Genomic DNA, 58,315 nt, shown 5'->3' with positions numbered 1-58,315 from the left:
TTTATTATAATGAAAATATCCTTCACTGATGAATCAGTAGTACTGTGATTCTTTTCTTGAATACACTTCTCTTTTTTCTAGAGTTACAAACTTATCAAGGTTTAAATTTGCATAACTTTGCTTTGGGATCATGGCTAAATCTTAAGTCTTCCAAGTGCCCAAACCTATCTGATAATTTTTACCCACTTTGGGAGTCTGACATTTTTCTGGTTTTTTCTGCTATTCATCCTTTTGCCTCTTTTTTGTAATTGAGATCTCTTTCTCTAGATCCCCTGTCTTCTTCCTTCTTGAATTATTCACTCATTTTGACCATACCTGCTTTAAAATGAGCTTCTTAATAGTAAAGAATGTTAAGTAACCAAACTCCCAGAAATGGAAAGAGAATGCTTTCAGGGACATATGAATACTAACAAAATTTTAAAGAAGCTTGAATTGGTGATAATGACAATAGTGGCAGATGCCATTTTATGAGCATCTACACTTTTCATATGTTATCAAATTATCTTATCAATGACACAGGTAGGTGTTATTAGCACTTTCCAGATGAGAAAACTGGGATTCATGGAAGATAAGCCACTTGACCAAATCCACAAGAGTTAGTGATAAATAAACCTGGGGTTCACACCTGATTTGGGGTTAGAATATAATCATTGCATAATTTCTGAGCAAATAATTACTACTGTGATTAGTTTCAGAAGCTTCAAGTTTATCTTTGAGGGTTTGTTTAAAGCCTCATGGAAGAAAGGCTTTGACTCTATTACTGGACATTTTCAAACCACCAGAAATAATTCTGGGGAGCAGTGGTGAGGCAGCTTTTCTAAGAGCACTGATTAGATTAAGCAAACAAGATTCTCAGCAAAAAAATGTGAAGGTCCATATGTCCAATTTAGGCACGTGCACATGACTGCAAACATTTAGATCCTTCCTTGTTTGATCCCGGACCACTTTGGCAGTGGAGAGACTGTTGGTTGCATGGCAGCAGATGCTGTACAGAAGGACTGCACTTCCACTTCTACACAGGCCTGCGGTTTTTGCTAATGCCAAGGGTTTATCACAATTTGGGTTGCTAAGGATGCATCTCTTTTGGCTCTATTGGTTTTGTTTCTTTTTTTGTTTTTCCTTTTCACTTCCTCCCTGACTTGTAAGTTGGTAGGATGCTTACTGAAAAGCAGAAGGTACTTGTGCTTTCTAGTTACAGAGGGACTCCTGAGAGACTGTAGAAAATTCAGGACCTAGGGCAGATGATTTGTCATCAGTGAAGCTATTCTGATTATATCTCTCCCTGCTTAATTTTGAAATTTGAAATTTGCTGTAGCTTCTTCTGGGAAAATCCAATGCAGTTTCAGAGTGGAGCACATTTTGTCTTCCAGAAAGAAAAATTCTTGCAACCCTCTTTTTGATTTTTCCATCCTTTGTTGCTAAAAGGTGAAATCTATTTGGTGCATTTGATATTTTATTCATTCACCAGTTTTCTCCTCAACTGACTGCTCTCTGATTTCCACAGAACTGATTAAAATAGTGCAAAACATTTGTGCAAGGAAACAAAATCTCAGCATCTCCAAACTCTAATTCTATTACTATCACTAAATGAATTCAGAACACAACCTATCCATAGGTATATAAACTTGAAAAATTTGTACATCTTGATGTTTATCTCTTGTCTCAGTTTGTACATTGTCTTTGGAATATTTCTGTGTAAATGTGACAATAGTCAACAGTTCTCAGGCACCTCAGGGGTCCGCTGACATTAATATGAATGAATTCAACCCAATCACATGATATATATCAAACCTATTATATGTATATATGTTAAGTTTTATAACCAAGAGATGCATACTTTATTTATTTATGTTATTTTTATTTTTTGGGAGACAGTGTCTCACTTTGTCACCCAGGCTGCAGTGCAGTAGTGCAATCTCTGCTTACTGCAACCTCCACCTCCCGGGTTCAAGCGATTCTCCTGCCTCAACCTGCTGAGTAGCTGGGATTACAGGTGCGTGCCACCATGCCCAGCTAATTTTTGCATTTTTAGTAGAGACAGGGTTTTATTGTGTTGGTCAGTCTGGACTCGAACTCCTGACCTCAAGTGATTTGCCCTCCTTGGCCTCCCAAATTGCTGGGATTACAGGCATGCACCACCACGCCTAGCCAAGAAATATACTTTAAAACATAGAAACAAATGATTCAGTAAATGTAGGGAAAATTTTAAAGTTTAAAATAATTATAAAGAACCAATACTATTACATAAACAGGGAAGTTTTTTCATCTTTTTTTAAATCAACAATAAAATTATTCTTAAAGACATTATTTTGTCTCAGAGAGTAAAATAGAATAGATAATTTGTTTTAGGTAAGTCAAGACTAATTACTACTTACCTATTCAACATGATCCTTAACAGGGTAAAATAGTTACATCTCTTTTAAAGCACAAAACTGGACACCCACATCTTTGTTGGAAATGCTGAGATTTCTGGCATCATTAATTGCTCTCTGAAGGCATCATTTCAGTGTCCCACTGCAAACTAAAGGTTTATTGCATCAATAAGGAAGGCAATGAGTAGCCTTATGGATGGGATTTGGGGATTTAAAGATATAAATGTGAAGTATGGTCCTTGACTTACCAGCTGTGACTGAATAGGTTTTAATCTCTTTCAGCCTCTGTTTATTGGTCTATAAATTGGAGATAACAACACCTATTTCACAAGATAGCAAGGAAATGAGATTATGTATATATCTCATAATCTCATTTCCTTGCTATCTTGTGAAATAGGTGTTGTTGTCTTTCTTGCCCAGTAGGAACTCAATCACTTATATACAGTATCAACACCAAATAACACCAGTTGGCTTTCCAGCAATGTATTTAGGAGTTATATTAGTTGAATTCTGATAACAATAAAATAATATTAATAGTCAAGACTTATAAAAGTATTTTATAGTTTCTAAGTATTTTAGCATCTGTAGTTTTACTTGATCAAACTTTTTAGTTAGATAGGGAGTATTGTTATTATTTCTATTATATAAAAAATTAAGACTAAGACATATATCAAAATATTATATTGTTATTATAATTGTTACTTGTCAATTAAAATTATTTTAAATTATTTTAAAGAACGATTAAGGCTAGGTGTAGTATTTGGACTCTAGAGTGCAAATACTTCACCTCAAATATTACTTCTACACTTGCTGTGGAGTGAATTTCTTACTCCTTCTAAGCTTCAGTTTTCTCATTTGAATAATGGAGATAGTAGAGTGCCCTCAACTATCTCGAGAGTAGAGAGTTAGAGAGGCCTTTAATACTTCCCCAGTGCCCACTGTACAAAGCCCAGATGCTTCAATTTGCTCAAAGTTCTCAGTAAACCAATCCCAGCCTGCAATTCCAATGATTTTCTGGCAACACTGATCACAGCCTTTTTTGAATCCTTTCCCCAAGCACATTATGCACATTCACAATTCTGTTTCTAGTATTTACTTTACTTAAATGTTAATTTCAATGGAGAAAATTATACTCATTCATTAAAGCCCAGGTCAAATGACACCTACCCTAAGAATTGTTTCCTTATGCTGGATTCAGAATTCCCCACTCTCTCCTTTGTATATCCATAAGCACCTCATTTATGCCTCGGTGATTACTTCTCACTTCTCTACTTGTATGACAGTGAGCTGTGCATGCTCCTAGCTCCCCCACAGGATTGTTACCTTCTTGAATGAAAGACACATCATTTTAATTTTAGTGTCCCAGCCCCTCCCACTTCCTCTCCTCCCCAGACCTTCAGCTTCCAGGAAAGTGAAGGCTTTGAAGTATAGACACATAGTAGACACAGAAATATTTATTAAATTGATTTTAATGACCAAACAAAATAGTACAAATCAAAAAAATGCAATGATGCCCAAGAAGAGGATTTAGTTTAAAAAAATTAAGGTTTACAGACTTACCACATTGATAGATACAGCATCTATTACATGTTTCTGTAAATGGTTAACTGTAATTAGGGACTAAAATTAGAGATAATGGCATCCAAAGTTTTGGCATGCCTATTATTTAGAATGCCTCTTTTTCCATCCCAGTAAAGGTCTCTTGATGTCACCATCAGACAGAATATTAAATTGAATGAACTATTAGTCTTAGTGAGTGCAATACTTCTTACATTCTTATATTAAGATTCTGAGGTGATGCAAAGGGAAGATAGTGTTTACATTAATTCAGATACCTGCAATGGCCCTAGCTGGAGAATGACCAGGCTGAGAGGTGAGCATCTAGGCTAGAAGAAAGAAGGTTAGCTGTGGTTGGCAGGAGCAGAGCAATTGGCAAAGAGCAGAGCAACGTTTGGCCACAGGGTCTAAACCCACATCCCTGCTTCCAGCCCTTTTGGCAACATAGCTATGATGTCAGAAAATGATAAAGAGTGAAAAAACACTTTTCTTCCAAGAATCAAGAGCCTTTCAAAAAACTTCTGACCACCTCCTTTTGACGTGCAAGGAAGTTGAACAGGGTTTTTATCTGTTCATATTTAGAAATTCTTTTTTGCTTCCTGCCATGCGCTCATATCACTAGACTCCAGTCTCTCCATCAATTCTTCTTGTTCACTGCATCCCTTATTCCCTCAGTCAGTCAGTTTGTATTTAGCTACTAATTTTTGCTTATTACTATATTTAACCACAGTAAGGAGGTAAATGCCCTTGAAGAGTAAAGCATGCAAATAACACATCTCAAAGACTGGAAACCCCCAAAGCACACCTAAGCAGCCGCCCAGTCCTTCCTGAAAGTGTTCTGAGCTCTCCAGAGACTGCAGAGCTTTCTGTTATTGATACTCCTCACCTAAAGTGAGGGGTTTTGTTATGGGCTGCTGCTAAAGAGCGTCTAACACGGTTGGACATTTTAGTCTAACTACTCAAAATGTCGACTTCTGCCAAGACCAGTTCACTTTTCAGTTCTTGGCGAATTTCTCAGAAAATGAGCACAGCATGATTCCTCTAGCTTTGGGGGTATCATAAGCTCTATCACAGAAACATACTCACCCATGTCCCATGTGTACAGATGCACTTTACAAAGCAAACCTAAGACCCGGGAGTCTTGCACTGTCTCTTTAGAAGTTTTCCCTTTAACAAAGACGCCATCTGTGATACATTCTGCATTCTTAGGGGAGGATCCATAACAAATGTAGGACAATAAAACTGAAAAACAAATGGTTTAAAGATGAACGTGTTCCACTATGCAGAAAAAGAGAAGTGAGGTTCAATAGGGAAAATATGGAGGTGGGAAGACAGTAAGTATATCCAGATCTATATCTAGGTATACCTGTTAGAAGGGGGGGAATTTAGTGTTACGGGACCTCATATCTAGTTTAATTGAAGAAGAAAAACAAGGTTAATGGAATTGATTTTCAAGTATGTAATAAAATTAATCTCAAAAAGTTCTACCCAGAGCAGTGTTGTTGTTATAAATGTGGCGGGTCTCAATTATATTTTTGCTATAGTATTCAAATTAGCATGGATGATCATTCACCAAATGCGTCTAAGATGGTAGTCACAGTGCTAAGTGCTTAGAAACTGCATTTCTCATCTCTGCTTCTCAGAGGGAAATGTATAGTGTAGGGTGAGGCTTTAATTAGTATATTTTATTTGTTCAAGCCCTGAAGGAAATCAAGTAAAATTATGAAATCGATGTTCTTGCTTGCTCAAGTGTTGCCTCTTTTCTGTGTCTAACTCTAGGCTGTTTCCACCTGAGTGCACAGTAGAGAGGAGAGCATATTTTGAGACGTGAACTGCTCGGTGTGTCTACACACTCGCTGATATAGGGTCCTGTAGCTGAAAGAGGCAGTAGAGACCATTGAGTCAAAGGAAGTTCAACTGGTTCAACAGAGCCCCATCTTTAGTAAGGGGTGAAGGGTTTGATTTTGAACAATATATATGTAGCTGTATCAGCAGCCTAGGCTCAATATCTCTCCTTTATCTATCATGTATATCAGGCTTTGAATTAGGATTTTATCTTAAGAAATGGTTCTGCTTCTGAAAAAAACAAGGCTATCAGCCACAAATTCAGTTCAGCTGAGAGAGTTTAAGTGGCTTGTTCAAAGTTGCATCGTTCCTTAGAAGCAGAGCCAGGTCTAGAACTCAGGCTTTCTGACTACCAGATGAACTTCAGCCTTGATGCTGTTTTTGACAGCCATCTGGATGAATTAAGAGCAGGGATTCTGGAGCCAGATGACTTGGGTTCAAACCCCAGTTCATTTACCTACTAGCTGTATGACTGAGGGTAAATTACTCACCCTCCTCAGGGCTCAGTATTTTCATTTGCAAAGATATTAATAGTATCCTCTGGGACTACTATGAACATCAAATGAGCTAAAATGTGGAAAGCTCTTAGAAACGCGCTTGATATTTAGTATAACCAATTAAATGTAGGCCATTGTTATTATTAAAATAATTCCCAAAAACTTTCGTAAACCTATAGGATCCACCGTAAGACCTATAATCTAAGAATTTTCATTCCTTTGAGCCATCTGAGAAGGCCCATCTTAGAAGGTAAATACATTATCTGGGTAGTAACACAGTAAGTCACTGTCATTTTTTCATATCTCATATTTCCATTTAGTTTATCTATTAGTAAGGCCATAGAAGAATGGGACATAGAACATTTAAGCCTTAATGATGAGTCAGAGTTAGGATTTCTTTGGAAAAACCTGGGAAAGACATGAAGGGCTGAGAGAAGGCAAATCTCAAGAGAAGACAGAGGCCTGAAGTAATTGTAGTCTCTTTCAAAATTCTTCTGAGCCCACATCAGAGACTGAGGCACAGAATGCATCTCCCTGCAGTTCCCAGAAAGGACTGGTGTCAGGGTCTCCATGCGCTCACTCCCTCTAAACCTTCTTCCCTCCCTTTTCACTGTGCATATATTCTATATACCCCCCTCACCTTCTGGCTCAGATAGTGATGAAAGTAGCAGCAGAAAAATGAAAGAAAGAAAACAGGCTCGTAAGTGAAGACTGAGGGTTTGGAAAGGAGGGGATATGAGGAAATGTCTCACCGGCCAACTTTGGGGATAGTGGACAGAGAGTGAGTCCAGTTTTCAAGAGAGGAGCAGTAAAATCAAAGTGTCATGTCCACAGGCCAGTTCCTCTTTCCCATTTCCTTGGACTGTCAGAAGCGTGAGGGCAAGGCCAATCCCTGAGTCTAGGCCCTTGTAGAGTGTCTCATTTTTCTAGATTGTATTGGAGGCACAAGTTCTAATGTATGTGTGTGAGTGTCTGAGAGAGAAGAACTGAGTGGAGTTTAAGGTTAGGTGACTTTCATTATTAATCAAATGGAAGCCCTAGGTCAATGAGATGCACATTGGAAGGAAGCCTGTAAAGTGAATGACATTCAGAAGGCTGTTATCAACAACAAATTCAAATAACCTGCTTCCTATTGAGCAAGAAATTAAATCTTACCTTCAATATTTGTGAAATGGAATTATAGCATTTTTTATTCTGCTGCAGGTAAACACAGATAATCTAGTGTTTTTATTGCTGTTAATACTAATCTCCATGTACATGATTATGGAGTGATAGATATTAGTTAAATATTTTGGTTTCAGCCGGGTGTAGTTGCTCACACCTGTAATCTCAGCACTTTGGGAAGCTGAGGTGGGAGGATTGCTTGTGCCCAGAAATTCAAGAACAGCCTGAGCAACATAGTGAAACCTGGTCTTTGCAAAAATAAAAATTAGCTAGGTGTTGTAGAGTGCACCTGTAGTCCCAGGTACTTGGGAGGCTGATGCAAGACTGTTATTGTGCCATTGCACTCCAGCCTGGGCAACAGAACGAGACCTTGTCTCAAATACATATATATGTATATATATGTAGTATGTATATATATGTACATATCTGTATTCATATGTGTACATACATGTATATAAAATACATGCATGTATATATTTTGCACATATATACACACATATGTGTATATTGTGCCCAGTTCAGTATGCATATATACACATACATGCATGTATGTATATATTTGCACATATATATTTTTGCATATACATGTATACATGTGAAACTATACATGCACGTGTGTGTACATGTGTGTGTTTGTGTAGATTCCATTGACTGGTAATATGTTTTTGATAATTCAGAAGCCGCTTCAATATTTTGTGAGTCCAAGGGCACTTTTACTCTCACTGATAATTGGTCAAGGCTATCAAAGTGGATGCTGCTATGTGAACATCTGGATGCTTGATTCTGGGCTGAAGAAATGTTGCTGCACATAGCATTTAGATTTCAATCAGTAAGTGACATGTTCTAACTGCATGACCTTCTATAATTAGTTAATAAACTCATTTTTATTTTCAGTGTCAGTCCAAGTGCTTCTCAGCTAGTTTCAAAAGAAGTGGTTGTGGGTCAGCCAAATACACATTCTCAACAATATTCTTTTAGCTAAAAATACTTATATACATATAGCTCATGAAAACTCACACTTCATAAAAACAAAATTATTCTACAGAACCATGAACGTGAGAAGGTAGAGAAAATAAGTTAATGCAGGCAAAAAAGAGTGCCTTCTAAAAGGAAATTATTCCAGAAAACTGAAAACAGAGTGCTTCTCCCAGAGAAACATAAGTGAGCACCAAAATGATTTTAGTAACAACAGTTAACACTTTGACATACATTTATTTTATTTTATTATCCCAACCTCTTTGTGTAGAAAATGGAGCTGCTGTTATCATTATCCTTATATCATAGATAAGAAAACCAAGCTTTATAAAACTTAAGCAACTTTCCAGGTTTATAATGAGTTAAGCTTCAAGCATTCTAATTTTCGTTCTCAGCTCTTTCCAGTACCACTATCTGTGTTGTAAACCCAGTGTGAGGACAGAGCAGATTTTTACTACACAGTAGTATGATACTATGCCACCTCTCCTCCTTAAAGATATCAAATTATTATGCAAGTTTTGGGAAAATTACATGCAAACAGTTTTAAATTATCATTCAACTTCTGGGCATGATACACAATAAAACCAGCCTTCTCATGTCAACTTCCAAAGTCTTGGTGACAGAAATTTTCAGGTAATTAATTTCATTTTAGGCTAGCTATGACAAAAGTTCTTGGTTTCCTCTTATAAGGGTGGCTTCTCTTCACATTACGTTTTTCTCTTGATAACTGCTCAGAATTTATTCTGGCTGATGGGATGATTTTATCAGTTATGGTAGGTTTTGGTCAGCTTCAGAAAAAAAAAAACCAATAAAACGATGGTTAAAAGAACACAGATGTGAATCTCTTTCTTATTTATCTAAATTCTGGATGTAGACAGTTCAGGGCTGATCTGGGCACTTCCTGGTTGTCAGAAATTGGAGCTATTTCTTGCTGTCATTCTTAGTGCACATCCTCATAATCCAGTATAGCTGCTTGAGCTCCAGCCATTATTCTGCCTTCTGGTCAGCAGTAAGAAGGAAGGAGTAAATAAAGAAGATTGCCTCTTTCCTTTGTGAAGACTTTTTAGAAGTCTAGTTACTTCTGCTCACAAATAATCAGCTGGAACTTAGCCACACTGCCACAGCTAACTGGGAGAGAGTCTGGAAATGCAGTGTTTTAGTTGGTACCCAGCTCATAATTAGGGCTATGGTAGAAAGAGGAGAGAATGGATATTAGGAAGCAATTGGAAACCTCTGCTATAGTCAGAGAATGACTCCTTATTTTATGTACCTATATTGCACAACTTTTAAAACTCCCTATGGGTTATTTTATGTCAAAAAATTTATCAAGAGTTTGCTTGAAGATCACAGTTACCATATTATTAAGAATAAGAGAAGCTGAATGATAATTTGCTGTATTACTTCACATTTAAAGTTAAATACCTGGTTTTTTAACCACTTTTATGTAAGAGCCAGATTCCAAATGGTCATATTGTGACTCTTGGGGCTTTAGTCATTTTTATTTTGATACTCCTATTACTTAGAGAAATGAGAATGCATTGTGAATTTAGGCACTTCATAACCACTAACAACATACAATGTATACTACATAATGAGAGCTGTTTAACAATAAAACATTTTTATTTGTAAGGAGTTAAGGTTTTCTTTTAATGCTGAGCATAATGTTTTACATGTGAAAGATATCTAATCAATGAGTGCTAAATTGAATTGACCTTCACGACTCAGCTGAATTTATCTGATGTAGAAAAGACCCTTGACAGCTTCTGCTAGTTTCCAATCATTATTCTCATGGCAGTGTCACACACAAATAATTTAATTTGATTGTATTGGGTTGTTGTGGTTATGCCTATGCATAGCTGGGACCACAGGGAACAAGTCACTTTTCAGCCATGTTGTTTTGCCCCAGACAGTGACCACACCTGCAGCTTTAGGGACTAGGAAATCTTCCAGAACACTTAAGTGCATAGAGCTCAATCAAATCAGCTCTTACTTGGAGAATAAAGATCGATTTGTTATGGAATTCATTACTTAGTGCAATTACCACATTTATGATATTCTAATCTTATTTAATCCTTCTCAACTATGGATGTGGTAATATACAAGAAGAGTGCATTGAATATTTTCTGTTTATCCGAGCTATATTTGAGTAATTTACCTTGTAAAAACTGTAGGTAAAATTCCAATGAGACCCTTGATTGACTCTCATATTACTGATTATACAACAAAACATAACTCACATGTTTTGTCAGACTTAATTGATCTTTAGACGTATATTCTTAGAATGGCTTGTTTTTATTAGTTATCTTGGACACTGTTTTCGTTTCCTAACTCATCACCTTTATAATACATCAGACTGAAAAAGAAAAGGCTCATATTCACAGATTTATAAAGGGGAGAACCATGTTTGTTTAGTGCTATGGATATCTGGCTTTTAAGAGTATCTGTTTTTGCTAATGGCTAGGATGAAAATTATACAGTGTACAACTAGGCTGTAATACAATTTCAGTACATGCTAATTATAAAATTAATACAATTTTAGGAACTTAAATATATGTTTAAAATTTTTCTAGATAGAACAAAACTGCTGCAGCAGAGGCTCGGAGGTAGAAGAGCAGGAGATGGGTTCTTGATCTTGCAGTTGAAGATACTTTCTCCATCCATTTTTTTCTCAGTTTGGGTTAATTCATTTTCTCTGAGGCAATGTCTTTCACGGTTTCTCCCAGCACCCTCTTTCCTTAGCCAAGATGGCATCTGAGTGAAAGAGAAAGCCCAAATACCCTTGTGATAACATGGGTAAGTGAAGGGAGGCAGCCTGTGAAAAGCGGTCCTGATCCTGCCCTTTGGGTCTTCCCTAAAATCCCCAGAATCAGTTGTTTTCATGCCTGGTTTCTAGATAGCCACTGGCATCCAGCACTAATTTCAGTGCTGGTGAAACCTGGAAACAGTTTCCTCAGCATGTTCTAGCCTTGTGGTCCTGCTTCCTTGACTTGGCCCCACTGTCATCTCAGTGGCACAGAAGACCCTTGAGGCACCACAGTCTCTTCCTTCCTCCAGACCATCGCCTTGGACTCTTCCCCCATAGGAACTGCTGTCTCTGCCACAGGGTTAGAGGAAAGGGGACCTGTTCAAGATCCCAAAAGAGGGTTCTTGGATGTCACACAAGAAAGAATTCAGGGTGAGTCTGCAGAGCAAAGTGAAAGCAAGTTTATTAAGAAAGTAAAGGAATAAAGAACAGCTACGCTATAGACAGAGCAGCCCTGAGAGTTGCTGGTAGCCCATTATTATGGTTATTTCTTGATGATTATGCTAAACGAAGGGCTGATTATTCAGGCCTCCCCCTTTTACACCATACAGGCTAACTTCCTGATGTTGCCATGGCATTTGTAAACTGTCAGGGTGCTGGTGGGAGTGTAGCAGTGAGAATGACCAGAGGTCACTCTTGTCACCATCTTGGTTTTGGTGGGTTTTGGCCCGCTTCTTTACTGCAAGCTGTTTTATCAGCAAGATCTTTATGACTTGTATTCTATGCTGACCTCCTCTCTCATCCTGTGACTTAGAATGCCTCACCATCTGGGAATGCAGCCCATTACACTTCAGAGTTGCTCTGGTTCAAATGCCTCTGACAATGTCATCTTGGCCCTAATCACAGCAACTTCATTGCAGTCTCTATGGTGTTCAGCTTTCCACTGCCTTCCATAAGCCACAGGGAGAGTTCAGGGAGGCTGGAAGAGAGTCAGGGCTTTCTCTTTCATGTCCATGCATGCATGTGGTGACACCTCATGAGCCTGTGTACTACAGAGCTTGGGACCATTTCTTCTATGTGATGTTTCTGTTCTTTCTCCTGCTTCTTGATTTTGAGTCTGAGGCCATTGTAATGGAGAAGGAAGGACATCATCTCCTACTCTTCCTTCTCTGCTGTCTCCTCTTCTAGCACTAGAAGGATTTCATCTGGAAAGACCCTTCCTCCTGCTGCTCAACTTGGCATCAGCTCTCTTATTTCCTTGGGCCTATCATGATAGAAGGGTTTTTGTGAGTGGGGAGGGGACAGGAGACAGTATTATCACCAATTCAAGAAAATACATTTGAAAGTTTTTGAAGATTTAGAGAGCATTTTGTTGTTTCACCAAAATACCTCTTTAATTTTTCTGAAGTATGTAACCATACTCTTAACTGCCTTTGAAAAATACAGCCTTTTCTTATTTTCTTTTTCTTTAAATTATTAACTGGGATGTGAGTTCCTGGGCTTTCCTTATTGATTAGAAACTTTTAAAAATTTTATTTCTAGAGACAGGGTCTTACTGTGTTGTCTAGGCCGGAGCACAGTGTTACAATTATACTTCAGTCCATCTTCTAGCACACAAGGGATCCTTCCATCCTTCAGAGTAGCTGGGGCTATAGCTCACACCAGCACAACTGACTAATTTAAAACAAGTTTTGTTTGTTTGTTTGTTTTTTGGTAGGGACAGATCTTGATATGTTGCCTGGGCTGGTCTCAAATCCCTGGACTGAAGTGATCCTCCCACATCTGCCTTGCAGAGTTGCCTTTATTGTTTTATTAGTAGAGCAATTTTGAATAGTTGGAATAATTTTGTTAATTTAATGAATTCTTTTTTTGAGACAGAGTCTCAGTCTATTGCCCAGGCTGGAGTGCAGTGGCATGATCTTGGCTCACTGCAACCTCCATCTTCTGGGTTCCAGTAATTCTCGTGCTTAGCCTCTGAAATAGCTGGGATACAGGGGATACAGGTGAATGCTACCACACCTGGCCAATTTTTTTATTTTTAGTAGACAGGGTTTCACCACATTGAGCAGGCTGGTCTCGAACCCTTGACCTCAGGTAATCCACCTGCCTTGGCCTCCCAAAGTGCTGGGATTACAGGTGTGAGCCACCACACCCAGCCTTAATGAATTTTAATAATGTTACCATTTAAATCAATTAGCAACAAAGCAGATACAACAGCTAAGCCATACAGAACTGTTTATCTAGTAACAACAGTTTCTAGTACTCAACCTAATGATTATGTGTACAGTTAGTCTGGAAATGCAGTGTTTTAGTTGGTACCCAGCTCATAATCAGGGCTATGTACAATTAGTCCTTCAGCCAGCTCAGGCTTTCCATGGCAATAAATCTCTAGGGACTAAAATCTTTCAGAAGGGAGCCTCTGGTTAAAGTTTACTTCCAGAAATATGGCTGTTTCCTCATGGTTCCGAGAGCCAGGAGGCTCCACTTGTGGAACAAATCAATCAAATTCAGTGAATCAGGAAGTGGCAAGGAGTTCAGAGAAGGATTGGTCTCTAGATTACTGTATTTTTGATACCAATAATTGTTCTTCCTTTGCTTGTTTTACCTTTACAGAGCTGTGGAGCGCATACAAGATAAGGCAGGATGTGAATCTGACCAGGTGTGCTTGGTTATCATCAGGCTTCAAGAAAAAAAAACTCCCTTCGACATATACAGTGCATTCTAAATTAGTCAGCAAATCATAACCAGTGTCACTCTGTGTCAGGCATTGTGGTGGGTTCTTGGGAGTTACATAATATTTATGACACAGTCTCTGATTTCAAAGAACTTGAGTCTTGTTGAAAAGATTATATGCTCATTCACCGAATATTTAATGAGTTCAGACTACAGGATAGGCACTATGATATGTGGGCATAGAGCAGCAACAGAATAGATCTGAACCATGCCTCCATGGAAAAGATAATCAAGTGATACTGATATTCAATAGGAGACTCTGGATGTTTCCAAATATTTCCAATTCTAGCCATAGAGGGTTCTTTTTTTTTTTTTTAGATCGATTAAAAAAAATCAAGAACCACATTATGAGTGAATTCATGAAATGCACTCTCTGTTGATCACTCTGATGATTCCAGGGAGTCATTAGGTTCTGGCTGTCCCCTGACAGGTCTCTCTCTGGACTGTGGCTTTGCACTCCCACAGGTCCCTTCAGGCTCTCTTGGATCTGTTTCTATAGGTGGCTGTCCTCTCTCTACTGTGCTCTTAATCTGTCTGGGAAGCCTATTTTTTATTCTTCAAAGCTTCACTCTCATAAATCTCCTTACTAACTTATTTATTTAGCCTTTTTTTAGAAATTTTGATTTATTTTATTTTTAATTGAAAAATAATCACTGTGTATGTTCTGTATAGGGTATGATGTGATATTTTGATATATGTTTACACTGTGCAATGATTAATTTAAGCCAATAAACAAACATATCACCTCTTTATGAGTCTTTACTGAGGCTTTCAACTGACCCAAGGGTGAATGGGGAAGGAGGAAGTGAAAAACAATGGAATTTAAAAGCATAGATAACTACTCCTAATGTTTATTAACTGCTCCCTTTCATAGATGTCCACAAATGGACAGTAAATTTTTTAGCTCTGCTAATATCTAGTGGGAAAGAGAAAAATGATGGTGGAGAGTGGACAGGAGACTTGTGGCTGATGAAATAGATATTGGTCTTTATTTTAAGGACAACTAAAAAATAAGCAATTTTACCAAGCAAATATGTAGGGATGTCTGTGTATGTATGTGTGTAATGAGCAGGTTTTCTTTAGAAACAATCGTGTGGAGAATGGCTTAGCTACCAACATTAGGTGGCATATGCTGGATGCCGCATGAGCAGGAGCAGTGTCATGTTCTGATCAAAGTTTTCCCCCCTAAATCTGAAAGTAGATCTGTCAGACATGAGGAATTTCTTCCCAACAGCCCAGCGGAGTAGAACACTGCAGTCCAATCACAAACGATATTCCCAAAGTGTGGGAGACAGCAGGTGTAACACTGAGCTTATTTATATAGCAGGTCTGTATGATTATACACAGTGTTGTAAATATGTCTGGTAGAATAATTTCATGGAGAAAAAGTCCCTCTTGACCTGGCATCAATGTAGATGTACAGCAAAGTGAATGAAGCTGAAGCTTCAACATCTCTCACTTGCACAGGCCTTTACCTAGACAGTGGACCTAGTTTTATGTTCATTTTATTAAAGAAAGTTTTATATTCTTCAAAACCCAGATCCACTTCTGTCCCATATAGTCCACAGGTAGTCATGGAGAAAGTGGAATTTTAACTTGCCCTTGAAAGAAAATTATGTCAGATAGAATATGTCACAAAGAATGGGACCCCATTCTGAATAAGGATAACTGTGGGGGCAGTGTGGAGAGTGCACTGGAGGGCCAAGAGTCAATTGATTGATGGGTACCAGGGATTACTAAAGCAAAGATCAGATACCTGAACTCATCTTTGCATTGGTTGGTTATTTAGGTGCTTTGGGACATAGGAAATAGATCACCACTTATATTAGCTTAAGCAAGAGGAGGTTTATTGTAATAGAAACAGCATTATGGGAGGACACACTTTGGGAGGTTGAGGTGTGAGGATCACTTGAGCTCAGGAGTTAGAGACCAGCCTAAGCAACATAGTGAGACTCTATCTCTAAAAAAAGATGAAGACATTAGCAGGGTGTGGTGGTGCATGCCTGTAGTCCCAGCTACTTGGAAGGCTGAGGGAGGATTGCTTGAGCTAAGGATGTCTACATTGTAATGCACTGTGATTGTGCCACTGCACTCCAGCCTGGGTGGCAGAGAGAGACCATCTCAAAAAAAAAAAAAAAAAAAAAGAAGAAAAGGAAAACATTATGGCTTGGAGTGTGTAGGCTAGAGTTGGAGAGTAGATTAAGATCCCAAAAATCAACAACTGGAATAATAAATGGAATCTCTTGCCCATTGTCCATCATTTCTGGACCCAGCTATTTTCTACTTGTCATAATTGTGTTTCTACTGACAATTGCCTATTCTTTCTCTGTATTATCAATGTAATTTCTTAGCTTAATTATCTTCTTCCTCATGTTCCTGATACTAATCTTCCTCATTTTCCTGACATTTTCAAGAAAGGAAGTCTCTTCCTTATAAGGTCATTGTTCCTTGACTGGCAAAGTTATAGATCAGAGGTTAATCTGTGGCTTGGGCTTGCATACCTTGTCCAATCAGGTATGTCTAGGACATACAGAATCTTTGCACGAAATATGTGATCTGTAGTTGTTCCTTCAGAAGTTGTGGAGCAAGAAATTTCCATTACAAGAACTTATAGGTGAGGCTAACATAATCAATGGCCTGTCCATTATAGCTGAAATAAGAATAGCTAATATTTTCTGAGGGCTTACTTTGTGTCATGTGTCAGATACTGTTCTAAGTGCTTGATATATATTAACCCCTTTCTAAAAAATTTAAGAGTCAGGGTCTTGGTCTGACACCCAGGCTGGAGTGCATTGGTACAATCATGGCTCATTGCAGCCTCAAATTCCTGGGCTCCAGGAATCCTACTGCCTCAGTCTCCCAAAGCACTGGGATTATAGACATAATGGGTAGCCAGCATTAACCCTTTTAATCTCACCAATAATCTTATAGGGGTAGTCACAACCTTTATTCCTATTTTACCAAGAAGGAAACTGAGACCCAGCAAGTTGCAGTAACTTGTCCAATGTCATGTGGCTAATAACAGATGGAACCAGGATTCTAGCTGGGCAGTATGTTCTAGGGTTTACCTTTCTTTCTGCCTTAGGCTTTTGGTTATCTATCTCCCTAAACTGTGTCAAAGTCTTCACTTATTTGAACATGCTAACAGTTCCATTTCTCCAGTTGCTGTCTAGCCCTATCCAGTCTTAGTCCAAATGTGAAACATCAGCAATAACCAGCTATATTTGCTTGCTGGCTTCCACTCTTCCTCATTCAGTCTTGTCTTTATTCAAGCCTTTCCCTCCTCCCTTCCAGTTCTTCTTTTCATGCCCTACACTTCCTTATGAAACCTCAACTCTCCTCAATTACTTTTGTATTTCCCCTTTCTCTGAATTCTTAAGGCTTCTACAGTCTGTACTGTTGTGAGGAGACCAGTATAATTGCATTTAAGGTCTATCATCTTTAGGATACATTTTCATGTTTTAGAAAGAGAAAAACACAGAACCCCCTTAGAAGATGAAGATTCAGAAGGCAGTACTTAGAAGTCACAAAGCCTAGTAACAGTATAATCTCTTTGGATAGTGAGGCTTTAAAAACCCCAAAAGATGAAGTTAAATTGAGAAGACTGCAAAGCATTAGAGCCTTTAACATAGTTTGAGTTGCTCCAAGTCTCATGAGGGGTACGAGAATGATTCTTGGAAGGAGAGTCCCTTGCCCACCCGCTTCGTTTCTCCAGGTGGTTTGAATTCTGAGAGGAAAGATAAGAAAGGAAGGAAACTTTGGAAAGTAAAAAGGGCAAACCGTTTATTTTTTTTGTTGCTGTGACATAGCAGGCCCCAGACTAGAAATTATGGCTCACACCCAAAAGACCAGCAAATAAATAATGACAGGAGATAATGTGCCAGCTGTACCCATTTTCTCAGAATTCTGCTGAAGTTACAAATCTATCTTTATTCCCTGTGCAGAATACCTAATTGATTTTTTTTATGAAAGCAATCTTTTTACAGCTAAATCATGAATTAGGCACCAAAAGCCTGGTTTCTAGTTCTGGTTCCAGGTCTAGATTTGAGCAAGTCAACTTCACTCAGCTTTATTTTATTTATCACCTATAAAATAGAAATATCTACTCACTGATAGACATTGTATATAAAAACATGTAGAAGAAATTGTCCATTCAGACACCGCATAGTAATTACACCACGATGTGGCTAACTCTGGTTTAGTCACTGAGGGTCCATCAACAAACAGAAACGTAAAAATCTCTGCTCTTGTGGGGCTCACTGAGCAGTGTAATTGGCCAGGTCACATGTTTTAGTTTTTTAACCCTGCTCAGTTATCCACACCTTTATTTTTTGTTAATAAACAAGCATTTGCTGAATAAGGTATGTTCTAGGTTATTTATGAGTGAATTAAATCTACAAATCTATTACTGGGCCTAGTGATAGCGCAGGAAGAGAAAGCTAGATTCCAGATAGAATTTAGCTGCAAGCTAGGTTTGTGGCTATAAAAAAACAATGTGGTTTCATATTCTCGTCTGTAAATAAGAGAATTGGATTACATCATCTCCAAGGCTCACTTTAGCTTTAAAATGTGCAGTTTTGTTTACTCCCACAGGGATCACTGCCCTCTTGGTGGCAGCTGGCATAATGCCTAAGAAGAACTGGACAGTGCTCAGAATACACCTTGTCAATTCTAAAAAAGTAGATGGTGGGAAACATCACCATACTATGCTCTGGAGTGTGATTATATGCCACTTTCTATTATTTCTTGTTATTTCAATTGCTTCCCAGCTAGAGCACACACTCCTGCAAGGCAGGAATCAAGGAGTGCATTATACCTATTATTATCTGGACCTGGAAAGATTCCTTTGATATCAGAAGCCTGGATTTGTATTTCTAAAATTATCTATATTTTCACCCTTGAGTAGGCCAAATGCTGCTTGTACTACTTTATCTGTTTTACTTATTAATTTGACCAATTAACCAACCCCATTTTATGTCATGAACAATATAAAATTTAGTTCTGCCCTTATCAGAATAATGTGTTCATTCCAGCTTAATGAAGTTTCATTATAGTTGCATAAAAGCTGCAGGGTGGGTGGGGAAAGGTTTGTAAAGACTAGAACTTAATATGCAGTACAGGTATATCTAGCTTGAGTACTACAATACCAAAGATGAAAGCATACACCAAAAGTTTCTAAGAGACTAGTTTTGTTAGCACAGGAATAAAAACCACTTACAGAATTTGGAGGGAGTGAGGCAGTAGAGTGTGATTAGGACATGTGTTTTGGAACCAGACTGCTGGCATTTGAATTTAAACTCTGCCACTCACCTGGAGGTGACCCTAGGCAAGTTACTTCACCTATGTATGTGTCAGTTTCCACATATCTCATTTCATTTTATTAAAGATAAATTTCATTTTATTGAAGATGATAAGAGTACCAGTTACAAAGAATTAAATGAATTATTATTTGTAAAGTGCTTGAACAGCACCTGACAAAGGGAGAAGAACTTCTAATTCTGTTCAGTTGTTTAGGAGGGTGTTAAAATGAGAGGAATTAGGAGCAACAGAGACTCTATGTCACTTAAAGAAACTGGTGTTAAAGGAAGGCAGAACATCGAACTGCACTTGTAGGAAGGAGTAGAGACAAACAGTCAAGCACAGGTGTTTGTGTGTATTTTGTTTCCCAAGACAAGGGAAATCTCCATATATTTGAAAGTGGATGGAAAGGAGCTAGTGGTCAGGAAGTTGGAAGAGGGAGGGGATAGCTATGCGAGTGGAATGACCTGTAACAAGGACATAGGTAATCAGAGGTGAAGAGAGGGAATTCTAGGAGAGTTTCCTCTTAGTTCCTGCAAAATCTAGCTAGCTTTGTGCCATGTTACAAATCTGGCATTGAAAATCTGGAAGTGACAGCACAGACCATCATAGCCCTCAGATCCTTAGGATCAAGCAGTGGATAGGGATAAATTAGTGAGCTGGTGTGGGTGAACAGAGAGAACTATTAATGACATGATGGGAAGAAGCTGTAACCATGTGGTACCACTGGGTCGTTCTGGAAGGAATCTCGCAGACAAACTAGCACAGTGTTCAGCCCACGGAGGCAGAGTGTCTCTGTGAATACAGGCCTCAGGCATCCTCAGCTGAACCATAACCGGCCACAGGGTCCACAAAGGAGCCATAGCAGAAGGCCAGACAAATGAGCTGTGTTGTAGAGTCTCTATTTGGTGTTTGTGAAGTGCCCAGTCACACATCAATCATCTTTCAGTATTGCCATAGGAAAACAACTTGGCCCAAGAGTTAAATTCAGATTGGAAGATAAACATTGACCCTCCCTCCAAATACACAAATAAATAGCCTGCACCACCTAACTGAATTATTTTAAAATATCCTGTAACACATCTTAGTAAACAAAGCTGTTTTAAATGAAATCCTTGGGCTCTCACATCCAGAGGGAGGATAAACTTTGCTGGCAGATTGAAATCTTATATGTTTGGCAATTTGGGAAGAAAACAGCAGAGCTGCGAGTTTAGTTGAAACAAGAACAAGATTTATTTCAGGCAGGAAGATCCTAGGCTGCATGAATGAAGATTTATGGCTACAAGCACTGATATGTCTACGAGGGGCCCATTAGTACCTGTTCATCCTTATACTTTCAGGACAGGCCATATTTGATGTGGATGAAGAGCAGTGTATTAAAGGGTTTAAGCATTAAATGAAATTAAAGGCAAAGGAGGTTGACATCACCTGACATATGGCAGTCTTTATCTTTTAGAAATGGGAAACTTTCAAAGATATTTATGATTTGCCAAGATTTGCCTTGGAAACAATATGAAGAATATGTTAGAGAGAAGGAAAAATTGGATCAAAAACATTAGTAACAAGGCTATTAGTAGATCAAATTATATATAATCTTCAATAACAACAATTTTTTTAAATGTAATCTATTTTTAGAGCAGTCCACAGCAGAATCGAGAAGTACAGAGATTTTTCACAGAACTTCTGTCCCCACATAAGCATAGCCCCCTCCGTCATCAATGTCCCTGGCCAGAGTGGTGTATTTGTTGTAATTTATAAACCTACAATGACAGCATTATTACCCAAAGTCCATAGTTTACATTAGGGTTCATCCCTGCTGTTGTACATTCTGTGGGTTTGGAAAAATGCATAATGATGTGTCTACTATGGAATTGTAGATTAGTTTCACAACCCCAAAAATCGTCTGTTCCCCACAAGCAATGCCACTAGGAAAATATATACTTCAGAACTCCCGGCTCTTCATGAACTACCTTGCAGTGCCTCATTCTTTTAGTTTAGTTTTTTTTTTCAATCTTCTGCTATTTGACATTATACAGGTATGTGGTATCAAAATTCCTACAGCTGTAATCTGCTTCTAAAGTTTAGCCAACAAATAATGCAAGCCCAAGGGCATTTCCTTTGTGAAGGCAGGCCTTTAAATAAGAACCAAGCAACATAATAGCAAGAAGAGAAGCCTAGTGGTCAGCTGAGGTGAGAACTTAACCTAACCAGATCGTTCTTCAGCATACGGAGAATCTTCTCACATAGGAGTATGAAGGTGGCTTTGAAAGTCTTGCAGAAAAAAAAAATTGTAGGGTGATAGAGGGGCCCCTCTCACCCTCTCAGGCACTGGTGTGGGAGGCCCTGGTGCTTTATCTTTCTCTGGCTCTGGCTCTCATTCTGGTTTTCTCCAGGTCCCTTTCTCTGGCAGAGGAACTTCTCATAAAGACAGGCTGCTCTGTCTTTTATCTGTCTTGGGCAGGACCCAAGGGAATTGCAAAAGGAAAGAGAAAGGCATTGCAGTCAGAGCCCAGAAGGTGGGTCTAGACCAGGCTGAGAGATGGGCAGGTGCCCCATTGCCTGGTGGATGGGCAGGCCATATTCCCCTCTCTGCCACCCACTCCCAGCCCTAATGTGTGCCCAGAGTTTTGAGCAGCACTTTCTTGCTGAGGGGAGGTTTTGAGACTCCAGTTGTGAAGGAAGCATTTCCACACAGAAGAAATGAAGGCTTAGATGTGCCTTGAGTACCCTACTGTGTGCTGGCTCTGTGGCATGTGCCCCCTTTTCCAACCTCCTAGTTTCCAGAAGGTGGGGAGTAGGTCAGAGGGACTGCTCCCCAGGGGGTGGGAGCCCCTCAGAGGGACTGTGATGTCTGGGACATCAAGGAGGGGAGGGGACATCTACATATAGGCTCAGTGTCCACAGGGACTTCTCAAGGGGTTTGTGTGGACCAAGAAAATGCAAAACCCATACACACAGCTTTCTGATTACAGAAGTCCATCTAAGCATATTTTAGAGAAATGCGTGTACATGGTATGCTTGAAATGATCTTCCTAAATACATTCCTTTAAGGGGAGTCTGTTCCAGTTGGTGAAGTTGTGCTCTCTGCAGAGGCTTCAAACTCCTCTGGCTGCAACCTGAAGGCAGATAGAGAGGAGGATGCATGGGTGCTGGGGGTGCAGCAGCACCCCTACCTGAAGGCAGATAGGAGGATGCATGGGTGCTGTGGGTGCAGCAGCACCCCTACCTGCACGGAAGCTTGTCCTACCTCTGCACAAGGTGGACTCCCAGTGATTGTTTTTGGAAGGTGAAGGTTTCTGTTGCCAGATGGACAAAGAATAAGAGCATCAGTGTAGCTGTGCACAGTGGTTCACACTTGTAATCCCAGCACTTTGGGAGGCTGAGGTGGCCAGATCACAAGGTCAGGAGTTTGAGACCAGCCTGGCTAACATGATGAAACCCTGTCTCTACTAAGCATACAAAAAATTAGCTGGGTGTGGTGGCACATGCCTGTAATTCCAGTTACTTGGGAGGCTGAAGCAGTAGAATTGCTGGAACCCAGAAGGCAAAGGTTGCAGTGAGCGGAGATCAGACCATTGCACCCCAGCTCGGGTAACAGGGCAAGACTCCATCTTAAAGAAAAAAATAAATAAATAGGTGGAAAATAAACAGTTCCATTTACCAGGAACATACTCTGTAGAAGAAAATGCCATAATGACTCCGGACTAGGGAGGCACTCTCAAACCCAGCTCTAAGACGGCAGTTAAGGCGCAGTGGGGGAGGGAAAGGCTGCAAAGTTGCCTCAGCCAGGCAACTCTGAGATATGCCCCTTCCTTACTGCGTGACCTCGGGTGATTTACTTAATGTCTCCAGGCCCCTAATCTTCCTCATCTATAAATGGATGTAATAATATCCAGCTTAGAGGGTCATGGGGAAGATAAAAATGTGAAACTTTATGTAAAGAACTTAGCACAGTACTTGGAATGTTAATAGAAGGGAAGAAATGATCGTTATCATTAGTCATACTACATTTTATTTATTTATTTATTGAGAGGGAGTCTTGCTCTGTCACCCAGGCTGGAGCATAGTTGCTCAATCTCGGCTCACTGCAACCTCCACATCTGGGTTTCAAGCAATTCTCCTTCCTCAGCCTCCCAAGTAGCTGGCACTGTAGACAGGAATTTTGTATTTTTAGTAGAGACAGGGTTTCACCATGTTGGCCAGGCTGGTCTCGAACTCCTGACGTCAAGAGATCCTCCCACCTTGGCCTCCTAAGGTGGTGGGATTACAGGTGTGAGCCACTTGCCCAGCCCATTTTATTTTTTAAAACAATTTCAGGCCAGGTGTGGCCACTCATACTTGTAATCCCAACACTGTGGGAGGCCTAGGTGGGCAGATCACTTGAAGTCAGGAGTTTGAGACCAGCCAGAACAACATGGTCAAACTCTGTCTCTATAAAAAGAGAAACAAAAAAGATCTGGTGGTGTGCACCTGTGATTCCAGCTACTAGTGGGGCTGAGGTGGCAGGGTCACTTGAGCCATGATTGCAACACTGCACCCCAGCCTGGGTGACAGAGTGAGACCCTGTCTCAAAACACACACACACACCCCAAAATTTTTCCACCTGTGTAATTTTCTTTGAAGAAAGTTATATATGGCTGGGCATGGTGGCTCACGCCTATAATCCCAGCGCTTTGGAAGGCCGAGGCAGGTGGATCATATAAGGTCAGGAGATCGAGATCAACATGGCCAACATGGTGAAACTCCATCTCTACTAAAAAAAAAAAAAAGAAAGAAAAGAAAAAAAAATGAGCCAGGCCTGCTGGTGCACTCCTGTAGTCCCAGCTACCAGGGAGTCTGAGGCAGAAGAATAGCTGGAGCCTGAGAGGTGGGCATTGCAGTGAGCTGACATCTTGCCACTGTACTCCAGCCTGGGTGACAGAGTGAGACTCCATCTCAAAAAAGTGAACAAATTGGCCAGGTGTGGTGGCTCACGCCTGTAATCCCAACACTTTGGGAGCCAAGGCTGGTGGGTCACCTGAGGTTGAGCATTCAAGACCAGCAGGACAAACATGGAGAAAACCCATCTCTACTAAAAATTCAAAAATTAGCCAGGCCTGGTGACATGTGCCTGTAATCCCAGCTACTTGGGAGGCTGAGGGCAGGAGAATGGCTTGAACCCAGGAAGGAGAGGTTGCAGTGAGCCTAGATCATGCCACTGCACTCCAGCCTGCACAACAAGAGTGAAACTCCATCTCGAAATAAAATAAAATGAAGGTTTTGTGTGTGTGTGTGTGTGTGTGTGTGTGTGTGTGTGTGTGTGCAGGTATATATGTGTGTGTGTGATCATTAGCATATGATTATATAGAATATACGTCTAGAATATATATATGAAATCTTTTGATATTTTGTTTGATATATATAAAATCCTCAGTATATGATTATACATGGAACGTACGTATGGAATCTTATGACTGACTTTTTTCATTCAGCATAACACCCTTGAGGTTCATCTGAATTGCTGCTCATTTGCCCAATGAATGTTGGGATTGTTGCAGTTTTTGGCTAATGTGAACAAAGCTGCTATGCACACAGGTTTGAGATTAAGTCTTGCTCTGTCACCTAGGTCAGAGTGCAGTGGCCCAATCTTGGCTCACTGCAACCTCCACTCCCAGGTTCAAGCAATTCTCCTGTCTCAGCCTCCTGAGTAGCTGCGATTACAGGTGTACGCCACCATACTGGGCTAATTTTTGTATTATGGGCTAATTTTTGTATTTTTAGCTGAGCGGGGTTTCACCATGTTGGTCAGGCTGGTCTGGAACTCCTGACCTTGTGATCCACCTGCCTCAGTCCCCCAAAGTGCTGTGATTAGAAGTGTGAGCCACTGCGCCTGGCCTGTTTTTGTTTTTTTAAATGTGAACATAAGTCTACATTTCTCTGGAATAAATGCCCAAGAGTGCAATTGCTGGGCTGTATGTTAAGTGCAATTGCTGGGCTGTATGTATATTTTTGTATTTTTAGTAGAGACAAGGTACCTCCATGTTGGCCAGGCTGGTCTCAAACTCCTGATCTCAGGTGATTTGCCAGCCGGAGCCCCTCAAACTGCTGGGATTACAGGTGTGAGCCAGCATGCCCAGCTGGCTCTTCTCTTGTAAGACTGAAACTCCCTACTAGTTAACGACAAACTCCACATTCCCTCCTCTTCTGGCCCCTGGCAACCACCATTCTACTCTCTGTCTTTACTATTTTGAGTATTATTTTGTTTTCGTTTTGAGATAAAGTCTTGCTCTGTCGCTCAGGCTGGAGTACAGTGGCTCAATCTCGGCTCATTGCAACCTCTGCCTCCCGAGTTCAGGTGATTCTCACGCTGCAGACTCCCAAGTAACTGGGATTACAGGCATGTGCCATCATGCCCAGCTAATTTTTGTATTTTTAATAGAGATGCGTTTTCTGCATGTTGGTCAGGCTGGTTTTGAACTCCTGACCTGGCCAGGCAAGGTGGCTCACATCTGTATTCTCAGCACTTTGGGAGGCCAAGACAGCAGAACACAAGGTCAGGAGTTTGAGACCAGCCTGGGCAACATGGTGAAACCCTGTCTTTACTAAAAATACAAACATTATCCACGCACAGTGGCGGGTGCCTGTAATCCCAGCTACTCCGGAGGCTGAGGTAGGAGAATTGCTTGAGCCTGGGAGGCGGAGACTGCAGTGACCCCAGATCTGCAACCTCCTCCTGGGGTTCAAGTGGTTCTCCTGCCTCAGCCCCTCCAGTAGCTGAGATTACAGGCGGGCGCCACCACCCCCAGTTAATTTTTGTATTTTTAGTAAAGATGCCGTTTCAGCATGATGGCCAGGTGGCTGGGATTCCCCCGCCTTGCCCCAGATCCCCGGGAGAGGCCAGTACGGCCCTCCCATGGGTGGCAGAGAGACAGATGCGATGCAGGTCCCTCTCCCTGGGAAGGGGCAGAATGGGTCCACTCCGCAGGGCCCCTCCAGGCGCTGACCTAGGATGGAGTTGAGGTGTGGCAGCGCTGGACCCCAGGGCCCCTGCCTGCCTCCTGGGGAGGCGGGTGCCCCAGGCAGCCCCAGTGAGGCTGCGGGTGTCTGGGCCCTAGTGAGACCCCAGGCTCCCACAGGACGGATGCGAACAGGGAGGCCGGGGAGGCCCTGCTGCCCTCGGGACTGTCCCTCCAGCTCCCAGCTTTCCGTGCTTTTAAGGGCCCCCTCTGCAGAGAGACAAGGGAGCCAGACCTGCATCCTGAGGCGCCGCACTTGAGGGACCCCAGAGCTCTGTCCAGGCCGCTTCCTTTGTTTGAGATTAAGTCTTGCTCTGTCACCCAGGTCAGAGTGCAGTGGCCCGATCTTGGCTCACTGCAACCTCCGCTCTGGATCGCGAAGCTGACGTCCAGAGGAGGGCAGGGGCAGGTCCTGGAAGCTCCCAAGGCAAAGAGAGCTGATCTCGGGGCTGGGGTCCCAGGGCTCCACTCCTGCCATCTCTAGGGCCCTAGAACTGGGAGGAGAGACTGGGTGCCTTTCGTCCACCTCTGGGGCTGGGCAGAGCCTTAGCTGGTGATGCAAGGCGAAGCTGCTTCTGTGCAGTCCGAGCCGCGGCCCCTTTAAGAGGGGGTGGTGCGTCAGCCAATTGCTAGGGACGCTGCCAGCGTGCGCGCCTCTATGGAAGCCGAGACAGCGCTTCCCTCAGTGCCCCGGCAGAAGCCGCGGCGTCCTTGAAGCAAGCAGAAGCCATGGCGGTGTGGTCGGAGAGAGCGAAAGCGGCAGCTAGAGGCGGTGGCGCGGTCCCATGAAGCAGAAGAGGAGTCGTGTCCCAACGAGCAGAAGCCGCGGCGTCCAGAAGCGATGGCGCGGTCCCAGCCAGCAGAAGCGGCCATGCGGTCCCAGGGAGCTTCGGAGAAGCCGTGGTAGTTTCCATGTGATGGGGGAGCAGGAGGCAGGTCTCCGCGGTAAGTGGCGGGGCATGGACCCCACCGGGAACCCTCTGGGCCTCCCTGCTCCTTCCCCATGGACCCCACCGGGAACCCTCTGGGCCTCCCTGCTCCTTCCCCATGGACCCCACCGGGAACCCTCCGGGCCTCCCTGCTCCATCCCCATGGACCCCACCGGGAACCCTCCGGGCCTCCCTGCTCCTTCCCCATGGACCCCACCGGGAACCCTCCGGGCCTCCCTGCTCCATCCCCATGGACCCCACCGGGAACCCTCTGGGCCTCCCTGCTCCATCCCCATGGACCCCACCGGGAACCCTCTGGGCCTCCCTGCTCCATCCCCATGGACCCCACCGGGAACCCTCTGGGCCTCCCTGCTCCTTCCCCATGGACCCCACCGGGAACCCTCTGGACCTCCCTGCTCCTTCCCCATGGACCCCACCGGGAACCCTCTGGGCCTGCCTGCTCCTTCCCCATGGACCCCACCGGGAACCCTCTGGGCCTCCCTGCTCCTTCCCCATGGACCCCACCGGGAACCCTCTGGGCCTCCCTGCTCCTTCCCCACAGCTCACTTTTGGGCCCTGACTCCTTGTGGGCATCTGGGCTCCAGTAGTCTGCGTGGCGGCGGTTGTGGGGTCCTGGCTGCCCCAGCGTCTGCACCCTGGCTGGGAACGGTGTGCGACCCGCGTCCAGCATATAGGAGCGCCTGGACCAGAGGCCACAGTGAAGCACAGGACCTGGGACCCTCCGAGCCCCACGGGCCTCTGAATTGAGGTCCAGGGTCATTTTGGTGTTTCAGGACCTTTAGAAAGAGACCTCGCTGGAGCACAATATAGCAGGGGACATCTGTAGTGTCAATTCTTTGAGGAGTCTCCAGGTATTTAGCTGTTTCCGTGGTGTCTATTCTGATTTTCATTTACAGTGTATGAGTTCCCTTATCTCCAAAACTATACCCGTGTTTCTTTATTTTTATTTTTTTCCTTTGGAGACAATCTCGTTCTGCCCCAGCTGGAGTGCAGTGGTGCCATCTGGCCTCACTGCAACCTGCGCTTCTGGGTTCAAGCGATTTCCCCGTCTCAGCCTCCTGAGTAGCTGGGACTACAGGGGCCTGCCACCAGGCCAGGCTAATTTTTATATCAGTAGTAAAGACAGTGTTTTTCCATATTGATCAGGCTGGTCTCAAACTCTTGACCTCAGGTGATCTGCTGCCTCGGACTCCCAAAGTTCTGGGATTACTGGCGTGAGCCACCAAGCCTGGCCTCTCCTATTTTTAAAAAACTTCCTTGGAATATCCAGTAAGTGTGAGATTATCTGTGTGGTTTTCAATTAAACCACACACAGTTAGTTAACTTTGTTGGATAGTTAATTTTGAGGACCTTTTATCTGTTGTTCGATTTTATGTCACAGAATTGTCTGTTCAGGTCCTTTGTGAAATATTAGATTGTTTTGTTACTTTGTAGTGTTTTTTGTGTGCACCATAGATGACAACACATGAATTACATGATTACCTGAAATTTTTGCCTAATCTATAGGATTTTTTTTAATTTGGAAAGTAGTTTCTTTGCTGTGCAGAAACTTTTCAGGTTGATGTAGTCCATGTTTATTTTTGTGTTTTATGCATGTAATTTTGGTCATCCATATAAGGAAATACATATCAGTGACAAAGCATTTAATTGTCAGTGAGGTTTTTCTTCCAGGGTGTTTCTTTCTTTTTCTCTTTGTGAAGGTGAGCAAAGATTCAAGTGACCCAGAATATATGCTCAACCTGTGTTTTAGTTAAAAACATTTTGTGGTTTATGGTCTTTTGTTCTGGTCTTCAGGGGTTTGTTCATTTGTTTGTTTTTTGTGTGGGGGGGTGGGGGGGTGCAGGGGTTGATTTTCATATGTCATGTAAAATCAGGGTCCTGTTTCTCTCTTCTGCATCCAGATAACATTTTTCTCAAAGGTATTCATTGAGCAGACTCTGCCTTCCACATGTGGTGGTCTTTATCAAAGTGAGTTGACTATGTCCATATTTGCGTTGATCTTGTTTTGTCCTCCCCGTTTTTGTCCACAGTTCTAGGTATTGTTTTTATCCAAGTACTATATATCTGTGGCATGACTGCAGCTTGGCAGTGTGATTTAATATCGAGGATTGTGGGTCCTCACTTTAATTGTATTTCTCAGGATTACTTTGGATATGAGTTGTTTTTATGGTTCCCTGTGATTTTTAGCAATATGTATTTATTTCTGTTAACTTTCATTCACAACATAAAGGTGCATAATTAAGGGTACATTTTCACACATATAGATTAGGTAATGATTAAATCAGGGTACTTAGGATCTCTATTCCCTCATAAGGTATTATTTTTGTGTGGAGAGAACACTCAAAATTCTCCTTTCTTGTTCTTTTGAAAAATATAGTATTGTTAACTCCAGTCACTAGGCTGAGGAGGAGAACACTCAGATTGATTCCTTTAAGGTTAAGATAACTTTGCTTCCATAACCAATCCCTACTCCCCCTCTAGCTCCCAGACCCTGGTAACCAATATTGTGCTTTCTATCTCTTTAAGACAGACATCTTAAGATTCAGTGTTTGTCTTTCTTTGCCCAGCTCATTATGTTTAACATAATGTTTTCCAGGTTCATCTGGGTTGCTCCACATGACACTGTTTCATCATTTTGGTGGCTGAAGAATATTCCCTAGCGTATGCATATGAAAGTTTCTTGATCCCTTTGTGGATGGACAGGTAGGTAAAATGTATACCCAGTAGTGGGAATGCTAGATGGTATGGTATTTCTCTTTTCTGTTCTTTGCAGGAACCCCAACTGTTTTTTATAGTGTTAATACTTAATTTACATTTCCACAAACAATTCCCCTTTGTGAAATTCATACTAGAAGTTGTCTTTTTAAATATTTTAATCTGTTTCTAATGTTCATTTTACTTGGGAGTGACATAAGATCTGAGTGTGGTTTTGATCTTCATTTTTCTCATGTGTAGTAATGGTAACCACATTTTTGCAAATGTTGCATCAGTTTCTTGTCTGTACAATTATCTCTTCAGGTTATTTGGTTTGGTTATTTTTCTGCTTTTTTTTTTTTGCCAGCTGGTAGTGTTACTGGCTTGTACCTTTTCAAAAATAACCCCTTAGCCAACTGAATGTTTGCCCAAACTTTTCTTACAACTTTTAGTATGCTTTTTCAATTTGTTCATTGTTTGTTAGGCACAAACTCTTCAGTTTGACGTGGCCCCAAATGTATATGATTTCTTGGTTAGCTGTGCTGTTGGTTACTAATGAAGAAAAAACAAAATCACTACCAAAACAGTCCATTGTCCATGAGCCACCAAGCGGGGCTATTTATTTATTGATTGATTTATCTATCTATTAATCGATTTATTTAGGGACAAACTTGCATTTATTTATTTATTTACTGACGTACTTACAGAGAAGCAGGTTGCATTTAATTATATATTTTGAGGCAGGCTTGGATTTATGTATTTATCTATCTACCTATCTAATTATTTAGAGGCAGGCTTACATTTACTCATTTATTTATTTAGACACAGGCTGACATTTATTTATATACTTATGTATTTGTGTGCAGGCTTGCATTTATTCATTTTCTTAACTATGTAGTGATTTAGAGGCTGACTTGCATTTCTTAATTGATTGATTGATTGGATCATTGATTGACTAATTTTAGATGAATTCTTGCTCTCTCACCAAGCAGGAGTGCAGTGGCACAATCTTGGCTCACTGCAACCTTGTGTTCCAAGTGTCTCGGTCTTTCATAGTCCTAGGATTACTGTACTGAGCCATGTTGCCCTGCCTTTATTTATTTATTTACGTAATAAATATGCAGGATTGCATATTTATTTATATTTTTACTATTTTTTTGGTAAGTCTGTATGCTTGGTTTTTCAGTTTAATTCTAATTTGGAAGCTGAGGCAACAGTTCGGACAACTGTAACTTAAGACTTGACTGTTTGGGACTTTTGTATTCAGAGCTTTTTCTGTAGAGACTGGCTGTTATCCCTTTGCTTATTTATCTGTACAAATAAAAAGAGAAGCCACCCAAAGTTATAAAATATATACACATGATACATCTGATTGATAATGGGCTTCTGTCTAGACACAAACTTCTCTTACTGTTCATTAACAAAAGACAGTCTATTGAAAAGGCAAACTGAGTATCTTCAAGGAAGATGTAAAATTAAAATATGGACAGTATTGTTAGTCATGGTTATTCTTATCAACATTACAGTGCCATAGAACTTCACACCCACTAGAATGGCTGTTATCAAACAATAGACAACAGTAAGTGATAGCAAGCAGGGGCAGAATACAGACTCCCTGTACATTGCCCATAAAAATGTGAACTAATGTACCCACTTTGAAAAACAATTTGGTAGCTTTTCAGACTGTCATATATAGAATTATGATCCAGCAGTTCTACTCAAATTGAGAACCCATGTAAATACAGACTCATGTCAATGCTCATAACAACAGTATTTATAGTAACCCAAAGTGAAAACAACACAAACAGCTAATAAGAAAAATATACGTATACAATAGAATACTATTCAGCAATCAAAAATTTAAAATGCACAACACATTCAGCTCAGTAGGAGCAGATGCTGTTACAATATCAGCTGCCACAGTGAAGAAGGCAACCAAGGGTCAGTGTCTGGGACCCCACAGAGGCTGTCATTGTGGCATGACCAGCAGAGGCACAGAGTATAAACCCAAGGCCATCTCACTTCATTGAAGGTGTGGTGGGCATCTCTGCATGCTCGGTCGTTATGCTTGGATTCCAGGCCAATGTTGCTGGAGCTCATGGAATCCCCTGAGAGCTGAGCTTTGGCAATAGCATCACCAGCCTGGAAACCAAGAAGCTTGGGGACCATGCAAACAAAGCCCAAGGGCAGCAGCTGTGGCAACAGATGCTGCATGAGGAAGAATGCCTGGAGCTGTAGAAGAAAGACCTAAAGCTTGAGGCAGCCTTTGCATAAGACCAGGTAGCCAGGTAGGCTATAGGCACTCTTCTGGTCATCATGGGACTGAGCACACCATGGAGCACAACAAACTTGAAGGGTCTAAGCACAAATAACAGTTTTTGATTTGGAGGGCAACCAACTAAACTTAATTGGTCAGAAAGATGCACTTAAAGAAGACACTACAATCTCCATCAGATTTTGTAGGATCCTACGTGATCTTAGTAGATGCCTGTTGGGGATCTGGATTCAGACTGGTTTGGTTCATATGCTTCTCTCTGCTCACTCATCACCATGGAAGGGAAGGTATGTAGCTGAGGTGAAAACAAAAATAGCTGAAACATGATAATATTAAGAAACTTGAAGCCCACAAATTTATAGAGAACCATAGTCATTGGGTTATTGTCTAAGCAGCATGTGGGTGAACCACACGCTAGTGTTGATTAAAATTGGCTTCATGTTGCCATGTGTAGAGAACAAGATGTGGCACCTGGGCATCAAGCATCATACAGATGCTGCTTCTAACCCTGCACAAATGGTGGATAAAGCCAGCCAACCATCAACATTGCAGGTCTGGGGAACTAAATTTAGCATGGAAATGGACTGCAAAGAAGATAGCTATATGTTTTGAGAGCTCTGGATATTGTCAGCTGGATTATAATTCATAAAGAGAAGTTCATCTTCCAGGGATGGTGGATAGTCTGTGAATTGCTACCTAGGCAAGTTGCCATCTCTATGAAAAAGAAAGATGGGCCTGTTTTTGCAAATACCAAATGTGGTTGTGTAGATGTATCTTGCTGAGCTAACCACACATGGTTAGTAAACACGTATGAATCCTAAACTCCCAGAAGTCTTCTCCTGGGGCTGTGGTGGCTATGGTCAGCTGTGCCTAGAATCAGAAGAATTAGAATTAGATGGCCACCTTCCCCAAGCTGTTTGACTTTTAAAGGTGTGGGGGTCCCCATATCTGTGCTGATTAAATCTGGCTTATTGTCAGTGACCAGGGTGATCTGTTTTCCTAAGAGGCTACCTGTACCTCCCATGAGGCTACCATGTACTGGAAAACAATTGTGAATATTCGTGGATAAAAAAACATGAGGCTTGGCTTTTAAAAACTGCAGCATTATGGTCATTCTGGATGGGTCTGGTGTTCGCTTTCGGGGATGACAAACTCACATCTTTCACTAGAGCCCAAGTGATCAAGGGCACTGCATAATCTCTTAGAGCAGGCAGCCATTAGCTAATCATACTCCTTGATGAAGACCAAATATGAAAGTGAGACCCAGAAAGAGAAGATAACATGTTAGCATACAACATTGAAACTGATTCTTCTGAAAAGCAGGTGTTGTTTTTCTGTGCCCTGAAACAGGAATTAAAATGAAGAATTATACAAAGCAAAAGTTGACTCTAACCACATTTTTGTTAGATTATCTAAAGTTCAGTCTTACAAGTGATTTAACATTAACTGCCTTTTTTGATATGCTTTTCAAAGTTTTTAATCTTTTCAAAAATTAAAAGTTTATTTCATTTGATAGTAATTTATTTTTGTTTACTTTTAATTTTTGTGGATACATAGAAATTGTACTTATGTGCAGGGTGCATGTAATATTTTGATACAAGCATACAATGTGTAATAAAGCTTAGTAATTGGGATATTCATCAGCTGAAACATTTATTTTAAAAAAATTTTAAGGCTGGGCTTCAGAAAATTTACAACTTCTTTGTGTTGGGAACATTCCAAATCTCTTTTAGCTATTTTGAAATATGCAATGAATTATTGTTAACTAGTTACTCTATTGTGTTGCCAAACCCTAGATGTTCTTTCCTTTATATATATATATATTTTTTGAGACAGTTTTGCACTCTCACCCAGGCTGGAGATCATTATTATGATCTAGATGATTGCAATCTCTGCCTTCTGGGTTAGGTAGATTCCCGTGTGTCGGCCTTCTGAGAAGCTGGAATTATAGGCACACACTACCATGCCAGCTAGTTTTTATATTTTTAGTAGAAACGGCATTGCACTATGTTGGCTAGGCTGATCTCAAACTCTTGGCCTCAAGTAATCCACCCACCTCAGCTTTCCAAAGTGCTTGGATAACAGCCATGTGCAGCCAACTGTATTATTATTAATGTTTAATAAGTATTTTTGCTAATAGTTGACTTGCCATTTGTAAAGAAAAAAGGCAAAAGTATGACGCAATGTAGATTTCTTTTATTTTTCACTCCTAAATACATTTTCTAATACATAAGAAAAAGAATAATCTATCTCGAATACATTATGGTAAGTGAAAGAAACAAGATTGAAACATGACAGACTGTACCATTGCATAGATACAAAATGTTAATTATTCCACAAGAATGCAGGTTTGTTGTTGATTTTAGACAGTTTTGCTTTTGTTGCCCAGGCTGGAGTGTAGTGGCATGATCTTGGCTCACTGCAACTTCTGCCTCCCGGGTTCAAGTGATTCTCCTGTCTCAGCCTCCCGAGTAGCTGGGATTACAGGCACCCACCACCATGCTATACTAATTTTTGTAGTTTTGTTAGAGACGGGGTTTCACCAGATTGGCCATGCTTGTCTCAAACTCCTGACTTAAAGGTGATCCATGCACCTTGACCTCCCAAAGTGCTGGGATTACAAGGGTGAACCACTTATCCCAGCCAATAATGCAGTTTTAAAAGAATATCCATTGACTGGGTGTGGTGGCTCAGCCTGTAATATCAGCACTTTGAGAAGCTGAGGTGAGTGGATCACCTGAGGTCAGGAGTACAAGACAAGTCTGCCCAACATGGAGAAACCCTGTCTCTACTAAAAATACAAAAAGTTAGCTGGGTGTAGTGGCACATGCCTGTGATCCCAGCTACTCAAAAGGCTGAGGCAGGAGAATTGCTTAATCCCAGGAGGCAGAGGTTGCAATGAGCCAAGATGGAGCCATTGCACTCCAGCCTGGACAACAAGAGCAAATCTCTGTCTCAAAAAAAAAAAATCCATAAAATGCAAATCAATAGAGACAGGCAATAGATTAATGATTGTCTATTGATGAAAGTGGAAATAGTTTAAAGTCATACTTTTATGGCTTTTTAATGATAAATATATTAGAAACATTGAATTGAGTGTAATATGCAGAAATCTTTTTAAAAATAGGCATTTCATAGACTAAGATTGCAAAATTAATTTCTGGAAACCAGTTAACAGAATCTGAAAACCAAATTAATTTCTTTTTCTAGAAATGTGAAGTAGGGTTCTTGTATATGGCTTCCAGGTCTAGGTAGGATATTTAGGTCAAGAAATCTGATTGTATAACTTTCTACTTCTGTCATTAACTGTCTTTTTTCGTTTCATATATTGGAATTTTTGTTAGGCATATATATTTACAGTTATTATATCTTATTGATTGGTTTATGTTTCTTCAATATATAGTGCCCTTCTTTGTCACTTGGAACACTTTTGTCTTAAGTTTATTTTGCTGAGGTATAGTCACCCCAGCTCTTTTGGTTACTATTTATATAAAGTATCCTTAGTCATTCTTTTACTTACAACCTAAAGAGGAAACTAATGAGAGTCTCTTATAGATAACATAAAGTTGGATTATATTTATGTTTTTTAAACCACTCTGTCAATGTTGGTACTGTAATCATCCAGTTTAATTTATCTCTATTTAAAGTATATCCAAAAATAGAAAACTACATTTTGCTGCTTATTTTTCTGTTGTATATCTTTTTCAAATTTAGTCTGTTTATTACATTTTTATTCTATTGATATTTTTCTAGTCTATCTACAGTTTTTATTTCCTTCTAAATTCCTTTTTGACTTTGTTTGTCATTATGGTAATTAACGATTATAAGAAACCTCATGATTGTATGACCATGTGTAATAAATTAATACCACTTGAAATTTGGTTTTATTAAAACAGTTGATTCCATATAGATTTGTTTCTCCAACTATATGTTTTCAGCTTATATAATTATGCACTGCATGAAATTAACAGATTTATAATTACTTTTATACATTAATCTTCCAAATCATATATAAAAAGAATTTTAAGCCGGGCGTAGTGACCAGCACTTTGAGAGGCTGAGGCAGGTGGATCATGAGATCAGGAGATCAAGACCGTCCTGGCTAACGTGGTGAAACCTTGTCTCTACCAAAAATACAAAAAATTAGCTGGGTATGGTGGCATGCACCTGTAGCCTCAGCTACTTGGGAAGCTGAGGCAAGAGAATCACTTGAAGCTAGCAGTCAGAGGTTGCAGTGAGCTGAGATCATGCCACTGCACTCCAGCCTGTCTTGCTCCAGACAGAGCAAGGCTCCATCTCAAAAAAGAAAATAAAAGAATTTTTAAAGACGAAATAAGTTATGGGATAGAAATTAGTGGCACTTATTTTTTTCCATATATTTCCTTTTACTCTTATTTGTTCAGTTAATATGGCCTTAGGTTATTTTCTAGTGTGTCCTTTTATTTCAGCAAAAAAGATAGCCTTTATCATGTATTGCAGAGCAGATCTATTAGTGATAAACTCTGTATAAATTTTTTAAAAATAGAAATGTCTTGGTGTCTCATTTATCTTTGAAAAACATTTTGCTGAAAATAGACTTCTTTGTTGTCTTTTTCTTTTAGCCAAATGGTTAGAAATTTTTCAGCCATTATTCCTTCAAATATTTTTTCTGACCCTTTTCTCTTCCTCTTTTTGCTAGAGTTTCCATCATGCTTGTGATGGCAATTTAGTTATTTCTCATTAGTGTCTTAGGTGTTTCTAATTTTTGTAATTCTCTTTCATCTCTCCTACTCAGGCTAAATAATTAAAATTGAATAGACTTAAACCTTGCTAATACTTTTTTTTTCTTTCTTTCTACTCTTATCTGCTGTAGAACCTTTCTGGTAAATTTTTCTTTCAGTGATTTTTATGTTTGACTTTAGATTTTTTGTTTATTTTATAATTGTTTTCTCTGTTGATACTTTCTATTTGAGGAGACATTATTTTCCTTTTTTTTGTCTTTTTTATGGTTTATTCTGTTTTTCAGCATATTTAAGTCAGTTGACCTCAAGACTTTGTTTTTTTTAAGATGGAGTGTCACTCTTGTTTCCTAGGCTGTAGTACAATGGTATGATCTTGGCTCACCCCAACTTCTGCTTCTCAGGTTCAAGCGATTCTCCTGCCTCAGTCTCCTGAGTAACTAGGATTGCAGGCATGCAACACCACGCCTGACTAATTTTGTATTTTTAGTAAAGACAGGGTTCATTTTGGTCAGGCTGGTCTCAAACTGCCAACCTCAGATGATCCACCTGCCTCGGCCTCCCAAAGTGTTCAGATTACAGGCGTGAGTCATGTCACCCAGCCTAAGGACTTTTTTGTCTTTCCATACCCATTCCTAGAATACCTCTAGGAATGTTCCTGTTAATTTGTTATCTTGTTAATGAGTGATAGTTTTTGCCTGCCTTGTGTTTTGCTGGTTTGAAAACTGTACATTTTGATATTATAATATGGTAACTCAGAAATCATTATTTTTAATCCTTTTTGTTTCTCATGATTGTTTATATTTGTTTAATGAGATTTTCAAAGCTATTTTTGTAAATATTCTTTGTTGTGTATGGAATAAAAGTCTCTTTTTCATTATCTCAGTGTTCTCTCCAGGGCTTATAATATACATCTTAACTTATTTGTAACTGCTCAATATGTTTACTAACTTAATTTCAGTAAAATATAGAAATGTAGCCTTTATATGGCTTTTTTTCTCCTTCTATGAACTGAATGGGTCTCCCTCAAAATTATTATGGTAAAACCTAACTGCCAATATGATTGTATCTGGAGATAAGATTTTTAGGAGGGAATTAAGGCTCAGTAAGTTCAAAAATGTTGGATGATACTAACATGGAACTGTGGTCTTTTAACAAGAGGAAGAAAATACACTCTCTTTTTCTGTCTCTGTCTCTTTCCTATGAGACAGCAGTAGAAGGTGGCCATCTACAAACCTGGAAGATAGATAAATTAGCAACAGGTTATCTTCATTTTAAAAAAATACATCTGAAATATCTTTATTACTTAAATAACTTTGCTGTGAATAGGATTCTTTGCTGATGGGTTTTGTATTTTAGCACTGGTTCAAAAAAGTTTAAACGGAAGAAATAAAGAAGTTTCACATCAACAAATCAAGATCTAAGAAGGCAATTAAATCAACAAATCAGGACCTAAGAAACTACCTAAGTTGAGCAATGAGATAGTAGGGATGGAAACTGATCATAGATTAAAGTGGGTTTGATAGAGCTAGCAGAATTGTATTTGCAGACATTGAAAGTGTATAAGTAAAGATAGTTCTGACTGAGGCCAATTGAAAGATTTGTTTATTAGCAGATGAGATATGACACATGAGAACACACCTTGCTGAATCTAAACAGGCTAAGCTGATGCCCTCTGTCAAGATCCATTGGTTTATGAAAAGAAAAGCTACCATTTTAGCATCCAGTTCTAAATGTTGCTGCCACAATGTGGGTTAAGGTTACAGTTAAAGTTAGTTATATTACAGGTGTAGCTGATAAATGTTACAAAGCAAATAGCTTGACAATTGCCAAAAAGTGAGTGTTCTGATGCTTAGTTTGTACAATTAAACAGCCCTGTGGCTGAAAATAGTAGATGATGCTGAGAGATCAGGTTACAGAGCACACAAACACAGGTGCCTGGAAATTCACATCGAAGTAAGAGCTATGGAGAAAGAAAATGCACATCCTAAACATCAATGTTTATTGAAGTGGAGGTGTTTCTTCTGCCTTTAATAAATATACCATGCCTAATATGTTGCAAGTAAAAACTTACATTTTTCTTTCCCTGCCAGATGCCTTGGTTCAGAGCTCTGTATTTTTTTGTGTGTGTGTGGTGAAAAGCACTTCTACGTAGGTGCAAAAAAGGGGACATTTTTCTTATCATAACAGAGAAGCTTATAACCTAGCTGTTACCCTGACACCATTGAGAAATTACGAGACCATTGAGGAACATGCATGAATATCATAGGACACTCTGGAACCAGGGGGTTTACATCAAGAAACCCAGTATTATGTTCTGTTTATTTATAAGTAAAAAATATTGTTTGACTTCTGTTTTGTTGACAAAACTTAGACCAGACAACCAGCGTGGGCAAAGTTACCATGAAAATGTGATTATATATGACAAAGTTTAAAGCCCATCTGTTCCTCACCTGCTGTTTATCAGGACTTAAGCCTTCGTTTTCTTCTTAATGGCTTCTTTCTAATCTTAATCCCTAGGCTATCCTACTTCTGCAGGTGACATGACAATTATTGGCCTAAATAAAGGGAGATGAGCTCTCAGTATCACTTCCTTATAACATATTGTGGGCATCAACCTACACACAAAGATTCCACTCAGAGACTCATCTGGGTGTCTGTTATTTATCTGCATAAACAGTGAGAGCTTAAGACTCAAGGGGGTGATAGCATGAGGAAGCATTTTCTCAGTGAGATGTTAGGAGAATTGCTTCTCATAAGCACAGTCTAATTATTACTGAATCACAGCTAACAGCAGAACATTTTTCAAGGTAAAATGCAAATGTACTCATGAGGAAGTAAATTTATAGATTTGTGGAAAGACCTTTATATTTTCATGGTGTTTTATTTGAGTTGAGATTTAATGAATTGGCTACATTACACCTTATTTATGTAAAATTTTGTATTTTAAAACAAATATAAGCCAATTGAGACATTCTTTAGTTAGTGTTCTTTGTTCTTTTTAGTTTGGAGAATGAGTATAATATTTTAGAATTGCTTAAAATTGTGTTAATAGATGTTTGCAATATTTTATAAGTTATCAGAAACCATAAAGATTCTTTTGTTTCACTGTTTTATTAAATTTTTTAATACATCAGCTTTTTCTGATTACCACATAACTATATAAAAATGTTTGGTATTTATTAAATCTTTGCAGAGTTAATAAAATCTTACCTGAATAGGTACTCATCATAATTTTAAATACTGCATTAAATACTCATCACAATTTTAAATACTGTCTAAATACAATTTTATTGCTGTGTTTTATAAACAAACTGAACTTATAAAATTGGTTTCATATTTGTTTAGGTGAGATTGTTTACTGATAAGAGCAATGATTTACAAAAATATTAAGGATATGGTATTTCCTTTTCAAAAAGGGTTTTCTCGTTTCATATCCTATCAGTTCTGAATGTTAAGTATATAATTTTATTTTTTTATTTTTTTTGGGGGGCGGACAAAATCTGTCTCACTTTGTGTCCCAGGCTGGAGTGCAGTGACATGGTGTTGGCCCACTACAACCTCCAACTCCATGCTCAGCTAATGCTTTTGTAATTATAGTAGAGACAGGGTTTCACCATGTAGACCAGGCTCATCTGGAAGTCCTGACATCAACTGATCTGCTTGCTTCGGCCTCCAAAAGTGCTGGGGTTACAGGAGTTAGCTACTAGGCCCAGCCAAGTTTGTAATGTATTTAAAACATATATTCACAAATATAACCAGTAAATGTCAAGTTAGCTGTTGAAAGTAGTAAGTTACCTATTTCTACATTTAGTAGAAACAGTGTTCTTTGTGTCTCTGTTTCTTTAAAAATGAAAGATAGGATGAAATTAGGGTAGGTTAAAAACCCAAAATAATGATAGAGATTGTCAGTGGCCCACAATGCCATGAAAATGTCAAAGGCATAACCAATAGTAAACCTCTATGTCCTTGAACGTTAGAATATTTTAATTCATCTTAAAATTATTTATGATAAAAAGTTCTTCATGTCATGCATTCAGAAGTAAAGTCAGAAGGGAGGAACCGACCTAAACTGATCCTGATAGATATACCTGAGATACAGAGGACACAGCTGTCTTTCTACCAAACTCAATTTTAGAGACAGTCTTGTCTTCATGTTAGAGTGATGCATGGAGACATGATAGTGCAAAAACTCACAAACTTTAAAAAGTATTAGTGCCTAATAGCAGTATACATGTTTTCTTTCAAAAATACAAAACTATATTGTGTTTTGTATTCAGGAGGCTGAGACAGGAGAACCATTTGAACCCAGGAGGCAGAGGTTGCAGTGAGTCAAGATTTCACCACTACACTCCAGCCTGGGCAAGAGTGAGATTATGCAGGGGAAGGCAGCAAATCACACTGCCATGTGTGTACCTATGCAGCAATCTTGCATGTTCTCCACATGTACCCCCAAACCTAAAATGCAGTAGAAAAAAAAGAAAAAGAAAAGGTGGGTGGGGCTTATTCTCAAAGATCTTTCTGGTTGAGGCCATTGGCACACAAATGGTGTAGAACACTGTAGCACTAAATCCTGATTCCAGAAAGAGCTGGGAATTCAGATCTTGATGAATGACCTCATCAAAAAAGGTAGGGTAGATGAGGTGGCACCTGAGCTGGCTTTGTAGCAAGTGTAGGATTTTACATGGCAGAGAGAAAGAGTAAATACAGAGAAACAATATAATCAGGTATATAAGTGATAATATACCTATGTAGGTATATTATCCCTTCTGTAGAGTTGTTTACATTGAAAGATGAATGTTGGAAGCCCTGGCATACAGGCATGGTCTGACTGGATGGTGGAGAAGGTGAGGAGAATGTCTGCACGCCACTTTATCTTTGCTCCTGCCATGCTTACTTCCTGGGAGAACTTTCCTTCTGGCACTAGCCATTTATTATTCAAGGCCAAATTCATTTGTCCGACCCTTTGTGAAATCTCTCCAGACTCCCTAAGACAGCTTCTTTTGTGCTTAAACTTTTTTTTTGCACTGTAATATGGTGCCCATGACACTCACTGGTACTCGTGCTCTCGCATTTCATCTTCAAAGCTGGGTGAGCTTTATTCCTCATCTCTGTCCCAGAGCCTAGCATGGTATCTGGTACATAGTAAATGCTGAATGAGTGAGAGATCTGATAGGCAACAACATGGTCAAATCAGCACTTCCAGAAGATCAATAAAAGAGTAATGCACATGGTTTTGAGCAGTGAAAGAGAGACTGGAAGATGGGACACAAGTTAGAGGACTACATAGAAGAAGGAAAAGGGCTTGACCACTGAATATGAAGGGAGGCATCACATTTTGAAGACTAGGTGATTACAGTGGAAGAGTACCACATTTGAAAGACAGTATTCATTGTTATGCAAGGAGGGCAGAGAAGATAAGTTTGATTGTGGTTTGAGGTGTTAATTCCAAAGAAAATATTCACTAGCCTTTGGGAAGTCAAGACTGGCTCTGAGGTGACAGATGACACCAAGGATGTCCATCTGGAATTGCTGGTCTGGAGGTGATTGTTGAAAACTTTGATGAAATTTTTGTTTTTGTTTTTGCCCTCACCTCTCACCTCCCACTTTGATGAGTTTTTAAAGTTAGTGGGAATAGCAGGAAATAAATTCTTAAGGATCATTTATAGAAAGTATAGAAGGAAGGGCTAATGAAGTATAGAAGTTGGGGAAGGGTTGTTTTTTGAGAGAAGAGCCCAGGAAATGAAATGTCAGTGACTAAGAAAGGACAAGATTACTGGAATCAAGGGAGATGCAGGCTGAAGGCCCCAGAGATGGAGAATAGAAACTTCACTGAATTGTGTCTGAGCTGTTTTAGGTTCCTTTTATCACTAAGCTACCTGGAATCATATTTGGTAGATTAGTGCCTTATTTCCCACATTTTCTGTCTATTTTTAAAAAATCTCATTTTTGGCTTGTTTTGATTTTAAAGATAAAATCTTTCTTTTATTTTTTTTAAGACAGAGTCGTGGTGGCGTGATCTCAGCTCACTGCAACCTCCACCTCCCAGGTTTAAGCAATTCTCTGCCTCAGCCTCCTGATTAGCTGGGATTACACGTGTGTGCCACCATGCCTGGCTAATTTTTGTATTTTTAGAAAAGGTTTCACTATCTTAGCCAGGCTGGTCTTGAACTCCTGACCTTGTGATCCACCCACCTCAGCCTCCCAAAGTGCTGGGATTGCAGGTGTGAGCCACTGTGCCCACCCAAGATAAAATCTTTTTTAATAAATGGTGTTGAGAAAACTGGCTAGCCATGTGCAGAAAGCAGAAACTGGACCCCTTCCTGACACCTTACACTAAAATTAGCTCCAGATGGATTAAAGACTTAAACATAAGACCTAACACCATAAAAGCCCTAGAAGAAAATCTAGGCAAAACCATTCAGGACATAGGAGTAGGCAAGGACTTCATGACCAAAACACCAGAAGCATTGGCAACAAAAGCCAAAATAGACAAATGGGACCTAATCAAACTCCACAGCTTCTGCACAGCAAAGGAAACAGTCATTAGAGTGAATCAGCAACCAACAGAATGGGAAAAAATTTTTGCAGTTTACCCATCTGACAAAGGGCTGATATACAGAATTTACAAAAAACTCAAACAGGTTTACAGGAAAAAAACAAGCCCATTTAAACATGGGCAAAGAATATGAACAGACACTTTACAAAAGAAGACATACATGAGGCCAACAAACATGAAAAAATGCTCATCATCTCTGGTCATCAGAGAGATGCAAATCAAAACCACATTGAGATACCATCACACGCTAGTTAGAATGGCGATTATTAAAAAATCTGGAGACAGCAGATGCTGGAGAGAATGTGGAGAAATAGGAACACTTTTACACTGTTGGTGGGAGTGTAAATTAATTCAACCATTGTGGAAGACAGTGTGGCGATTCCTCATGGGCCTAGAAATAGAAATTCCATTTGACCCAGCAATCCCATTACTGTGTATATATCCAAAGGACTATAAATCATTCTACTATAAGGACACATGCACCCGAATGTTCATTGCAGCACTGTTTACAATAGCAAAGACCTGGAACCAACCCAAATGCCCATCGATGATAGACTGGACTGGAAAAATGTGGCACATATACACCATGGAATATTATGCCGCCATCAAAAATGATGAGTTCGTGTCCTCTGTAGGGACATGGATGAACCTGGAGAACATCATTCTCAGCAAACTGACACAAGAACCGAAAATGAAATGTCGCATGTTCTCACTCATAGGTGGATGATGAACAATGAGAACACATGGACACAGGGAGGGGAGCACTACACACTGGGATCTATTGGGGAGAATAGGGGAGGGACAGCAGGGGAGGGAATTGGGGAGAGAGAGCATGGGGAGAAATGCCAGATATGGGTGAATGGAAGGCAGCAAATCAAACTGCCACGTGTGTACCTATGCAACCATCTCGCATGTTCTTCACATGTACCCCAAAACTTAATGCAATAAAAAAAACAAAAATCTTTTTAAAAATAATATTATCCCTAAAACTCTTCTGCTGTACTTATGTGTGTAGTTAACAGTTTTTCATTTATTTGTGGTTTCCTCCTGGAGATTATCCTACATTTGTCCATCCTCAGTTTCATTTTTGTTACACCATCCATTGTGCCAAGCACATTATAGATGCTTGGAAGGTATTTGAGGTCACATTAAATGAGGCGGTATCCCTGATGGTAATGGCTGACAACCACATTTTTGGAGCCATTTGAGAACCTATAGATTATTCTTTTATCTGTGTTGTTGTTGAAAATGCTAAGTATTGCTGGGAGCTGAATTTACGTTTGTGTGCACATTTTTCTGAGGAAAGAGCCTATAATTTTTATTAGATTCTCAAAGATGACCTACTGCCCATCATGGGTAATATGTTTACCAGAACTTTCCTAATTGTAAACGCCTCTGTTTAGAACTTTTGCCTAACAGGCATATTCAGATACAGGAATCAGCAGTTATTTTGGATGGTGTGTGACCAGGGCAGACAATAGAGTTGATAAGGTGAGGTTTAGATTTAGGAAATTGGAGTTCTAAAATCAGTTCTACCACTGATTGGTGGTGTGACTTCAGGCAAGTTTCCCCTCTTGGCCAGTTTCTATATCTTAAAACTACAGTGTTTTAATCATGGAAAATTGGTCTTTGGAACTGCACAGTCAGAGAGATGGCCGTGATACATTTCTCCATACTTATTCTCTTTATGCAGGGACCTCACGGAGCTGCCTGCATCCCCAGGTGTTTGCTTCCTTCTGATCTCTTCCTTTGTCCTGGGTCACTCGTTGTTGGGATGGAATAAGGAATGGGTCACTTCCGTATAGCTGAGCTATTAATATTTATTTAACCTCTGTCTTCTCCCCAACTGCCTCATTCTTCTGTGAGTCTCTGTGCATAGAATTGTATCCTATACATAATATATTTTTGGCTGGTGATTATGGATCTTTTATTGATTCTCCTGGCTCCATAATATTTAGTAAAATTTAGTGGAAGAAGTGTACTTTAATTAGACCTTGAATATTTTGTAAAGGACTGGCACAGCAAAGACATGAGAGCAGAGATGTGTAAGTGAGAAGTACTAAGGACCTCCAGTTCTCTATAAAAGTAGGCATAAAAAGCTTTATCAAATTGGCATGCAAGGCTTTGACCTCAATATTTTTTTTTCTTTATTTTTCGAGATGGAGTCTCTGTTGCCCAGGCTGGAGTGCCGTGTCATGATCTTGGCTCACTGCAATCTTGGCCTCCTGGGTTCAAACAGTTGTTGTGCCTCAGCTTCCTGAATAGCTGGGATTACAGACATGTGTCACCACACCTGGCTAATTTTTTCTATTTGTTTTTAGTGTAGATGGGGTTTCATCATGTTGGCTCAGTTGGTCTCATATTCCTGCCCTCAAGTGATCCACCCCTACTTGGCCTCCCAATGTGCTGGGATTGTAGGCGTGAGCCACTGTGCCCAGCCCCCAATATTGTTTCTATGTAGTAGATCAACAAGGAGATTCAGATTCCTGCCTCAGAAGAGGCAAATGACTGTAAGAGATGTCCCTCAGGAATGTACAGAAATATTGTATCTCACTGATTGTAAGAAGCACACTTTTCTGCATTTTAACACCTCTGAAACCATGATGTGTGTTAAATTCATGGCAGCTTGCAATTTGTTGATAGCCTTTTTTCTCCTCTTAGTGTTATGCACATAAAATAACACAGTGCTTATATCTTAGACTGGATCTTAAATTTGAGGAAGTATAGTAGATGAGTTGATGAATGTTAAATGTAAAAATGCCAAAGGTATGTCTTAGTGTAGTTTATCTGAAATAGAGTGTGTTGAGAGGAATAATGTGAAATTAGGCTGGAAGAAAGATCGTAGCTTTCTAGAGAACCAGACTGATGAACCAAATGTGGGTACTATGTGAAGAGTGTTTAGATAACCATGTGAAATTTATTATTTAAAGGATTGTTTCTGTAAGTGAAATAATAAACCTAAAATTTTCATTTTATAAAGGATGAGAAAAATCAGTTAATGACAACAAGTGTCTGGTTGAAACAGGTATGTATAAAATTCAAACAGGCACCAATTAGTGACTGGGATACCTATTTTTGTTATAAGTCTCATAGCAGAAATACAAGAATATGGATATTTGTGAATATGAATGAATATGTGGCCTTGGTGGGTTGGCAGGATACAGAAAGATGAGGGTAGATGGAGTTCTTGTATTTATTCAGCCAATATTTTTTGGAGTGCCTACTATGTGCCATTCACTGTTATGGGCACTGGGGAAACAGCAGTGAACAAAACAGAAAACTGTGCTGTATTCATCTGTTCTCATACTGCCATAAGGGCTGGGTAATTTATAAAGGAAAGAGTTTTAATGGACTCACAGTTCAACGTAGCTAGGGAGGCCTCACAATGTTAATCGAAGGTGAAGGAGGAGCAAAAGCACGTCGGTCTTAAATGGCGCCGGGCAAGAGAGTGTGCAGGGGAACTGCCCTTTATGAAACCATCAGATCTCATGAGACTTACTATCACAAGAACAGCACAGGGAAAACCTTCCCCGATGATACAGTTGCCTCTCACTGGATTCCTCCTACAACATGGGGGGATTATGGAAACTACAATTCAGGATGAGATTGGTGGAGGGGGACAAGCCAAACCATATCAGCTGCCCTCATGGAACTTCATCCTAGTGGGGGAAAAATAAACAAGTTGTATATTACCGTAGAAGCTGATAAGCTTGGGGGAAAACACACTGGGAAAGAAACTAGGGAGTATTGGGGGGCTGTACTTCTAAAGACGGTGGTCAGAGAAAGCAGCATGGAGAAGTTGGTGTCTGAACAAAGGTTTGGAGGAGAAAAAGCAAGCCATGTGTGTATCTGGGGAGAAGGGTTTCAGCAGCAGGACCTGCAAGTGTACAGGTTCCGAGGCTGCTGTGCACCTAGTGTGTTTAAGCATTTGCAAGGCCGCCAGTGTGGCTAGTGGTGAGAGAGCCATTGGGGAGGGCAGTGTAGGAGATGGGATCAAATGAGCAGGAAGAGGCTGGTGGAGTAGCAGCTGCTTATAGGCCACTGCAAGGATTCTGAATCTGAGGGGGAAATGGGCAAAAATGAAATGAATTATTTTTATGTAGACAATCCCTTTTATATAAAGGACTTCCGTTCTTTTCTGGACCACCATACATGTGTCCTAACTCCTGTTGAGCACTTCCTTTTGTTTTTCCTTTATCATCTCTAACCCCAAACTTTGGAAAGGCATATACACTTTTCTCAGGGTACAGCCCCTAAGTTGATCACAGAACTGTAACTGCATGGAGCCAGGGCAAGGTGTTGAAATATGCAGAATGTGCAATAAATTTAACTCCCTTTTGCATGAACCAGGACAGCCAAATTGGGTGGCAATACATCTGGATAAAAGAATGGTTCCCTTGAACCTGGATGTGAAGTGCCTGTGACTTCTGGCCTGGATATAGTCAGTTGGTGAAAGAAAAGTCGCTGAGCAGAGCTGTGAACACACCTGGCTCTGGTTCTCGCCTGTGTCTCACAGGGACCAAGGCGAGAACCACCACCAGAGAGGACAGGGTGATCTGGTGTCCATAAGAAGAAAGACAGGGAGGTGAGTGTTCTCTATTAGGGGTAGAGATGATCTCACATCCACAATTTCTGATGCAACAAAGAAGTGTAGCATTCACTACTTCTGATTATTACTTTTATTGAAACTGAGGCAGATTTCTTTGTTTTAAAGGAATGGATAGATGTAAAATTAAGATGGAACCCTGAGGACTGTGGTGGAATAAAAATCATACATGTTGCTTCAGACTCTGTCTAGACACCCAACATCATTTTGTTTGATAAGTAAGTTATATTCTAAATTTAGTTTTGTATTTTTGAAAGAAAACATGTATACTGCTATTAGGCACTAATACTTTTTCTTCCTTCTGAAAATTGTTGAGGTATAAAAGTCAAATGACATGACCACATGTGCTGGGTGTGATGACATGTTTACAGATGAGGAAAGATCACAGAGTTTGCATGAGGGCGGCACAGGGGGTCACACCAAGGGGACTGATGGCTCCATTTACCCTTTCATTTACTAGACTACATATTTGGTGGACTCTAGATTGTTTGGGTATATATTTTTTACACCATTGAGGTCATATTTCATGTCAAATATGCATCCTTCTAATTGTGTTTAAATGCTATATTGTTTTCCCACAATGAGGAACTTGTTAATTATTAATTCAGAGGCATCCTATCTAGGTGTGTTTTGAGGATTTTTTTTTTTTTAACTTAGGGAGAGGATAGTTCTGGGTACCATTTTTTTTTTTTCTAAGACCACTGCTGGGCAAAGCTAGGAATTTGTGCTAATCTTAAAGCATTCTGTCTGATTCGAAAGAAGGTGTTTGGCATGAGGACAGAGCAACTGCTACACAAAAATATTTTTAATCTTTTGACACCCTGTACCTTCATGCTTCTTAAGTAATAAACAAAGCTTGTAAGGACACACGCAGCTTCTTGGAGCATCATTTTATTTCCAGTAGTTGAAAACATTTTAGTATTAAACATGAATGTATCACATAACGGTGTGCAAAAGCCACATGAATTTGAAGACGAAGAACTATATTTTAAAGAAATCTTATGTTGGTGGTGTGCTAGACTTCTCCAGTATATGAACTCACTTGGTGGGAGAGCTTGAGAGGCACAGCTGCTTTTCAGGGCCATGCCTAGCTTGGTGTTGATGGTCTTTTCTCATCAAAGTAAAGAGCGGCCAGTATTTGTGATGAAGGAGGAAGAGCACTGTGCAAGGAGTCTAGGAATGCAGATTCAGGTTTTGGCTGTATGCGTGCCCATTGTGTAAATAGCCTGAGTCTATTTTGTAAGGTGAGGTCCTTTCAATCAGTAGAATCTCAGAGTTCTGTGAAATAGAGATTTGTCAGTCCTGGATTATTTGCAGAAAATGGGGTTCAGTTCTAGTAGAGTTAGACATTTAAGGAAGATATTCCAGAGGAGGGTCCCCGTGCATAGCAGGTATATCTTATCTGAACTATAGTTACTTAAAAATTATTTCATGCGATTAGTGATAGGCCTGCTTTTATATTAGGCTTCTATTAATACAATTCATGGTGCGTTGTTATTGTATATGTGTGTATTTTACCACAGATGGACGTTTTGAAGGGACCAGTATGAAAACAGTTATCAGATACAATGGCTCTGTCACCTGGACTCCACCGGCAAACTAAAAAAGTTCCTGTACCATCGATGTCACATTTTTCCCATTTGATCTACAGAACTGTTCCATGAAATTTGATTCTTGGACTTAAAATGGATCGCAGGTTGATATAATTCTAGAGGACCAAGCTGTAGACAAGAGAGATTTTATTGATAATTGAGAATGGGAGATGGTGAGCACAATGGGGAGCAAAGAAAACAGAACTAACAGCTGTTGCTGGTATCTGCATCTCACTTACTCATTTGTAATCAAGCGCCTGCCTCTCTTTTATACCTTGTTTCTTATAATACCCTGTATCAGGCTCTCATTTTTTTTACTGTACTTGTCTTCTATCTTCCTTCAAATGAAGGTGAAAAGATTTGTCTCTGCACGTCAGTTCTTGTCTCTTTGACTGTCTTTCCGCTGGTTATTGAAGAGATCACACCCTCATGTTCAAAAGTCATACCTCTGATTGGAGAGTATCTGGTATTTACCATGATTTTTGTGACACTGCAAATTATGGTAACCATCTTCGCTGTCAATATTCACCATTCTTCAACACATAATGCCATGGCACCTTGGGTGCACAAGATTTCTTCACAAGCTTCCCAAACTGCTTTGCATGAGAAGTCATGTGGATAGGTACTTCATTCAGAAGAAGCAAACTGAGAGTGGTAGTGGATCAAAATCTTCTAGAAGCACAATGGCAGCTGCACGTGATTCTATTCGCTACATTACAAGACACATCATGAAGGAAAATGATGTCCATGAGGTCTGTGATGTGTATTTGCAAATGCAGATCTGCTTCCATTCTAAGTTCAGAAGTTACTTTCATTACTTTTGGCAGAGTAAAAAGCATGATCTTTAAGTAAGACTAAGCATAAATGGAGGGCCAGAACTGTTGATAGAATTTTCTATAAAAGAGCTTTACTAAGGTTTGTTTCAGTTAAAACACCTGCAAAATTGGGCATCTACACGAATCTCACTTCTCCATTTCCCTCATCAGCATCTTGAATGACTCCAGAGAAAATTTAGTGTTATGTATTCTAAGGAATAATAATCCTGCCATATTTCTTGGCTCTGACATAATGAATTATTTTAAATTTGGAAGGTGAGGGCAGTAGGTGTACTGTTTTAATTTTGTCTTAGTTTAAAAACTTTGTTTCTAAATTGTGATTTTCTGCAGGCAGAACAAGGTTATAATAGTTAATGCAGTTATCAAAAGTTCTTTTAGGGCAGGCACAGTGGCTTCACACCTGTAATTCTAGCACTTTGGGAGGTCAAGAAGAGCAGATTATTTGAGGTCAGGAGTTCGAGACCAACCTAACCAACATGGTGAAACCCTGTCTCTACTGAAAATACAAAACAATTAGCTGGGCATGGTGGTGCATGCCTGTAGTCCCAGCTTCTCTGGAGGCTGAGGCAGTAGAATCACTTGAACCCGGAAGGTGGAGGTTGCAGTGGATCAGCATCGTGCCATTGCACCCCAGCCTGGGTGACAGAGTGAGGCCCCATCTCAAAAAAAAAAAAATTCTTTTTTTTTTGAGATGGAGTTTCGCTCTTGTTACCCAGGCTGGAGTGCAATGATGCGAACTCGGCTCACCGACACCTCCGCCTCCTGGGTTCAGGCAATTCTCCTGCCTCAGCCTCCTGAGTAGCTGGGATTACAGGCACACGCCACCGTGCCCAGCTAATTTTTTTTGCATTTTCAGTAGAGACGGGGTTTTCACCATGTTGACCAGGATGGTCTTGATCTCTTGACCTCGTGATCCACCCGCCTCGGCCTCCCAAAGTGCTGGAATTACAGGCTTGAGCCACCGCACCCAGTCAAAAATTCTTTTAAAGAATGAGCCTAATGTGAGATTTATAAATATTGCCAGTATATTTTTCTAAAATAAATATTTTTGTTCATTTTTAAGAGAATGTTAGGAAAATTAAGGGAAGGTGTTCTTATGCGTTACGTATTATATATCAGAGGATTCATATGAAGCTTAGTAGTAGTGTTTACTGTGCCTTTCTTTCTATGGTGTATTTTAAACCTGTGACTATAGTAATAATCTCCCAATTGAATGTACATTAAAATTGTTAACTATAATTTGTAAAGCTATTTAAAATGAAAAATTTTTCATCAAGTATGAGGCGATAAGAATGAATTTGGCAAAATAACAGCCTTTTCCCCAAAAGGGGTATTTGATGTATATATTTTTAAAAACTTTTTTTCTTCATATTTCAATGATTTAATTTCAGTAAGACATTTCTTTTTTATTATACTATTTATTTATTTCAGTAGGTTTTTGGAAAACGTGGTATTTGTTCACATGCATAAGTTCTTTTCATGGTGACTGCTGAGACTTTGGTGCACCCATCATAAAAACTTTTAATGCTCTGGATTTGTGAAGTATCTATTCGGTGGTAGCATAATTAAATTAGTTTATAAGGTTTGGAGCTATCAATTAAGTTTTTAAAAGTACATATATTTGTTAGGTAATGGTTTAAACTGAGATGGAATTTAATAAATGTCTGCAAAGTATCATGCAAAAGGGTCATGGCTCATACTACTAGGACCAGGGAGGTGGGATTTATTTTCAGAGGAGAACTTGGAAGCAGAGAAGTAATAGAATGTTTACAATGCCCTAAATTATAAATTATCCTACCGCTTGAAGCACAGTTCCTATAGAGGACACCATCCTTCAAAGAAGCTCACTCCTGGTCAAAGAAATGGCGCTGTAGAAAGGGGGGGCACTGCTGCTCAGTGGCCTGGCTCAGCCTGCTCTTTCCTTATGGTGGCTCTGACCGGCTGAACTGGCTCTTTACTAAAGCTGGCTCCAGGGAAGACTGGTCTGTGCTCATGAAATTTGACTGAAGTGGTCCCTACGAAATCCAAAAATAATAAGGTGTGTATGTGGGAAGATGAACAGCTTTCTAATGTGTATTATTCTGAACAAACTTTTTTCTCTTTTGAGATGGAGTTTTGCTCTTGTTGCCCAGGCTGGATTGCAGTGGCACAATCTTGGCTCACTACAACCTCCGCTTCCCAGGTTCAAGTGATTCTCCTGCCTCAGCCTCCCGAGTAGCTGGGATTACAGACACCCGCCACCATACCCGGCTAATTTTTTGTATTTTAAGTAGGGACGGGGTTTCGCCATGTTGGACAGGCTGGTTTCAAACTCCTAACCTCAAGTGACCCACCCGCCTCAGCCTCCCAAAGTGCTGGGATTACAGGCGTGAGCCACCACACCCAGCCTTTGAATGAACTTTTAATTTGGCATGAAATTAACCTCAGGCTAGAGTCTCTCAGAGTATTAAAATAAGTAAATACTACTGGGCAAGAATAAGTAGCAAAAATAACTGTATAGTAAGAATATTTTTTAGTTTATTGTAAAATATTCAAGTAGTCTATTTTAATTTTTATTTTAAAATCTATCAAACTAGACCACTTGTAATAGATTATGAGTTGATGAGAACATATTTTGTAGTCTCTTTTAAAGCTTATATCTATAATAGACCATCAGGCTAGTGTCTGTCCCTGAACTGAGTATAGGGTCACTTCCCTGTTAGAGGCAGTAACAGGGGCAGAGACTGTTTGGCTTCTAACTCAGCATGTTTGTTAAATCTTAAAACATGTACACAATTTACAATTGTTTAATGTGTTGTTATTTTTTTATAGCAGGTTGTTGAAGACTGGAAATTCATAGCCCAGGTTCTTGATTGGATGTTTCCGTGGACTGTTCTTTTCGTTTCAATTGTTGGATCTCCTGAGCTTTTTGCTCCTATAATTTATAAATGGGCAAATATAATAGTACCAGTTCATGTCAGAAATGCAAATAAGTGAAGCCTCCTGAGGGACTAAAGTGTACATTTAGGTAACACACATATATCTTATGGCATCTACAAAATTATGAAAATGTAAGTTATGTGTTAAATTTGGGGTGAGCTTTAACAGATTAATAGTTGCTAACCTCAATATATGTTAATAGATGATCCATTAGAACAGCTGCCTGTATGAATGAATAACTGATGAGATAACATTTGATCTAAAAATAGCAGCAAAATATTATCCAAACTGTACTAGTGAAAAATCTAGTATTTGTATTCTGGCAAAAAGTACTAATTTATAATCAACAGTAAAGCTCATCCTTTTACTGTGCTGGAAAATTCCAGTTGTATTTGAAGACTGATTTTAAAATGTTTCTGCATTTGATAAAGGTACATACACTTCATGTACTCACCGAGTAACAGCTAATCTTTAATATTATACTGCTATATTTAAGAAGCTGACTACTTGATATAATAATTACTTAATGTGATGCTGCTTTTCCATAACGAACATTTTTAAAATAAATGAAAAACAGGAACTGGGAACCTCCTTAAGACTTACTTTATCTTTAGATGCTTTAACTGAATAATTACAGTGTTAACTATTTTTGTAGCTTAACTTCCACTGTAAAGTCATACATTAGACAACTCCTGTGGACACGCAGTAGCATATCCTTAACATTAATGTAAATCCTCTTGTCCATATTTCCCATGATTAATAGAACCATCTTCCATGTAAACTGTGGTGGTATCTCTTTATCCATGATCTTAGAACAGTCAGTCCACTACAATTACATGAACCCATTTAGAAAAACATATTTAGGGCTGGGCACAATGGCTCACACCTGTAATCCCAGCACTTTGGAAAGCCGAGGCAGATGGATCACCTGAGGTTAGGAGTTTGAGACTGGCCTGGCCAACATGGTGAAACCCTGTTTCTACTAAAAATACAAAAATTTAGCCAGGTGTGGTATTGGGTGCCTGTAGTCCCAGCTACTCAGAAGACTGAGGCAAGAGAATCGCTGGAACTCAGGAGGTGGAGGTTGCAGTGAGCTGAGATTGTACCATTGTACTCCAACCTGGACAACAAGAGTGAAACGCCATCTCAAAAAATGAAATAAATAAAAAAACATTCAGGTCTAAAGCATTCTGTGAGAAAACAATCTTCCAAGATTAAAGATGGTATTCTAATTTGGTAAGCACACTGTTATATACCTGTAATATTTCAATTTTCTCTTCTTCATTCTAACACTTACAATAATAGAATCTTAGAGTTGCAAGGGCCTTTAGATGTAATCAATAGTCTATTACTAGTACAGCATAAATGATTCAGTATAGTATAATGTAACAGACAAAACGGTTAAATTTGACCTCCAAACGCCACCGCTTCAGATGTGACCAGGTAGAAAATGGACAGAAACCTTGCATTCAATTTAGAACTGTTAGCTGTCGAGATAACAAACACCTTATTTATTTGTAGTGAGTAACCTATCTAAGTACAAAGAGCGTTCAAGCCAGCGCTCTTTGGAAGGCAGAGGAGACCTTGTCTAATTTGCATTTTATTGTAGGCAGGTGTTTAATGCCATTTAATGAAAGCCTGGTGTCATGAATTTAAATTGCTAGCTACCTTAGCTTCTATACATCCCTTACCCTTCTTACACTCCCATTGCTGTGACTTCAGATTTTTATGCATTTATTTGTTTTGAGACAAAGTCTCACTTTGTCGCCCAGCCTCTCTAATGAAAACAGAGAGATTTTATTACCAGAAAGATGTTAATATTATTCTTCAAAAAGAAAAATGTTTTCCATATTAAGGCCTAAAAATCAAAGTAAAAAAAGACACTCATAAACATATGGGAATATCTATCATGTATATTAAACTAAAAAAAAAAAACAGAATTGGCAGCATTAGTTTCAAAAGTATGTAGACATATTGAAAGTGTAAATTCATACATTTAATTTAAATTAGATAGCAAGCTCTGTACTACTGAAATAATTTGGTGACAGAATTATCTGTTTTTAATAAAATAACTTGTTAACCTGTCTCAGTCAGCATCACATTGATTATCCCTTTATCAGATCTGAGTAGCACCAAAGGACTGAAAGTGGCATATATATTGCCCACAAGCCTCTGGACACCCAAAACAACAGGGTCATATGCACCTATCAGGGTTGCGGTGAATGAGATGATGAAATCAACCCAATAGATGATGCAAAGTAACTCACTGGCAGCAGGATGGTCTGAGTGGCACTTTTCTCTGGGGACAGTCTTGGGGAGAGGCTGGTGCTATGAAAGTACTGGATTATTTCTGGTACCTAAACAAAAGAACCACTATATATGTACTTGAAAGCAACACTATTCCTATAAGAAATACATTTCTGCATAATTACAGAATAAGGAACAGTCTGCTGATGATGGAGTTCATGATGGAAAAGCGAACAGCATTTACTGATATGCAGAAGATTGCTCAGGGTCGCATTGGAAGAAGCCATAGCGTACAAGATAAGATTGCTATTGAAAAAGAAGAAAACATAAAAAGAACAAGAAATGGCAGGTGAAAATGGTAGAATTATAGTTAAATCTCACCACCAAAGAGCTGCTGGGGCTGATGATTATGGCTTGAAGCACACTCAGGAGGCAGGTAGTGCAGATGGAGAAACTTCATATCACCTTGTTCGATAGAAAAACACTTCACACTTGAAATCATTCAGAAAATACAGTGACTCAAACAGACCTGAAGCCAACAATGACACCTTAGCGAGAAGCATCACTGTGGATGAGGGCCACATGATATATGGCCAGGTCAGTGGGCTTAGGCCTGCATTACAGGAAAAGTGTAATGACGTGGAAGAAAATGAGGAAGCTGACGGTTGAGATTCCAATGCCAGCTTGAAAAAAGGCATTTTTCAATGAAAACATAAGTAGAATGTAATAGTCTAAAATGTGAAAGAAAAACATATTTCAAATATCTCAAAATAAAACTTTACATCGTTATTTATTGTATGTTCAAAATCATCACTAACAATGTTTTTATCTTATAAAATTCTTGAATTCGATTACCATACATTTTTAAAAAGTCTTTATTTTATAAAGTTCTTTTATTCAATAATTCTATTACATAAATTAAAACAGCCTCAACATTATTTTATACACCATATATGTAGTGCATATATTCTAAGAATATTTGTGTGTATACACAATTTAAATACTGAAAAATAATCTGACTCTCACATCACAGCATTAATTTTCTCAGCCTCTCTTTCACATTTAAGAACTTTGTGATTACCTTAGGTTCACACTCAATTCAGGTAAGATCAGGTGCATTCTGGGTAGTATAGTGGTAGACACCAAATTCATAATTCAATTAATCTCCTTATTTTAGAGTCAACTGATTATCACCCTTGATTTTATCTGCAGCCTCTTTTCTCTTTGTTATATACCAAAATATATTCCTAGAACTGAGGGGTTTAAACAAGGGCACTTTTGTGGGGCATTATTTCATTTATCACAACGCATAAAACTGTATTTTATTAAAACCCTGGCTCTGTCCAACTTTTGTTTTCCTCACAGAGAACCCTGATGTAAACTTTATCTTAGAAGGAAATTGAGGCTGGGCACAGTGGCTCAGGCCTGTAAGCTTAGCACTCTGGAAGGCTGAGGTGGGCAGATTACTTGAGGTTAGAAGTTCAAGAACAGCCTGGCCAACATGGTGAAACCCTGTTTCTACTAAAAATACAAAAGTTAGCTAGGTGTGGTGGCACATGCCTGTAGTCCTAGCTACTCGGGAGGCTGAGGCAGGAGAATTATTTGAACCTGAAAGGCAAAAGTTGCAGTGAGCTGAGATCATGCCACTGCACTCTAGCCTCCATGACAGAGTTAGAACCTGTCTCAAGAGAAAAAGACAGAAGAAAGCAGAAGAGGAAGAGGAATAGAAAAAAGAAGAAAAAAGAAAAGGAGGAAGAAGAAGGAAGAGGAGGAAAGGAGGAGGAGAAGAAAAGGAAGAGGAGGAAGAAGAAGAGGGGAAGGGGGACGGGGAGGAGGGTGCAAGAGGAGGAGGAAGAAGATTGCTAAAATACAGCTCTCAATATTAAGAGGACCTATACTATCATTCTCTGCCTTTTAACATCAAAATATTTGCATTAAAGTGATTACATGATAATCTTTGTTGAGACTTCAGTTATTACCGAGTTATCCTTTCACGCCTTGGAAAAATACTAAGGTCTTTAATACTGAAGATAATTTGCTATATCTTAAAGAGAGTATCTGTGTATCTGAACACTTTATAAATTTATGGGATACTTTTGCAATTACTTTCTCTTGTTTCTGTCCCCGGATATAGGCACTATTTATTGAATTCAATTAAGTTAATCCAGGGCTCAGAATAATTTAGTTTTGTAATACACACTCATACACAAATTATCAAATAAATTACTCAGACCTTAAGATAAAAATGTTTGAAGGGATAGCCTGCGGAGAAATGCCAAATGTGGGTGAAGGGGAGAAGAAAAGCAAAGCACACTGCCATGTGTGTACCTACGCAACTGTCTTGCATGCTCTGCTCATGTACCCCAAAACCTATAATCCAATAAAAAATTTTTAAAAAAAAAAAATAAATAAAATAATGATTTAAAAAAAAAATGTTAAACGATGATTTTTAAGGCCACTTACAGTTATACCAACTTATAAACATGTCAGACAATGAAGATAATTTGACATTTTTAGATTATACTCAGAAATTCACATCTGAGTTAAAACACTGCTCTAATACCAACTGATGTAGATGCGTTTACAAAACAGAAATTGTGTATTTGATATAATCATTGTTATTTTTATCTCCCAATGCATAATCTAGTGCAGGTACACATTTATCTCAGTGTCAAAAACCAAACAGCAGCAGACAGTTGCCACCAACATATACTGGTGCCTTCACCATATGTGGGTTTTG

The 58,315-nt window shown here is 39.6% G+C and overlaps 1 long non-coding RNA gene and 1 pseudogene across 1 annotated transcript; one reads left to right on the top strand and one right to left on the bottom strand.

Moving 5' to 3' along the window:
• Positions 1 to 8,626: 8,626 nt before the first annotated feature.
• On the bottom strand, positions 8,627 to 26,794 carry LOC144579409 (uncharacterized). Its single transcript, XR_013526856.1, has 2 exons — positions 26,415 to 26,794; positions 8,627 to 23,331 (listed from the first exon to the last, which is right to left on the bottom strand). It is a non-coding gene; the product is annotated as an uncharacterized LOC144579409 (long non-coding RNA).
• An 80-nt stretch (positions 26,795 to 26,874) lies between these two features.
• LOC128930973 (neuronal acetylcholine receptor subunit alpha-5-like) lies at positions 26,875 to 55,412 on the top strand (annotated as a pseudogene).
• Positions 55,413 to 58,315: the final 2,903 nt, after the last annotated feature.

The sequence above is a fragment of the Callithrix jacchus genome, chromosome 15 (assembly GCF_049354715.1).
Source record: "Callithrix jacchus isolate 240 chromosome 15, calJac240_pri, whole genome shotgun sequence".
NCBI classification, from domain to species: Eukaryota; Metazoa; Chordata; class Mammalia; order Primates; family Cebidae; genus Callithrix; species Callithrix jacchus.
Note: the sequence above shows the minus strand (reverse complement) of the source record. Positions and strands in the feature narration are given on the sequence as shown.